The 54383-nt window shown below is 41.9% G+C and overlaps 9 protein-coding genes and 1 long non-coding RNA gene across 12 annotated transcripts in view; 3 read left to right on the forward strand and 7 right to left on the reverse strand.

The window, feature by feature from the left end:
• Positions 1-2173, reverse strand: part of LOC135633679 (uncharacterized) — a 17088-nt gene extending 14915 nt beyond the window's left edge. For both annotated transcript variants that reach the window (XM_065143440.1, XM_065143441.1), the window contains exons 1-4: positions 2034-2173; positions 1765-1942; positions 1524-1686; positions 77-213 (exon numbers count right to left, since the gene is read on the reverse strand). In XM_065143440.1, coding sequence (XP_064999512.1) covers positions 77-213; positions 1524-1686; positions 1765-1942; positions 2034-2036 — 481 coding nt within the window. In that variant the 5' untranslated portion in view covers positions 2037-2173. The remainder of the gene's footprint in view (positions 1-76; positions 214-1523; positions 1687-1764; positions 1943-2033) is intronic.
• Positions 2174-5841: 3668 nt separating this feature from the next.
• Positions 5842-8449, forward strand: LOC103976933 (transmembrane 9 superfamily member 11). 2 transcript variants are annotated; one of them, XM_018823794.2, is made up of 2 exons: positions 5842-5971; positions 6126-8449. In XM_018823794.2, exon 2 carries the CDS (start codon positions 6149-6151, stop codon positions 8156-8158), a length of 2010 nt encoding a protein of 669 aa, XP_018679339.1. In that variant the 5' UTR covers positions 5842-5971; positions 6126-6148; the 3' UTR covers positions 8159-8449. The 2 variants fall into 2 exon arrangements, with proteins under 2 accessions (XP_018679339.1, XP_018679340.1); XM_018823795.2 differs by having other exon boundaries at positions 5867-5971; positions 6053-8449.
• A 3506-nt stretch (positions 8450-11955) lies between these two features.
• On the reverse strand, positions 11956-16241 carry LOC135633726 (plasma membrane ATPase-like). The gene is made up of 13 exons (XM_065143570.1): positions 16088-16241; positions 15869-15988; positions 15691-15789; positions 15459-15596; positions 14735-15376; positions 14520-14639; positions 14296-14418; positions 13792-14203; positions 13191-13705; positions 12926-13099; positions 12672-12854; positions 12398-12579; positions 11956-12307 (listed from the first exon to the last, which is right to left on the reverse strand). Exons 1-13 carry the CDS (start codon positions 16130-16132, stop codon positions 12211-12213), a joined length of 2850 nt encoding a protein of 949 aa, XP_064999642.1. The 5' UTR covers positions 16133-16241; the 3' UTR covers positions 11956-12210.
• A 1304-nt stretch (positions 16242-17545) lies between these two features.
• On the reverse strand, positions 17546-18700 carry LOC135632774 (uncharacterized). Its single transcript, XR_010494777.1, has 2 exons — positions 18430-18700; positions 17546-18349 (listed from the first exon to the last, which is right to left on the reverse strand). It is a non-coding gene; the product is annotated as an uncharacterized LOC135632774 (long non-coding RNA).
• A 491-nt stretch (positions 18701-19191) lies between these two features.
• On the forward strand, positions 19192-20739 carry LOC103976931 (uncharacterized). Its single transcript, XM_009392296.3, has one exon. The coding sequence runs from the start codon at positions 19391-19393 to the stop codon at positions 20573-20575; it is 1185 nt and encodes a 394-aa protein (XP_009390571.2). The 5' UTR covers positions 19192-19390; the 3' UTR covers positions 20576-20739.
• Positions 20740-27761: 7022 nt separating this feature from the next.
• On the reverse strand, positions 27762-29183 carry LOC103976930 (deSI-like protein At4g17486). The gene is made up of 3 exons (XM_009392294.3): positions 28633-29183; positions 28247-28534; positions 27762-28173 (listed from the first exon to the last, which is right to left on the reverse strand). The coding sequence occupies exons 1-3, from the start codon at positions 28763-28765 to the stop codon at positions 27899-27901; spliced, it is 696 nt and encodes a 231-aa protein (XP_009390569.2). The 5' UTR covers positions 28766-29183; the 3' UTR covers positions 27762-27898.
• An 875-nt stretch (positions 29184-30058) lies between these two features.
• LOC135632417 (26S proteasome regulatory subunit 6A homolog) lies at positions 30059-35120 on the reverse strand. Its single transcript, XM_065140983.1, has 10 exons — positions 34918-35120; positions 34659-34775; positions 33994-34101; positions 33543-33734; positions 33152-33343; positions 32387-32505; positions 31755-31842; positions 31038-31157; positions 30744-30884; positions 30059-30379 (listed from the first exon to the last, which is right to left on the reverse strand). The coding sequence occupies exons 1-10, from the start codon at positions 35032-35034 to the stop codon at positions 30302-30304; spliced, it is 1272 nt and encodes a 423-aa protein (XP_064997055.1). The 5' UTR covers positions 35035-35120; the 3' UTR covers positions 30059-30301.
• A 3548-nt stretch (positions 35121-38668) lies between these two features.
• On the forward strand, positions 38669-42406 carry LOC103976927 (uncharacterized). Its single transcript, XM_009392291.2, has 5 exons — positions 38669-39211; positions 39930-39966; positions 40857-41093; positions 41213-41260; positions 41951-42406. The coding sequence occupies exons 1-5, from the start codon at positions 38907-38909 to the stop codon at positions 42209-42211; spliced, it is 888 nt and encodes a 295-aa protein (XP_009390566.2). The 5' UTR covers positions 38669-38906; the 3' UTR covers positions 42212-42406.
• A 16-nt stretch (positions 42407-42422) lies between these two features.
• LOC135581855 (uncharacterized) lies at positions 42423-47058 on the reverse strand. Its single transcript, XM_065144283.1, has 9 exons — positions 46650-47058; positions 46159-46242; positions 45779-45810; positions 45581-45686; positions 44937-45025; positions 43118-43226; positions 42872-43005; positions 42732-42780; positions 42423-42661 (listed from the first exon to the last, which is right to left on the reverse strand). Exons 1-9 carry the CDS (start codon positions 46878-46880, stop codon positions 42584-42586), a joined length of 912 nt encoding a protein of 303 aa, XP_065000355.1. The 5' UTR covers positions 46881-47058; the 3' UTR covers positions 42423-42583.
• A 5255-nt stretch (positions 47059-52313) lies between these two features.
• Positions 52314-53557, reverse strand: LOC103976926 (probable CCR4-associated factor 1 homolog 7). The gene has a single exon (XM_009392290.3). The coding sequence runs from the start codon at positions 53221-53223 to the stop codon at positions 52396-52398; it is 828 nt and encodes a 275-aa protein (XP_009390565.2). The 5' UTR covers positions 53224-53557; the 3' UTR covers positions 52314-52395.
• Positions 53558-54383: the final 826 nt, after the last annotated feature.

The raw sequence follows: 54383 nt of genomic DNA on the forward strand, positions 1-54383 counted from the left end.
TTAAATCCAGCACCAAGTCCAATATGTTTCTAACACCCAACAGTTCCAACAAAGGAAAATCAAGTGCATTTAATACCATCAGTCAGAGTAGAAATATGTGGAGCAAGCATGTCCATCACTCCAGATTCATAAAATTTGACTAGACCATTCTCTGAAGCTGCAGCAACCAACAACAGAAACTCATAGCATTCCTCAACAATAAAGGGGTCAGACCTGACAAACAAATTCAGTGAGAAGCAGTTAAGCAGAAAAGTAACGTACATTTATATTACAGAGAACTTTAATCAGAGATCAGAAAAAAATGTCTCCAATGTAAGGTAATATGGTATATGAACTGGAATTGCAAATGGTACTATTACAATAGCAACAATCACAAATCAGCAGAACATAATATTATTAATCAAGGGAAGCAATGTTAAGTGGGCAGTCCTCAAGGCAACTGTCTAAACTTTGAACATGGACATGGTGATCCCACCCCAAGCTTCAGTACTCAAGTATTTTAGACTAATTTTTTAGTTCTCAAATTTGGTATAAACTTAGGAAACCTACAGAAAGTAGGTTTTTATTCCAAATTTTCCAAAGAAATTTTTTTTTCTTTAAGTTAAGCCTATTGTCATTCTCATTTTTGTAGCCACCTTCACTACCATTGTTACCATCACCATAGCACCACGTTCTTGCCAATTTCACCATTGCTGCTGCAGATGTTGGTACCAACCAACTACTAATCTGCTTCAACCAACCCTATTGCCACCACCAATGCTCATACCAACACTTCATCTCCACCATCATTGTTGGTGCCGCCACAACTACCATAACTGTTGCATGCAACACCACCACCATCACTACAGCTAACACCAGCTCCATCACAAGGAGGCCGCTGCTGCCATCAACACTCTTGCACCACCTTCATCACCTCATCACCACCATAGCACCACTACAACAACCCTAAAGCCATCACAGTCTCTACCACCTCACCTGTTGTAACTACACACTATTATCATTTCCATCATCCCCATCATACCATTTAGGAAACGTGTTTAGCACATAATTAATCATGGAGAACAACAACGATAAGCCAGAAAGTCCTAACTATTGGAGTCAGTTACACAAATCTTTTCCGTCCATTGATCTCTATTTATGAAAATGACACTACAAATTTTTGCTCTTGCAGACAGTTGTCTAGAACATTTTTCTTTAATTTTTATCCGATCATGAGACTGACAATGGAACAGATTAAATTTATTAGCGTGCACACAAACAGGTGGAGTTGCGTTTCTTTCTCATTTCTTTCCCACAAAAAAGAAAATGGAAAATTAGAGATAAAGCATGAAAATTGGTGATCTATTTTCAACGAGAACACCTTCATAGTCGTTGCATTTAAAATTCAACCACATGTATCACATCGAGCTATAATAGGGCATAGGGCACAGATATAACTAAGCATAAATCCTTCAATACCAACAGTTTCGTCATGCAACACCCAATTTTAGAACAAACAATAATTAAAGACAAAAAAAACATACGATGTTGAAGTAATTTCTGCTACGTGAGGAATTTGGGAGTTCATTTCCTCCGACGACGCAATCTCCGGCACCCGACACAATGCAGCAAGAAGGGTGATGGAGAGTCGCAAAAACGCCTCCTGCTCCTCGCCACTCTTAACCCCGCTGGCTCCCTTTCCCATGCCTTAATCAAGACCCAAGAACCACGATCCATCAAAACGGGTTAAAAATTGGAGTAACATGAGATATTCAAAAATATTACCAGTCATGAGGAGCCGCTGAAGGAATCTCGCGCCGACGGCTTCGTAAACCTTGAGAACAGAAGCGGTGTCGCCCCCTTGGCAGAACTTGGCGGCGAGGAGGAGTCCGGCGAGCTTCTGCTCGTCGCGCTGCCCTCTCAACAACTTCAAGCAATCGTCGAGAGAAGGGCCGGTCGATTCCTAAGGCAAAGACAGAAGAAAGATTAGAAGGCTTCCATCGTGCCTCGAGAGAGAGAAAGACGCAGAAAGAGATCGGAAGAAAGGGATTAACCATCGAAAGGGATCGAAGACGAAGAAAGAATAACTCCGGTTCGATTCTGGATCGGCGAGAAGGGAAGGGTTTCTCAAGCGGATGAGGCGAGGGAGACACAAAAGGAGAGGGTTTCTTGAACTCCACCGAACGTTCGAGGAGCTCGCTTTTGTCGGGCAATATCTTAAAGAGATCCGATACCCGTTAAACCCGTTACTTAAACCGTACTAAACAACACCTTTTTTGTGTCTCAAAACGGATCGGATCGATCTTTATATTAGAAATCCATGCCCGAAGGCGCCTACCGCCGCCTGTGTCCGTTCTTTCTATAGCAAAATGTCTTGCATATCCCTACAGAACGCTGAAATCACAGATTTATTCGTTAAAGCGTCGAAATATCACTCTGTGCTTTACACCAACCATCAATTTTATTAAGTTGATAAATAGGCAATTTTATGAAGCTAAATTTGATATTATTCACTGAAAATACGAGAAAGTATATGCATGATACTTTTTGATCTTTTTATTTGATTTTTTTTTGTCTTTTGCTCTTCTGATTTGCTTGTTTTAAGCCAGCGATATTTGAATATTTAATTTTAATTTTAAGAAACCTAAAAAAAAAACTACGCTTTAAGTATTATTTATCATATATCATCGATATATGATTTGCATTGTTGTAGATTTTTTTCTTCTTACCATTAATCAAATTTATCATAATTAATGTTTTACTTTATTAGAATTATTCATTTCCTTATTTGTGTAATATGATTAAGGAAATAATTAAAATTAGTTTCCTTAATAACATGGATAACTTAGTAATTTAGTCAATTTTAATTAAAGTATTAATTAATTTTAAAATTTATTAATTTAGTGAATTTTATGAAAATAATTATTTTTAAAATTTTTATGTGAGAAAAAATTTAAATATAAAAACTAATTATTTCATAACTTTCGAGATGAAATAATTTTGATTTTATATTTTAAAATATTTGATATTATAATTATTGTATTCTTGTGATGTATAATAATATTTTTATTTCAAAAAATTCATGATTAGTAAATAATTATTTAGTTTCAAGATGATGATGCATGAATCATGATGTTATTTATAAGCTTAAATGATAAGTTGATGTAATTTTATCTTAAACCAAATTATTTTAAGAGTTTTAATTGTTAGCATTCTAATAAATTTAAAATAATAATTTTAATTCATTTAATTAGACAATTATATGTTTTGTGTGAATTTATATTATTTAATTAGTCTTAAATTTATTATATTATTTGATTCATGAAAAATAAATTTTAAATTCAATTATTTACAAGTCTATTTTATTGTATTATCAAATGTTTTAATGAAATGCTTATTCTGGTAATTCATTCAGGTTTTATTGTTTTTATTCTATATTTTATTTTTAGAATAATATATTAATTTATAATAAATCTGATTTTGAAGAGATTTTTTCGTCAGCCCACCAAGAGATTGTAATACTTTTTCTAGTTATAAATATTTAGTATTAATATATATATATATATATATATATATATATATATATATATATATAATGGATTTTGAAGTGATTTTTGTTATTGACATAAATTTTCTCATAAATTACACTACCTATTTCCAGTAGCGTCACTAAGCAGTCTCTGTAAATTATCGCCATAGCTACACTACCGACAACTTTGAGGAAAGATCGTTGTTCTGCAACATGGACAGTGGGAGTTACTCTGCAGCCATGGCACCACACAGTCACAGTGAAACCTGTGAGCACAAGGCAAGCGAAGCAGCACATCTCCCCTCTTGAACTCCTCCAAACAAACTGCACATTCCGCTTGCTCGGATGCCTTCCACCCCAGCTTCTTACTCCAGCTGAACTTTCTGGTGCTCTTGGACGAGAACACCTCTCCCTGCACACTCCCCGGGATCACTTGCTCGCTACCGCACTCGCAGTTGCTTTCCAAGCCACGATACCTGCAATAGGATCAGAAGAAAGCTGTAGACTTTGTGGAGCTCAGGAAGCATGGAGTGATTCATCATCCCGTCACACCTCTTGATCCTTAGTCTTGCATCCAGTCTCTCCTTGGCCTCCCGAGCCATAGATCCAAGTGCTCCTTCGTGGACTTCTTTGTTCAAAATGGTTCTTTGCTAGTAATAGATTGTGGTTTGGCCAACAGCACGCACAACAAAGGAGCGACCATGAGCTCGACAAGTTGAAGAACGATCGTAGCGAAGAACAAGTGCTCATGAGTGGTCATGGTTACCATGGAGCCAGTAGCGGTAAGATGTGCTTCACATCCTATTGAATGTAAAGAATAAGATGATCTCCTCGTACCGGTGGATGAATCCGTTGAGCCGCCGTGGTGGAGTCGCCTTCTCCGGGCACATTCAACTCCCGGGAGCATCCCAGCCATGGATGGCGAACACAGACAACAAAGGAACAACAGCTACCTGATTCTATATCGACTTCATCTCCATCCCACTGCGGCTGAGAGTTAGAGCTCTACGGTAGCAGAAAGCACTCCATCACCACCACATACACCTTCAAATGGTACAGAGTTTACATGATATATAGAGATGTCAGGGAACCACATGAAGCGATTGTAGGATAGAGGAGGAGAAGAATCGATCTACTGGTGGTGGCAGACAAACAAGGGCAACTTCCTTGAAGGTTCGCAGCATGTACATAACAGTCCTTTTCCTTTTCCTTTGTCCAGTGCACAGTGAACTCTATATCAAATGGGACATGCAAGTGAGAGGGATAGCATGCTGGTAAATGGACAAGCAATCAAAAAGTGAGACAGACATATCAGTTCTCTCTTGCTAATTTGCAGAATAAATTAGAAACAGCACACAGGACAATGGCAACAATGACATCTCTTCCAACCCAGGTTTTAGACACACATGAACAGTGTAGTCTTGCTTTATACTTCTTCTTGAAAGGAAAGCTGAAGCCGACTTGATATTATCATGATAATTAACCAGGAAAACCCAGATAAATAATGGTTTTCAGATCAGGGAACAGTAAATTTATGTTAGGACATTCAACACAGTTTGCACCGGGAAGAAAAAAAGAGAAAACTTGATATCACAGAACTCCATATGAATAATCATAATTGATCTGTGGTAGTTTGCACAGAGTTGCTGATGAGTATTACCATCATAGTCAAGTAATGATTGTTGATTATATACACATTTGAGTCGATTAGAGTTGTTATCATTTGTTAATGGAGTCTGTCTTCACCTTTTATAATCGATCATCTCCCTAGTCGCTTGTGATTAGAAAAATATTTCATATAATAAGAAAGTATTTAAAGAAAAATTTTGCGTTCGGATTATACTAACAAATCATGCGCGTCGGTGTCGGTGGCAACTTCTTTGGATCTGATCACGTGCGTGAGAACAAAGCTACCGGGACGGAAACAGAGATGCCCATCAAAAGGAGGGATGTATCATACAAATCTCACGAATCGTAAAGAACTACATCAGCTAAATGATTTATTTGCGCGAATTTTGAAGATGCTTTTGGGGGTGAAACTGCTATCATTTGTCTCTTACTCGTTCCCCGTGTCTCATGCGGCCGTTACGCACATTTTTATTGTCCGAGTGAAAATAAGAAAAAGACCTAAATGGAATTAAATATAAAGTGTATTTCCGAAAGTAACCCCCGGTTGGATGAAGCGGGGGCATACGGGATGAGTATTCACTCACGCATAAGATATGCAACCGACGCTTGGTGGGGAATAGGGGCACCTGTGGTGGACATTTTGGGCATTTTTGGGCGCCCCAAGTCCCGACCTCGACCGGCATAAATATCGTTTCGAGCCCCTCCCCACTGCCTCCTCTTCGTCGCCTTCTCACTCCTCTGTTCTCCGTTCTCCTCAGATTCCTCCACCCGCCCTCCCTCCCTCTCTGCCGTCGTCGATTGGTTGGATCTCGCATCGAAGCGACTCGATTAGAGGTCAGATCTGCTCTCTCCTAATCCTCCCTGTTCGATTCGTTACTGTGATTTTTTATGTCTTGTGCTGATGCGCATTTGTAGATCTGACGCTCGATTCCCCTCAAACGCCGAGATCTCCTCTTCCTGATCCGGTTTTGATCTCTGTGTTATACAGATCTGTAAGGGAACCCATCCCTGATGGGTCTTGCTTCCGGTTTCGGCGCTAAGATGGGATCTCTTCGCGGATTTGGCCTCTGGTTGCTGGTCTCCTGCCTCGCCATCATCCGATCTGGCGACGGGTTCTACCTCCCCGGCAGCTACCCCCACGAGTATCAGGTCGGCAATCTTCTCTCCGTGAAGGTGAACTCCCTCACCTCCATCGAGACCGAGTTGCCCTTCACCTACTACAGCCTTCCCTTCTGCCGCCCCCCGGAGGGCATCAAGGACAGCGCCGAGAACCTCGGCGAGCTCCTCATGGGCGACCGCATCGAGAACTCTCCCTATCGTTTCAAGATGTTCACCAACGAGTCCGACATCCTCCTCTGCCGAACCGATCCGCTGTCAGCCAAGGACTTCAATCTCCTCAAGAAGCGGATCGACGAGATGTACCAGGTCAATGTGATCCTCGACAACCTCCCGGCGATTAGGTACACGAGGAAGGGTGATTTCCTCCTCCGGTGGACAGGGTACCCGATCGGTGTCCGGGCGGGCGACGCCTACTACCTCTTCAATCACCTCAAGTTCACCGTTTTGGTGCACAAGTACGAGGAAACCAACGTGGCGAGGGTGGTGGGCAGCACCGGGGACGCGGCCGACGTGATCCAGACGACAGACAAGTCGGGATCCGGCAAGCCCGGGTGGATGGTGGTCGGATTCGAGGTTGTGCCGTGCAGCTTCCTGCACAATGCCGAGTCGGCCAAGAACCTGAAGACGTACGACAAGTACCCGGCGAAGATCCAGTGTGATCCTACCACCGTGGCCATGAAACTGAACGAGAACCAACCTGTGGTCTTCACCTACGAGGTTGCCTTCGTCGAGAGCGACATCAAGTGGCCGTCCCGATGGGATGCTTACTTGAAGATGGAAGGAGCGAAGGTTCACTGGTTCTCAATACTCAATTCGCTGATGGTGATTGCTTTCCTGGCCGGCATTGTTCTTGTGATCTTACTGAGAACCGTCCGAAGAGATCTCACCCGGTACGAAGAGCTGGACAAGGAGTCGCAAGCGCAGATGAACGAGGAGCTCTCCGGGTGGAAGCTTGTCGTCGGGGACGTCTTCAGGGCTCCGAGCCACCCGTTGCTGCTTTGCGCGATGGTAGGTGATGGAGTGCAGATACTCGGTATGGCGGTCGTGACCATCTTGTTCGCCGCACTTGGATTCATGTCGCCTGCATCCCGCGGAACCCTTATCACGGGGATGCTGTTTTTCTACTTGATCCTCGGAATTGCAGCAGGATACGTTGCTGTCAGGATGTGGAAGACGATCAATGTCGGAGATCACTCTGGATGGGTCTCCGTCTCCTGGCGTGTCGCTTGCTTCTTCCCTGGTATCGCCTTCTTGATCTTAACAACACTAAATTTCCTGTTGTGGGGTAGCCACAGCACCGGAGCGATTCCGTTCTCCTTGTTCGTCGTGCTGCTGTTGCTCTGGTTCTGCATCTCGGTTCCGCTTACTCTCGCCGGTGGTTTCATCGGTGCCAAGGCACCACATATCGAGTATCCTGTCCGCACAAATCAAATCCCTCGTGAGATCCCTCCACAAAAGTACCCATCTTGGCTGCTGGTCATCGGAGCCGGGACTTTACCCTTCGGCACCCTGTTCATTGAGCTCTTCTTCATAATGTCTAGCCTTTGGATGGGCCGAGTCTACTACGTCTTCGGCTTCCTCTTGATCGTCTTGATTCTTCTGGTCGTCGTCTGTGCCGAGGTATCTCTGGTCCTCACCTACATGCACCTATGTGTGGAAGACTGGAAATGGTGGTGGAAATCCTTCTTCTCCTCAGGATCAGTGGCTCTATACATCTTCCTATACTCGGTGAATTATCTGGTATTCGATCTTAAAAGTTTAAGCGGCCCTGTCTCTGCCACCCTCTACCTTGGCTACTCATTGTTCATGGTCATTGCCATCATGCTTGCTACTGGCACGGTTGGATTCATTTCATCCTTCTGTTTTGTTCACTACCTCTTCTCATCCGTCAAGCTAGATTGAGCTACCACTTCTTGTTCCTTAAACTCGAAGAACGTACTTGCTAGTGGGTGCTATCTTGAATGGGGAGCTTGGACAGTCTATAGAACACATACTACCTCATTTGTATCTTGTTATTTTTCATTGGCAATAACTGTGGCTATACCATTTTGTCACCTGCATTTTAAGAACCTTTCTCTGTCATAGAATGTGTATCAGTCGAACTATCATTTTTTTTCTTCGTTGTTGTCTCTTTTTTCTATTGTTTGTTAAGCTGTAAACATAGTCAGCCAATGCATTTGTTTGCAAGAATAACTGCTGCATCCATGAATCCTGTAGTGCAAATGTTTGTGTGCTGGATTACACCATGGCATTGAAAGCAAAAACTTGATAATGGAGCTTCTAGTAAGATTCGGGTTATTTTCTTAGAAAATATTCAAAAGGTATATCCTCTTTTCTTTTTTGCTTGTTTTTACGTCAAATTTTTAACTATTATGATATTTTTATTTAGCTCATTTATATTTTTTTAATAATATTTATAAAATACTATAAGTGATGTCATATCTTTTTGGTTGTTATTTCTTTATAAACTATTATAATATTATATTTTTAAGCTTTTAGTTAATCTGATTGAGGTTAGAAATCTATTTAGATTATCTATAGCGTTTTCAAGTAGATTTTATATTAATTTTTTAATGATGACCAGTCATTGTAATATTTAAAGATACTTGAATAAGCAAAAGATATTTAAAAGAATAATTTGAATATTTTTAAATTAAAAATATTGTTTTAAAAATAAATATATTAATTAAAAAATATATAAAATATAAATATATTTTAGGAAACGTGAGCACGTATTTATATTTAATGACATGATTGTTGTTGTGACATCTTCCACCTTAAGGAAGCCTTTTTCTTTTGTGTGCGGTAAGCTGACCCCAAGGCTCCCAACTTTGAGTTATGCTCACCGTCGGTGGCGAGTAAGAATACAAAAATTGGACGGTTTTGGAGCCAAATAGAATTATTTGGGATTCCTGTCACCGACCATTTCCGTGGACTATATAAACCCTCATGTCGGGGAGCCAAATAGAATTATTTGGGATTCCTGCCAGCGACCGTCGGCACCGCCACCCGTACACTGTGAGCGGACATCTCTGCCAGACGATTCCTTTTATTGGTTTCTTCGGTCTAATTGTTGTACCTTTTGTTGGGATGTCAAGGTACCAGCGGCCGATCTTTCGCCATAATCTCTATCAACTGAGGGCAGGAGAGGTATTTGAAGCCCCAGACATCCCGCCGTCTCGTTGCCGCTCTGCCGTGTGAGAAAAGGATCGCCTTTGCGATTGAGAAATTGGATTTTTGTCTCGTCACGGCTGCTTGAGGCCTTCTCCTGCTTAGTTTGCCACTAACGTTGGAATATTGTTACAATGCTCATTCCTTCCTCTTTGCTAACTCTTGTTGTGGAATTTGCAGATTCCAAACCTCAACCTACAAATTGAAAGATAATGTTAACTGTAGTTAGCCAACAGATTTGTCAACTGTGGTAAAAGAAAAAAGATGAATGATATCATTTAACCTTATATGGTTCTTACTAGTGACTTTTGAATGTTTTTGGTTCAGTCAGTAAGTTATTGATGCATAATACTTAATAGTAATTAAACCTGCAAAAAGATTAGACAAGTTTTTTCGACCTAGATTCTTTTTGCCAGCAACATAAATTCAGTATCATTATGATAGTTCCCTTGGTTCTACTTGAAGCCATTTGATAAATGGAACTTAGATATTTGCATGGAGAAGAAATGACTTAAGTAGGAATGAACATATGTAATTCTTTTTTTTTTGCTCATCAGGCTAATCTATGGAATCCTTATTTTTAATCTTAAGATAGTGGAGTTTCTCTGGATAGTTTACAGGATCAAACATTAATAAATTGTTTTCGTCTTTGAAATGCTTATAGAAGTTGTACACATATCCAAAACCTAAATGGTCATTTTCTGCTCATGGACTTTTTCCTGATTTACTTTCCTTGTTCACTCCTCCTATGGAATGTAACATTGATGTTATCATTAGAAGATGATCTTCCATTCATTTGTACAATGGATTGCCTTGATGCCAAGTATGCAACTTTTCTCTTTGTTTGTATTTGCCCATGGATCAGGCTTAGGTGTATTTATTGAAGATAATGGGTAGCATTTTGTTGTTGGTAGGAGCCTTACTGTCACCAACATTATGATGGATAAATATTTACCAACAAAAATATTCCCGTTGTTCTTTTTTTTTTCTTGTTGCTTCATGTAGAATTTTACAAGTGCACTAATATTTTGTTTGATTGTAGCTCTTTGGGAAATCATCCTAAATATATTTTTTGTAAGTTAGCCAAATTTTTTGCAGGTTATACTGCAATCTACTTACATAGAAATGCTAAAATGACACTGCCTTTTGTTTTGATCCATTGTTTTTACTCTCACATTTTTTTAAACTAGTCTTCACCGATCACTTCATTCTCTCTCTTTGCATTTTAAAAAATAAAAAGTTTTTTTTTATTTTCCCTATGATATTATCATATGCTGTAGACCTTGGTGCAATAGATCCACATTCGTAATGCAGTACATATAACATTGAATGCAATACAACAGTTCTTCTATTTCTCCAAATGTATATCATAAGCATCTTCATAAGTTGTATTCTTTGTTCAAGTAATCACAGGATCTAGGAAGGGTTCTAGCATCTCCAAAAGAAATAGAAGCCTATATAAGTTGTATTCTTTGTTCAAGTAATCACAGGATCAAGGAAGGGTTCTAGCATCTCCAAAAGAAATAGAAGCCTATATTTAAATCCCTACACTGATGGTAAAAGCATCATCTATTTGACTGGAAAGAGTAAGTAAAATTATGCTTGATATTTCAATAGAAGGTCAAATCTTATATTTTGACAGTACATCCATATGCTCAGACAAGACTAGCAAGATATATTTCAAAATAAGGATTAAAATATCGTACTGTACCAATGTTTCAAGGTTGACTCGATATGGTACGACACGACGTATTGAGCGATACGTCTAATTTAGGCATATTGTCTACAGAGCTATCATCAGCTCTACTACTAGAGCTACTTGAGGGCAAAAGATCAGGATCTTTAAATTTATTTTCAGATTGTTTACACTTAGCATTGTCATTTACTCTTAGTAAGTGAGAATCAGTGATCAAATAGAGTATTACTGGGTGTTCTCAATTCATTGAAGGGCAAAGTTTCATTTTCTTTATGTGGCTTACATGAGTGATAGCCAGCTTGCAGTATCGAAAACCTCATGACTTGTGACATTGATGCTTCTCAAGGATATATTTGTGGTGAACACTAAGATATTTGTATTGCTAGTAAGGCTCAATAATAGGTAATATGAAACATAATCAGTTACCATGGCTAACTCCATTCTTTGTTCTTTGATGATTGCTTTGCTATTTTAGTTATGAAGTCAAGGGGTTGATGAGAAGGAAAACATAGCCCAGTTTAGGTCATGGATAATATATAGCTATGTTATCTGGAGTTCATTCAATTCTTGGGACATTTGAATGAAAGACAACAAAGTACATCAAATGCAAGCTGGATGTGAGGATGATAAGTGACAGAATCAGACATATAGTGTATGAAATTATGCATACATCAAGGTGTTAAATAATTCAACTTTTTGTTTTTGGAAATGTGGTCAGGAGGAAGTTTTAAGATGCACATTTGTTTTGCTTCATGGTGGATGCACAAGTTTGCCTCCCTCTCTCTCTCTGTGTGTGTGTGTGTATAATGAATGATGTCTAACAAATAAGAAGGAAGAAGCATGATGTTTGATGACTTTTGACTGTCAGTATTATCATTTCGTTTGCAGGAATTGAGCATCCAAGAGACCAAAGAAGACAAATGCCAAAAGAAACAATTTAGCCCGAATTATCACAAAGAAAGCAGGACATCACATTCACTTAGATCATGGTAACACATTCCCATCCCACTCTTGTTTGGTCCCGTTCAAACTCAACCCCAACGCCAAGCTCACTACACGGCTGTTTCTGTATGTTATCTTCCATGGTTTAGACAGTGTAGTGCTGCTGTATCGTCTCGATGTCCAGCCCCTTTAGCTTCACCACAGACTCGACGTGGCCTTTTAGTGTGTGGAGCTCCCTCAGCCTGCAGCAGAAACAATCGACTCAGTTCATCAGCATCATGTACATGTTGATCACAGAATCCTCAAATGAAGGCTTTTGTTTGGTAGATTACCTTGCAACCTCGGCGCGCCTCTTCGCCTGCTCGGCGATCTCAGACAACTCCCTGTAGCTGCTCTTGTCGTTGAAGAGGTCGGAGGTGTCCGCGGGCTGCAAGCCATGGAGGGTGCGCTGAGCCAGAGCCCACTGCGCCTCCCTCTCGCCCCTCCCGTAATCCTTCTTCGTGGTGAACGCGGTCTGCATCATGGTCAAACAAGGGCACCGCCGTGATCAGATCCTGTTCGGTTTCCGTGTGTGCAGGTGAAGAAGGGAAGGAGAAGCGTGTTGACCTTGTTCTCGAGAAGGTTGTCCCAGGCCTTGCCGCTGAGAGCGTAGCGGATGATGAACTTGAGGATGTCGAGAGGGAAGTAGGTGATCAAGCTGAAGAGCCAGATGATCCCAGCCCATCCCCACCCGATGCCCTGGATTCTTGCGAAGCTCCACGACGCATACACGGCGATGACCGTCGCCACCTGCCATTACAAGGTTTCAGGAAGGAAGAAAGAAAGACGAGTTGTCGAGCTTATGGAGGACGCAGGAATACCAGCTGTGCGGCGACGAAGGCGGCGACCAGCAGAAACCCGGGACGTTCGACGAAGGACCAACTCCTCGACCTGGTGACGAAGATGAGTGCCTGGCTGATGATACTGACCTGGAGGTAGAGTGCTGCCGTCAGCTCCTCTTGGTTGTCCTTGATCGGCCTCACACCAAACTTCTCCTGTTTCGGAAAGGGCATTGCCATCGGTTAACAGCTACACTCTTGCAGCAACGAGGCCGGCGAGAGAGAGAGAGATGGTGCTTCTACTCACAGGGAAGAAGTCAGTGGCATGTGCGAGCCAGAAGAAGACGACGGTCATTATGGCAAGGTACGCTCCGAGGACGACTCCGGTGGCAAAGATCTCCCGGAGCTTCCATGAGTCGGGCAAGGGGGAGGGCTTCACCCTGTCCTTGGAGATGGTCATGATGGTGCCGTCGTTGAGGATGGCGATGATGAGGACCATGAAGGGGGAGAAGTCGAAGCGCCAGATGAGGGCGATGAGCATGAAGCCGAGCACGATACGGATGGTGATGGAGACGGCGTAGATGGTGTAGTTCTTCATCCGCTGGAAGATGGCGCGGCTCGTCAGCACCGCGCTCACGATCACGCTCAGCCCCGGCTCCGTCAACACGATGTCCGACGCGCTGCGGGCGGCGTCTGTCGCGTCCGCCACAGCGATGCCGATGTCCGCCTTCTTCAGAGCTGGTGCGTCGTTGACACCGTCCCCTGTCATGCCGCAGATGTGCTTCCTGTCCTGCAGCCTCTTCACGATCTCGTACTTGTGCTCTGCAGCAAACCAACAGATGGTCATCAGTGCAGCGCACAGACTCGAGACGGAGCAACCCATGAGCTCGATGTGCACTCATCGTTACCTGGGAAGACTCCAGCAAAGCCATCGGCCTTCTCGATGAGCTCGTCAATGGGGAGGCCGGTGACGTCGTCGTTCTTATCGCCAAGAAGCGTGGAGGACGGGTACATGTTGGTTCCCATGCCGAGCCGACGCCCAGTTTCCTTGCCAATGGCAAGTTGGTCGCCGGTGATCATCTTGACGTTAACGCCGAGGTGGAGGGCTTGGCGGATGGTCTCGGCGCTGTCGTGCCTCGGAGGATCAAAGAGGGGCAAGAGGCCTATGAACTGCCATGGATCGCCGGCGCTCTCCTTGTTTGCCTCAGGCACCTCCTGCCTCGCCACACCCAGAGCGCGAAGGCCACGTTCGGCGAACTTGTCGATCATGGCATGCACCTTCTTCTTGGCATCGTCTTTCATGTTGCAGAGATCAATGATCTGAAGGATGCAAAGAAAAGCATTAGGCATTTCCTCGAGAAGATGGAAGACGGACGTCGATGAAGGATCAAAGATATGTAGAACCGTCCTACCTGCTCGGGTGCACCCTTGCTCGATCGGTGCCACTTGCCATTGGAGTCGATGTAGGTGATTGCAGTGCGCTTGTCGACCGGATTGAATGGCAGGAAATGGACCTCCTGGATCCCTGCACGTGCCTGCAAGCGCAAAGATGATGAAGATGAGCACGAACTGGGCAGGGGGAAGAAGCAGATGTCATCAACATGGTTTGGATCAACTCAAATCGACAATTCAGCACCTCCTTGGGGTCAGCTAGCATCCCCACAATGGAAGCATCGATGGCGTCCTGGTTCTCGACCCTGGAAGCCATAGCAGCATACAGGACCACTGAATCCTTGTCCAGGCCACTCACAAACACCTGCAAGAGACGGTGCGCATGGACCGATTACTATGGGTCGAAGAAGTCACACAAGGTACTTTGAAGCACGAGCATCGAAAGACATGGTGCATCACCTCGATCAAGGTCTTGTCGACGGTGAGCTTGTTGAGGGTGAGCGTTCCGGTCTTGTCGCTGCACAGCACGTCCATGCCGGCCATCTCCTCGATGGCGGTCATCCTCTTGGTGATCGCTCCCTGCTCCGACAACCGGTGGGATCCAATGGCCATGGTGACCGACAGCACGGTCGGCATGGCGATGGGAATGCCACCGATGAGGAGCACCAGGAGGTTGTCAATGCCGTCCCTGTACCTCCGGTGCTGGATCGGGTACATGACGATGACCTCGATGAGCATCCCGATCGCGATCGAGCAGATGCAGAAGTTTCCGATAGCCGTCAACACCTTCTGGAAGTGACCGACGTTGTTGGTGCTGTCGACGAGGTGGGCTGCCTTGCCGAAGAAGGTGTGCACTCCGGTGGCAATGACGATGGCCTCGATCTCTCCTTGCTTGCAGGTGGAGCCGGAGAAGACCTCATCGCCGGGGTGCTTCGTCACAGGGAGGGACTCGCCGGTGAGGGCGGACTGGTCGATCTTGAGCGGATCACCTTCCAAGAGTCGGGCGTCGGCGGGGACGATGTCGCCTAGCTTGATGCTGATGATATCACCGGGGACCAGGATCGCTGCCTCCTGCTCCGACCACCTGCCATCCCTCAGCACCTGCATCGAACCGCCCAAGGGTACGTACGTAAGCAAGCATTATACGAACAGTACTCGAAAGAACGTGCGTAGAGAGAGAGACCTTAGTCTTGGGGGCGAGGCCAGCCATGAGGGCGGCGGCGGCATTCCCAGCGTTGTTCTCCTCGATGAAGCTGATGGTGGAGTTGATGATGAGGAGGACAACGATACCAACGAAATCTTGCCAGTCCGGTGGCTCGCCCTGCGAAACGCAGTCATGCAATACGTCATCAGCGACGCAAGCTGGAGAGATGTTCTAATACGCGGACGAAGAGGAGATGGCTGAGTGGCTTTACCCCTCCGTTAGCCAAGGCGATGGCCATGATGGCGGCGATCTCCATAACCCAAGACAGCGGGTTCCACATGAAGCCCAGGAACTTGAGGACCTTGCATTCCTGTTATAATCCCCAAAACACACGCATATGATTCTGACTGAGATCGCAATCTAGCAAACCAACGATTACTGACACAAACCTGTTTCTCCTCGAGCTTGTTCAGGCCAAAGATCTGGAGCCGCTGCTCCCCTTCGGCAGAGGTGAGACCCTCCCGACTACATTTCAGCTGCGCAAACACCTCCTCCACCGGGATGCTCTCCTGCAAATCAAAGAAGAAAAGCACCAGGCAGGAGTCACTCCAAGATACAACGTAACTAAGAGGAAGAGGAAGAAGAAGAAGGGTGGGTAAGGATGTTACCAGGTCGACGCTCTCATTCTTGATCTGCTCCAAGTCGGTCGCCATCTTCTGTGTTTTTTTGTTTTATTACCCTTTATTTTCCAAAATTGCACTGCTAATGAAGGAGAATTAGAGCTCCTGGATCTATTGGAGATGAGAACAGGACAGGAGAGACATGAACATCTGTCACTTTGCCCCTCTTCTCTCCTTGCTCGAGCTCTCGCTCTTTAGGTCGCAGGCAGGTTCTACTCCTTCATGAGCAGTGAAGAAGAAGGACGGGGGAGGCGTCCACTTATAGGATGGAGGAGGAGGAGGAGAGGCGCCGAGTCGTGAGGCCCGCCGCTCAAACCGGCGGCTCCCTTCGCGGACGGTCGTTACAATCAGACGTTGGCGGAGGAGGAGGACGACGGAGTCTGGTGGTTAGCGATCGATCCGTTGTTTCCATCTCTACGCATAATATCGTGACATGTGTGTGTCCAGCCCAGCCGCGCAAACAGTGGTTTCCGGGGGAATGGTTTCCTCCGTATAACAGGCCGAATCAGCCCTGAAAACCTTTCAGGGTGATGTCAAGCCCTCCTTAGAAGCAACTTTATTTCGATTAGCCCTCACCACATTTCCGTTCGAACCAGGTTATAATCCGAATTGAACCGGCCTAATAGCTCGTCGATTCTAATTGAACCAGGTTGTAATCCGAATTGAACCAGCGATTCCTATTAAATTATTATTATTATTATATATATATATATATAATTTTAATTTTTTTCTTATATTAAATTATTTTTAATTAAAAATAGCTCCGATAAGCCTACATGACGGTCCAATTAGGCCCGATAAGCCTACATGACGGTCAAAATGGGCCTGCATGGCGGTCAAAATAGGCCCAATTACAACATCTTAAAGCCCAAAGGAGCAGTAATAGATTTGAGCTTTAACGTAGTGGGTTTAATTACTCCGTGATGTGGAGCTGTATCTGAATCAAAAAGTTGCCTTTCGACACTGTAGAAGATTTGGAATCGAATAAAGAAAGCAAAGATAATAGGAACAACCAGTTAAGCTTTAGCTTTTGTTTCTTAATGACTCTCCTCCACAAGCGTTTTTGTGTTGTTGGGACTTTTAGACGACATCTCTGACAGGTACATGAATGCGCCAAAGGAATACTCGAGTTGGGAGAGTCCTGCATGTCGCTCGTTTCAGATTCCCTGCAGTAGGGATTGGTCACCTCTGTGATGTACCAACCTTTTGGATTTGGCCAATTCTTCTTCCTACAAATAAAGAAATCAATGACTGAACCATCAATCATCTATTGTATTGGTTGCAGAGTTTGGTTTGTTCAACAAGAAGAAGATGAAGATGAAGAAGAAGAAGATAAATGGTATACTTAATAGTCCAATAGATAAAGATTTTGATTGGGTGATCCTTAATCCCAATACCTTAGGCTATTAGGAAAAAGTAGCATCTCCTCTCACATACACATACATGTGAAACTAAATCCAAATGAAGGAGAAGATACAATCTAAACATATGATGGAATCAATTAAAAAGATTACATGCTTCAAAATCGAAATAGAAACCTTCTGATTCTAAATCTGACCCAACCTGAACCGAAACCGAGCTACTAAAGACAGTGTGGATGGTGGAGTAGTCACTGTCGCACCCTCTGTCATGGATGGAGAACAGAGGACGTTCGCAAAAGAGATGAACGTGTGGACCCAATGACACACTCCATCGCATGGAGGAATCCAGCCATGCAATGCCGGTCATGGTGAAAAAGGTCTTCGACCTCTATCCTCAACTGGGAGGACGCAGTCATGGAAACACAAAGAGGAACGGCAATGGATGAATGCTCCCACGAAGTACCGCTCCTACCGCCACTGCTGCCTGGGAATCTGGGGATGCATGCAACAGCCAGTTCAGAGCTAGCTAGCTAGCTAGCGGATGAGGTGATGGCCATCAGCATCCGTGAAGACAAGCAGCTCTGTTGGCTGTTGCTGCAAAGCTGTGGGGAGACATGGGCCCGTCGGACGTCCCACACTCACATGGTGTGCTGCTTCCCCTTCTCTCTTGGATTAGGTGGGGGGGATTTCTTCGCCCTCTGGAGCCTCCCTCCCTTCTCCTCCCAAGAGAGCTCACCGGATAGCTTACCAACAAAGCGTCGTCAGCTTAATGGAGGAACCGAAAAGGCCCAAACCTTCACGATGTGCCGTGTCGCCTTCCACGACGCCGACAAAGATCGCCACTGGAAGATCCGACGCGATGACACCGACAGAGGTCGGCTTCGAGGGCCTATTAATTAACGCATGTTATGATGTAATGACGCTTGAATCATGACTATAGCTAAAACCCGTGAGGAGGAAGCTACGTACATGATCCGTGAGCTGTAGAATTGTGCTGCGCCTGCGGGACGGGGTACCAGAACTCCTCCTCCCTCTCTCGTTGGCATTCTACCGAACAGAACATCGGCAAACGATCTAATCCCCGTCCTCATGAGATCGTGCCCGACGCTTTTAGAAGACCATGTTGGTGCCGCGCCATGCTGGGAATCATTGTCCATTTCGACCTCCCCTTCTCGGACGCGGACTGCTGCCCCAGTCTTTGTCTGTGGAGAGAGCGAGCGCGCGCGCGAGAGAGCGAGAGAGCGAGAGAGAGAGAGAGAGAGAATTACCGGTCACCAACTAAAGTAATGGTAAGGGGAACGATTAAACATAATAATAATAATTAATTAATTAGCTTAATATGTATAAGAATTTACCATTACGTCAGACATTGGTTTCGCATGTTTAACACATTACAGACATTGGACTCGGTCTCGGATTCAAACATGAAATCGTGATAAGCATTCGAGCTGTGGTCGTGTAAGGCCACACACAGAGGTCAACGCCATTCCGAAGTCCAACACCCCCAATTTTGACCATTACCGTATGTCCAAACCCAAATCAAACACGCACACACCGCCAATTGGCCTCTCGATTAGTCTAATCTGAACCCACTATTGCAACTGTCACATCGACTTCCCCCCCTAAACATCAATGTTAATCGCCTAATTAACATACTAATCCTCCGTTAATGAAGTATTAGAATTCGATCGAGTGTTACGGTCACCCCACCGTGGGAATGCACCGCCGCCGCTCTCGAGTTTTATATTGCGACCCCTCTCGCTCTTCTCACCTTTTCTTTTAGGAATCGAAACCCCTACCCTCTTCTCTCTCTCTTCTCTCTCTCTCTCCCTCTCGATCGATATTGATCTCTGGATCGAACCCTAGATTTTTGGTTCGTGTCACGTCCGGATTGATTGGGAAGTTTTAGAACCTGAGGACTAGGGAGAGGATGCCAGAAGCCGTCCCGGCGTGCTTCCGTGGCGGCGCCGCGGGAGGGCCGCCGCCGTCGACGGCGGCAGGGCCCAGCCTGACGACCTCGGTCTACGAGACACACCTCGGCCTAGCCGCCCTCAGCTGGTCCCGCACCGTCCTCGGCCTCTCCCTCCGCGCCGTTCTCCGACTGTCCGGCGACGATGAAGACGAGGAAGAGGAGGAGGAGCTTCTGCGGTTCCGCATCCGGCCGTGGCTGCTCTGGAAGCGGCGGGGGACGAGGCGGTTCCACCTCAAGGACCACCCGCGCCATCGCTGCGTGGACTTCGCTTGGGATCTCGCGCGTGCGAGCTTCCCTCCGGGAGGCGGTCCAGAGCCCGCCGCAGGGTTCTTCGTTTCCGTTTCCGTCGATGGCGAGATGCTCCTAGTCGCCGGGGATCTCGCCGACGAGGCCTACAAGAAGTCCAAAGCCCAGCGGCCCCAGACGCCCCTGCTCTCCAGCCCGGCTCTGATCTCGAGGCGGGAGCACGTGGTGTTGGACGACCACGGCGGCCGGAGATCCTACCTGACGCGGGCCCCTCTTGGCGGCCGGGACCGCGAGATCTCGATCGAGCTCGGGGCAAAGGAGAAGGGGAGGGAGGTGGCGATGTCGGTGGGGATCGACGGCGAGCGAGTCCTGCAGGTGCGGCGGCTCCGGTGGAAGTTCCGAGGGAGCGAGACGGTGGAGGTCGGTGGCGGCGTTGGTCGGATCCAGGTTTCGTGGGACCTTCACAACTGGTTCTTCCAGTCCAAGGATGACGCGACGGCTCCCCCACCCGCCGCCGGAGCGGCGGAGCTGGGGCACGCCGTGTTCGTCCTCCGCTTCGAGGGGGCGGAGGAGCGGAAGCAGCAACCCGAGGGACATTCCGGGAAGGGCATCGGCAAAGAGGAAGGGCACCTCAGGAATGCCATGTGCAAAAGTCCTGCGGCGCGGGGGTACAATGGGAAGAACAGGCACGGTAATTGGAACGAGACCAGCAGCGGCGGCGTCGACAAGAGGAGGGGGAGGAAGAACAGCTTGAGGAAGACGAGCTCCTCGTCCTCCTCCACCTCATCGGTGTCGTCGGCGAGCACTTCGACGGTGCTGGAGTGGGCAAGCGCCGAGGAGGTGGAGATGCAGCGGGCTCACGGCTTCTCGCTGCTGGTGTACGCCTGCAAGAGCTGATCCATCCATCCATCCATCAATCAATCATTGGGTCCATAATTATTTTATTTCCTTCCCTTTTTTTTCTTATTTTTCGTGTGCAATTTGCGGTTTGGGTTTCATTTTAAATTTGTTGGCTGAAATCTCAAACTGTCTCATCAATTCTTCTGAACATTGTATGCCTAAATAAATCCTTATATATATATATATATATATATATATATATATATATATATATATATATATATATATATATATATATATATATATAAATGATAGGCTATGCAAGGAGAGAGAAAAGTTCCAAGACCTAAGTCATATAAGTTGTATGTATGCAGGCAACATAGTGACCGGGTTATGTTGAGTGCATGTAGTGTTGAGTGCATGTAGCCAACATATCGTTCAACTTCATGGCATACTACATACGATGTGGACCGAGTTGAAACTTCAAACGCTGGGAAGGTTCCTGGCAACGCCATGCTCTTCCTTGGATCTCCTTATCGACAACTAAGAACCGCCGGGTGTTTGTCAATATGTTTAGCTGAATAGTGTGATGGATTGGCGGTGCCCGCGGCTTCGCTGCACTCTAACCCCATCCACCCACCCCCCCTGCGCGCCCGTCTCTCTCTCTCTCTCTCTCTCGGTCATGGGGAGGCAGACAGCCCCATCTGCGTATGTAGTTTGACCATTCTGATGGCTGAAGAAAGAGCCCACAGCTTGAGGACACACACACACACACACTCTCTCTCTCTCTTTCTTTCTACTGCCATGCACATCGGGGCACCTTTGTCTGTCTTCTTATTTGCACACGCAATTGGCTCACTCTGTGCTGTCAAGTTACTGTTGGACACAGTTGTCTGTGAGGACGACATAGCAAATGGTCGAAGTCCTCTGGTTCTTTCCATTGCTGCAGCAGTGGACACGAGCTGCGGGCACTCTGAAGTCAAAAAGCCGAGAGAGGAAACGGTGTCGGAGATACTGGTCGACTCGGAACAAATGACTACAGATCCGGATTTAGATATACAAAGCTCAACATAGAGTCACAAGATAGAAGCCAGAGATGTTCCCATCAATAGGGTCAAACCAATAATGGTCAAAGAAGAGGAGGGAAATCACATTACGTGCTGACCACTGTAGCATCTGATAAGGCTTTGCTCTCTCTGACTTCATTGATAAGGCCGGACTGCTTCGTACGTAACGAGTAGATAGTGTTAGAATATGTGGCCTTTTATTGAATAAGATATATAATAGAATTGGGTTCCGTTGCGATATTTTAGCCAAGACTAAGTCCACTACGGAACGATTCCTCGGAGATATCCTTGATGGGAGGAAATCTTCTGAGATCTCATCTCATCGTAGACCCTCTGCTCTCGCCTATAAACGGACAGGATCTCTAGTGGTTGAGTGGGTTGTTAGTGTGTTAGAGCGTCGCACCTCTCCGTTGAGGAATTCAGTTATTCTCCTCGTCTCTCTCCCAAAAACCCCGCTCCCCAAATCCATCAATCTGTGTGATCCTGTGAAAGGATAGGAAGAGAGGAGAAAGGGTCTACTCTTCGCACTCCCTGTAGATTCCGCAGCGCGATCGGATTAAAGACGGAAGACGGAGCCTGCAGCAATCTTGGATCACGGTGTGCTAAGCAGATCAAACAAGATCTCTGAACGGATGGCATCAAAAGGTACACATCGTATAAATTAGATCTATGTATTGAATTCCAAATCCTGGCATATAGGTTAATTCCGCATTATTGACTTAGCATAATAACAGATTTTTATGCTATCAATTGGTATCAGAGCCAGGCTTTGAAATCATGCATTAGATCTGTAAATTAATTTACGATGCATAATTACCTTTATCTTCCAAGAACTGCTAAGCAGTAATGGTCACCGTCGACCTCGCTGCAAATCTGCGGTTACGCCGAGTAGCGTACGCATTACAGAACTCGTCCCATATGTGGACATTACAGAACTCGTCCCATATGTACGCATTACAGAACTCGTCCCATATGTGGACATTACAGAACTCGTCCCATGTGTGGACATTACAGAACTCGTCCCATATACGGACATTACAGAACTCGTCCCATATACGGACATTACAGAACTCGTCCCATATGCGGATATCACAGAACTCCGTCCGTGCGACGGCATCACAGAACTCCGTCCGTGCGACGGCATCACAGAACTCCGTCCGTGCGACGGCATCACAGAACTCCGTCCGTCCGTGCGACGGCATCACAGAACCCCGTCCGTCCGTGCGATGGCATCACAGAACCCCGTCCGTCCGTGCGATGGCATCACAGAACCCCGTCCGTCCGTGCGACGGCATCACAGAACCCCGGTCGCACACGGCCAGAATCCGTCCATGCGACGGTCGGCCGCACGCAGGCAGACAGCCCAGGTGGCGGCCATGCGTGAGTTGGCCGTGCACAGGCGGCGGCCGCGTGCTGGCAGCAGCCACCCGCGGGCAGGAACCGCCGCAGCGGCAGTGGCCGCGCATGAGCAGTATGCCCCGCGGCGGCAGCGCCGTGGCGGCAGTGGCCGTGCGCAGACTAGATCTACCGCGCACAGGCGGCAGCCGCGCACAGGCGGCAACCCGCAGCCGCGCACAGGCGGCAACCCGCAGCCGCGCACAGGCGGCAACCCGCAGCCGCGTACAGGCGGCAGCCGCGCACAGGCTGCAACCCGCAGTCGCGTACAGGCAAAGAAAAATGCCACAAGAAGCAAAGAACTCCTTGAGATTATTCATACTGATATCTGCGGACCACTCCACATTCCTTGTTTTAGTGGAGAAAAAATATTTCATCACATTTATAGATGATCTGTCCAGATATGGCAAAGTTTATCTAATACATGAAAAGTCTCAAGCCGTTGATACTCTTGAAGTATACATAAATGAGGTTGAGAGACAATTAGATAGAAAAGTTAAAATTGTCAGATCTGACAGAGGTGGTGAATTTTATGGCAGATATGATGGATCTAGTCAGAATATTGGTCCTTTTGCTAGATTCCTAGAACAACGGGGTATTTGTGCTCAATATGCATTACCAGGTGTGCCACAGCAGAACGGTGTTGCTGAAAGGCGAAATCGTACTCTGATGGATATGGTTAGGAGCATGATGAGTTATTCCTCTGTACCTGAGTCGATGTGGGGTGAAGCTCTTAGGACAGCTATGTACATCTTGAACAGGGTTCCTAGCAAGTCAGTTTCATCGACTCCATTTGAGTTATGGACTGGTAGGAAGCCCAGTCTGAGACATTTACATATTTGGGGATGTCCTGCAGAGATAAGAGTATTCAATCCACATGAAAAGAAATTGGAGCCAAGAACTATTTCAGGATATTTTATTGGTTATCCAGAAAAATCCAAGGGATACAGATTTTATTGCCCTAATCATAGTATGAGAATAGTAGAATCTGGTAATGCAAAATTCCTAGAAAATGGCGAAATCAGTGGGAGTGAAAAATCTCGAAGGATTAATTTTGATATTGAGGAGATTCAGGTTAATTCTCCCATATCATCTCCTGTCCGAGAGATTGTTGTTCCTCAAATCAATGAGAGTATTGATGAGGGTGAACAACAAAATAACATCCAAGAACTCTCACATGATGTTGATGTCGCCGCTGATGATCTTGTAGAACAATCACAATTGGCAGATTTGAGAAGATCTCAAAGGAAAAGGAAACATGCCATTTCTGATGATTATGTTGTATATCTACAAGAATCAGATTATGATATAGGAATAAAAAGAGACCCCTTATCGTTTTCACAAGCCATAGAAAGTAACGATTCTGAAAAATGGTATGATGCAATGAAAGAAGAGTTAAAATCAATGGTACAGAATGATGTCTGGGATCTCGTTGAATTGCCCAATGATTGTAAAAGAGTCGGTTGTAAATGGGTCTTCAAGACAAAACGTGACTCAACGGGCAATATCGAACGATATAAAGCCAGACTTGTGGCCAAAGGTTTTTCTCAGAAGGAAGGCATCGACTATAATGAGACTTTTTCTCCTGTTTCTAAAAAGGACTCATTGAGAATCGTTATGGCATTAGTAGCTCATTATGATCTTGAGTTGCATCAGATGGATGTGAAAACAGCATTTCTGAATGGGGATCTGGATGAGGAAATCTATATGGAACAACCTGAAGGATTCATAGAAAAGGGAAAAGAAAGTTGGGCTTGTAAACTTAAGAAATCCATTTATGGCCTTAAACAAGCTTCCAGACAATGGTATATAAAGTTTCATAATACCATTACTTCCTTCGGATTTAAGGAAAACACTGTTGATCAGTGTATATACCTGAAGGTAAGTGGGAGCAAGTTTATTATATTGGTCTTATATGTGGACGATATTTTACTTGCCAGCAGTGATCTTGGTTTATTGCACGAAACCAAAATATTTCTCAACAAGAACTTTAAGATGGTTGATATGAATGAGGCATCCTATGTCATTGGCATTGAGATATTCAGGGATAGATCTCAAGGATTATTAGGATTGTCTCAGAAAGGATATATTGATCGTATCTTGGAGAGATTTAATATGCAGCTTTGCTCAACCAATGATGTGCCTATTACTAAAGGTGAAAAATTCAGTCAAAACCAGTGCCCTAGAAATGACTTAGAAAAGAATCAAATGAAGAATATTCCTTATGGATGCGCAGTTGGAAGTCTACTATATGCTCAAACTTGTACAAGACCAGATATCAGTTTTGCAGTTGCAATGCTGGGAAGATATCAAAGCAACCCAGGAATGGAACATTGGAAAGCTGCAAAGAAAGTAATGAGATATCTACAAGGGACAAAAGATTATATGCTCACATACAGGAGATCTGATCAGCTTGAAGTAACTGGATATTCAGATGCTGATTTTGCAAATTGCCTCGACAGTAGGAAGTCCACTTCAGGATTTGTATTTATGTTAGCTGGTGGGGCAATCTCTTGGAAAAGTGCAAAGCAATCGCTTATTGCATCATCAACAATGGAAGCTGAATTTGTGGCATGCTTTGAGGCCACAAATCAAGCTTTATGGCTGCGAAATTTTATCTCAGGACTTGGTGTGGTCGACTCAATTGCCAAGCCGCTGAAGATATTTTGTGATAACACCGCAGCAGTTTTCTTCTCTAAGAATGGCAAGTACTCTAGTGGTTCCAAGCACATTGAGTTAAAGTACTTGGTGGTTAGAGAAAGAGTCCAGAAACAGCAAGTGTCAATTGAGAACTTGAGCACCACTATGATGATTGCTGATCCATTGACAAAAGCCTTACAGTGCAAAATATTCAAAGAACATGTTCTTAGAATGGGGCTTGTGAGCAAGTCATAAAGGATATGGTGATGCATGTTTATGTGGATGCTATTATTGACATTTTAACTTAATTAAAGTTATCTGTTTCTGCTATCCTGTTTACATTTATGTTTATGCATATTATGGTTGAATGTAATAACAGGATTGTCTTGACAAGACAAATTACAGGGGTCATTATGGACTATGTTAGGAAAGACTAACAATGTTGTGGTACATAGAAGGGAGTATGACATTGATGAAATACAACCGCTATGACTCGCATTGATAGTTGGACTTAATATAGTATTATTGTGATTATTGGACTTATTGGCTTATTTTTAAAACATGGCCATGTATAAAATGCTTTTAAAAATTTTTTGGAATCCAATTAGGTAAAATTGTTTTCAAACAAATTTTGTTTTGTTTGTTTTGATTTTGTATCTCTTTTATATCTTATCAATTAATGGGCCAAGTGGGAGAATGTTAGAATATGTGGCCTTTTATTGAATAAGATATATAATAGAATTGGGTTCCGTTGCGATATTTTAGCCAAGACTAAGTCCACTACGGAACGATTCCTCGGAGATATCCTTGATGGGAGGAAATCTTCTGAGATCTCATCTCATCGTAGACCCTCTGCTCTCGCCTATAAACGGACAGGATCTCTAGTGGTTGAGTGGGTTGTTAGTGTGTTAGAGCGTCGCACCTCTCCGTTGAGGAATTCAGTTATTCTCCTCGTCTCTCTCCCAAAAACCCCGCTCCCCAAATCCATCAATCTGTGTGATCCTGTGAAAGGATAGGAAGAGAGGAGAAAGGGTCTACTCTTCGCACTCCCTGTAGATTCCGCAGCGCGATCGGATTAAAGACGGAAGACGGAGCCTGCAGCAATCTTGGATCACGGTGTGCTAAGCAGATCAAACAAGATCTCTGAACGGATGGCATCAAAAGGTACACATCGTATAAATTAGATCTATGTATTGAATTCCAAATCCTGGCATATAGGTTAATTCCGCATTATTGACTTAGCATAATAACAGATTTTTATGCTATCAGATAGTGGACAACTTGTCTACTTGTTTAGGATATATGCATCTCTCTCGACATACCGTCACAGTTTGAATCATCCCAAGTGGTTAGAGATGGCCACCATTTTGGACTAGATTTCCTGTCCTTCAATTTCTGGCTCTTACGAACGATGGCGCCAATTGTGCTGCGCTCCCAATTACTCTTTTCCTTTTGTTTTCTTTAGAGCAAAGAAATGGCGTCATCTTCTTCCTGCGCATCTGCAAGCAACAAGGATGACAGCATCAACTCCTTCGGAGTTCCTGCACCTGAATCATCCAACTCCTCAACAAGAACAGCATCGCTCCAAAGAAAGAAACCATGAGTCAGATGCAGGAACAAGGAGGGGGAACAGACACATCCTACGAAGAGAAGGGAAGCCTCATGCATTGAAGGTGCTCGTATATACCACCATGACTGCACACTGCTCCCCGTCCTCCCCGTAGTTCTTCATGGGTTAAGATATTATCACTACACGCAGTTCAAAAGACGCCTTCAGATCTTCCGCGCGCACACGAAACCCTCGTCGCCGATTACTGAGAAGGCCGTGTTAATCTCTTCGCGACCGTCCGATCACCATCATCAACCTTGGCGGCGCCGCTGCTACGACTTTGCTGTGCTGGTTCAGGCAGGGTTCAGCGTTCGAACGAGCAAAATCCGAACCGTGGCTGACGTCCTCGTAAAATCTACGACTAGATCCGCTGACGTCGAGGCAAAAGATGGGACAGGCAACAGCAGACGCACCCCGAAAAGAGAGGGCGATTACAGAGGCGTCGGAGGTGAAGCGAAGCGAGAGAAGCCTAATTAGGAAGAGGCAGATGCAGCATTTGATGGTGGCAGTTCCGAGAAGAAAGCAAAAGGGCGAAAGACAAAGGATGATCCGAAAATAATATTCCCGTCCCCAAGCAAATATCAAAAGCAAAAGGGAAAGTTTTGTGATTGTTTCGTGCTGTTCTCTGAAGGCGTTTCCTCAATTCACCGTCGGCGGCGGAGCCGGCGATTAGACGGCGAAGGTGGAGGGGAACCCTCCGACGGAAGACAAGGACGAAGAGCGCCGGAGCCTCCTGCTCCCCTCAGATCGAGAGGAAATGGTGACCACCGGTTGAGAAATGCTGCTAGGAGGACCGCTGGGAGGTGTCGCGGTGGCGGCCGGGGGGAATCTGGTGGAGCTGCTCCTCAGCATTCTCCTCTCGCCTTCTCTGCCGCCCTTCCCCTCAGCCCCCCGCTGCCTCACGGCCGTCACTCGCACCGGCAGTACGCATTTGCACAGGAGCCCTGGCGACCACCGGAACGCCTTCAAGATCGAATCTTTGGCAAAGAAATGATGCGGAATGAGGGTGTAAAGTACCGATCTTGGCGAGGCGGTTGACCCATTTGGGGATGTGCTTGCCGGTGAGGCGGAGGCAGGCGTCGTCGCAGAAGTGGTTGCAGTTCTTGGAGATGAGGTTGTAGGTGTCACCGGTGTACTCGGCGGACATCTCCTCCACGAGCGCTCGCACCTCCCGCGGCCCCAGATCGGTGAGCCCGATGTGGATCGACTTCCGGAACGCGAACCCCGGGCACTGTCGCGGCTCGCCCTCGAAGATCCCCGTCGTCGGGTGCTCGTGCGCCCCATACGCGTACTCCACCCCGTGCACTGCCACAACACAACCCAAAACCCCATACCCTACTCACGACCTCGCCCCGAATCATCGCATCCCCCGAACAGAATGGAAGAGCAGGTCCGGATCTCACCTTGCACGCCGGAGTGGTAGACTCCGAGGCCGAGCCAGTAGGCGTATCCATTGATGGGGGTGAGATCATAGACGTTAAGGTACACAGGGACCGGCCTCGACCGCCGCTCCCGGGATGGCGCCCTGGCGAACATCGTACGGCGGCGGAGGTGTGTCACAGCTGCGACGGCGGCGGCGAGCGATCCATGGCCTCGGCCTCGATTCGGTCCCAAAAAGATGGCGCTTTGTTGTTCTTTTGACACTGACGAGGGAGTGTGAGCTGACGCCGGAGCGGAATTAAATCCACAGGGGTTTTGTCTATGTGAGCATAAGGAATAATAAATACGATGCTTTCGCGACGGTTAGTATTAGCCCGACGGTAGATTAGCATCACTAGAGAGAGAGAGAGAGAGAGAGAGGTAAAGGTAAAAGAAACGTAGAGATGGAGGTGTGTAGTACACTGCTGCTTTTAGGAGGGGTAGGGAGGTGCGTGCTGATGCAGCTGCTTCCTTTTGGGCACCAACCAACACCGGAGAACGTCCAAAGGGTTGTGCGTGTGGCTTACCGAGGAAGGGTGTTTGAGGGGAGGTGGAGTAGAGTTGAAGCCGTGACTCTGGAGATGTTTAGCTGAAGGTTACGGGGGAAGTGGATGATTGTGTGTAGGGATGCTTTAGAGGGATTTGATGAGTATAGGCCCAAGCCATTCCTTGGATAGGGTCAGATTAGGCAAAGAACAGGTGCCTTCATCATCGCTTTTCCGGAAGACAAACTGGCTGGGATGGGAGGGTAGGAAGTCTTCGGAATCATGGAGACTGATAGATTCGAGCGATGACCATACTTTGCATTCTTCAAATAGAATGTGACACTGATATGATTAAATAATTAAAATTGGTTTTCTGTGGACAAATTGGGAACTTAAATCGATTACTTAAATAGTTAAATTATCAGAAAATTATTAATTGATTTATTCTTCATAGGTAGTGATGTGATGTGAATTTTAGGAAATAAACATTTCAAAATTTCTTTTTTGTGTGAGAAAATAACATAAAAAATTAATTTAAATATAAAAATTTAAAATTAAAAACATTTCGGTGAGGTGAGTTCTTTACTTTTTCTAAAAAATTAAAAATTTTATTTGGCGTGCTGATCTTATGAAAATTTATCATTATGTTAAGTAGATTTAATTAATTTGGCGTGCTGATTTATTTATGAAACACTTGCTTTTGTAATTCAAATCAGTTGACTTAATTATTTGATAACATGTTGAATATTGCAATCAACATATTAATTAATTGGTTACATACATGTGTTTATTTCATTGAAATCTTAGAATTTCATGTCTAAATAAGACTGTTTATTACTTGTGTTAATTAGTGTAACATTATTTTAATTAGTTTTAATGTTGTAGGTAAAGACAAGAATAATAAATATAAGAAAACAATTTCATCTTTAATTTGTGGATTATATGAAGATGCATTTACTGGGTTCTCGATGTTGAAATATTTGTTTGTAGGGCTTCCCAACTTTTGTGTGGAAAGTCCAACCTGACGTGTGTAGAAACTGGTGAACACTACTTACCTTCAAGTAATAATGTGGCTCTAATCAAGGATCATGAGCCACAACCTTGGCAAATGACAGAAAGAACGTTGAGGTTGGAAGATGAGATTTAAGGGCATCCACGCTGCTTGGCACTAAGCATAATAATTCAAGCCGGCTTTCTTCTTGGCTTGAACTTGGATTATCCCTTCATTGAAATCTTCATGTGTCACCTGAAACAAAATATGATGTTAGTTCCCTATTGCTTTGTCACGTTAACCGTGATATTGTGAGCCATTAAACATCCAAACCTATAAGCCATTTTCGGACAAACTGATGTTGGTGAATTGCGGCGGCACGAGGAGGGCAACTTAATGTTGGCAACATTAATCGACTCAAATTCAAAGGATGTGATATCCAAACATAAAAAGAGTCGTAAACAGCAGCAACTCAAATTCAATGAACATGAAACGAAAGGTTGAGGCCAGAACACATGATTGTACTACTTGAGAGAGCAGGCATGTGAACAAGATAATTGAATGTGAGTTGGCATGAATGTAAACTAGGAGAAAACACAGGGAAGGTGGTAAACATAACCTCGGTTGCATCTTGGAGCAGAGCGAGCATTCCAGCTTCTACACAAACTGCTTTAAGCTGTGCCCCATTATAACCATCAGTTAACCTGGCCAGCTCTTCAAAGTTCACATCGGGGTGCACATTCATCTTCCTCGAGTGAATCTAAATTGCAAAGTTAAAACAAGTTACAGATCAATTGTCAACATGAGAACATGCATTTCAATTATTTCTAGATTAGAAGATAGAAAACCGTTTGCTTAAATTAACATGGATATCAATCCAAGCATTTGCTCACAACAAGGAGCAGTTCAGCACCTGCAATATCCGAGCGCTTGCATCTTCAGTGGGATGAGTGAACTCTATTTTGCGATCTAGACGTCCAGAACGCATAAGAGCAGGATCAAGAATATCAGCACGATTTGTTGCCGCTATGACCTGTCAATCAGCGAAAATCAGGTATAAAGAGAGAGAACAGAAGGAACAAATTAAAAAAAAAGGGGATAATTGGATGCTACTTCTGTCACAGACTATATTACTGTATATGTTATCAAAATCCATTACTATCTTTATTAAATTAGCAATTTATAATCGACAGATTTTGTACTATATATATATATATATATATATATATATATATATATATATATATATATATATATATATATATGTACCATTATCATCTTAGTTCAAGCAATAGGTAAGTCACAAGAAACCAAATATTAAAATTATAAATGTTTTCATGTATGCAATTCCCTATTATGACACGTGAATACATTGTGGAGCAGGCAAGTGTAATCTAGGCATGCATCACAAGGCTCGATTACAACCTGCTGGCAACCAAACCAGATGATGCATTTCAAAAACTTTAAAAGCATACCAAGAGAAAAATAAAAAAATAAAAAAAATCTAGTAACAAACAAGCTTATTGAGCTGTAGGGAAGATTAGATTTGACATAGTCATCATCAAGCCAAAACTTGCACGCAATTTGTACCAAAAAGGAAACATTATTACTTCGATTTAAGAACACCGACCTTTATACGTTCATCACTGCTAAAACCATCAAGCTGATTAACTAATTCCAACATTGTCCGTTGCACTTCCCTGTCTCCACTTACTTCACTGCAATAGTAGAGCAAAAAAAGATTTCATTCTAGAATCCTGATGTATTAAGATATTATGGCATGACACCAATAATTGCATAAGTTCTTAATATCACTGGTTCAGATTGTTATTGTGAAAGTACAATGCATTAATAAAGTACAGATTCTTGGAACCTAAGCAGTGAAATAAAAAAGGTTCAAAGAAAGCCCCTGCATGCACACACAACTAAGAGTTTGACGTGAGCAATTATTTTTCTAAAAGAGAAAGACATGTAAGCAAAAATCAAAAACAACAATCCCATAACAAGTAGTCATCCCAATCACTGTCAATCATGATTACTAAATTATTAACTAATAGTTCCAAATGAATTGCTTAATTGCTTCCTTATGCTTAGTAGCTGTGGAAAATGTCAAGGGTCAACCTCGTGCTATATTATCCCCACCAATGGCAAAAAATAATAATAACATGCTTGCAACATGGTAGCATGAACAAATCTCTTATCAACCATTAGGAACAAAAACATGTATGGTCAATAGTGCAAAGAAAAAGAAAAATGCCAGACCTATCAAATCGTTTGGTCCCTATTGCATCTATCTCATCTATAAAAATTATACAGGGAGATTTGTCCTTTGCTAGCTGAAAGGCAGCACGAACAAGTTTTGCTCCTTCACCAATATACTTCTGCAAAAATTGGTTAAACAATCACTAATTAGCTACAAACAAGCTGATACTTCTTTATAGAAGAAGCATAGGTCACAAATGCCTATTCTTGGGCATAAATTTACATGCATGCAGTGAGCTAGTTTTTAATAAGAGGGGTCTGCCAGATTTCCCCAGTAGTAGCCCGGGGTGGTGCAGCCACCAACACTCTTATCTGAGTTTCTTCAACATATATTAGATCTAACTCTGTACCTTTAAAAATTTATCCTTGTTACACAAGAGTAGAATTCGTAAAAGAAACTACCATAAGACAACTGAGAGCCTGAGACATTTTATACCTCATTGTTGCCTGGACATATGATACAAGTGCTACACATCAAAGTGTCTAAATGAATCCAACACGAGCCTTCAGAGAAGTAAGATGCAAAGATTTGAGTGCATCACAACACGTGCTTGTAATCATGCGTGTGACAGTGTATGCAATGATTGTGAATGCATCACAATAAGCTCTATTGTGAGTTATAAGAAAGTCCAGATGTAGTGGTGATAGCACCATGAATGAACTGTTTCAACTGTGGACTGTCCAAAAGTGCCCAGAAACATCCATAAAAATGAAACCAAAAAAAGTAAATGAGTGAGGGAAAAATATTATCAAGTTATAAAGTACCTGAACTAACTGAGGACCTGCCAGCTTCAAGAAAGTTGCTTTTGTTTGTGCAGCACATGCACGTGCCATCAAAGTCTTACCAGTTCCAGGAGGTCCATAAAGAAGCACTCCTTTAGGAGGACGAATACCTAACTTCTGGAAACGGTCTTTGTGCATCAACGGCAAAACAATTGCCTCAACAAGTTCTTGGATCTAAAAATTACAAATAGAATTAATAAGTCAATATTGACAACTTGGGGAGGTTCTTGATCGCTTAACCCAGAAAACAACCTCAAAGAGGGATCCAGAAAACTGAGGTCGAAAGATGGCCCAGACTTGGAAATGAACTCATGACAGAATCAGCCTTTGGTGCCAAAAGTATTTCTATAGACATAGAAAAAAATTAATATACCTGTTTTTCAAGGCCTCCTATATCATTGTAATCTTCCGTCGGCTTCTCATCAACTTCCATTGCCTTCAACTGCGAGTCATATTCAGATGGAAGTGTGTCCAAGATTAAGTAGTTGTCCTTGTTGACCCCCACAAGGTCACCGAGTTTTAGCTTATCAGGGTCCACTAACCGAACAACAGGAAGAAAGATTGTCTGAAATAAAAGAAGAGACAAGATTAAGCCTCTGACAACCATTGGGATTTTAAAAGACTAAAAGAGAGCTGCAACAACATGAGCAATCGAGCAAGTTCAGAGTGAATGACAACTTAGCTTTCAACATGTCCAACCAAAACATAAGCAAAAACATCAACAGAGAAAACCATCAATGCTTGAGATCACAAAGTAGAAGCGGATAAGATTAAGTTGTAAATACAAAGAGCAACGTAAATATGAGTTAGGGCTCCTAGCTTACTTCCCGTGTTGAGGTTTTTAAGACAACACATTTTTCCTTCCTTTGAGAATTGAGATCAATATCAGCCCCATCCTCCTCAGCCTCTTCTTCTGGGTTCATCTCCAAGATCTAGGCAACGAAATAAAACAAGCAATATGATCAGCATTATCTACCAGGTGAATATGCATTCAGTCCAAAAGAAAAATGAAAGTAAAAAAATATAAGCTAGAAAACAAAAAACTATGCCTACTTGGAATCACAGACCTTCTTGGTTGAAAAATATGGACATACAAAAAGAAAAGAGAAGAAACAACAAATTCTTTCTAATTACCCAATTTTTGTCCTTTCAATTAGATTACAGTTACATATGTTGCTTGCGTATACATAGAAATGCAAGAAAAAAAAAAAAAGAACAAGGCCAGTTAGCCAAGATGTCAGGTGTCCTAGTTGAACATTGAAAAGTTATTTTCCAATAAATTAATAGCAATTCTAAAGTATTTTCGACGGTTAGTCACAATCATCAGTTCAGTAATTCGCCAACTTTTTTCATCTTTGTTATTGGTGCCTTCTTATGAGATGAGATAGGGTTTCCTAGAGAAGACACATTACACATTGGCTTCACGCGCACACTGTGCAATCTAGCTAAACATCAAGGTTTTAAGACGCTAATGCATATTGGTGGCGACCTCTACGATGTTTCCCACGAGATAAGGCAGCTGTTTGTTGATCTTAATCTTCTCCTGATTCCCCTTTATCTTGTCCTTCAAGGACTCCAACTCGAGATTCGACCTCTGCAACTCATCCTGCAGCCCGACGAGAAAGGATTTCAAGATCAAACAGGATCAAAACAAAAACCGAGGAAATTAAAAGGGAAAAGGGAAACCCTAAATTCGGGGACGGAGATCGAGCAAATGGTTGTTGGCGGGGTTAGGGCTTGAGTGAGACCTTGAGGACGCGGATCTCATTGTCGAGGAGGCGAGAGGCCCGGATGATGTCCTCGGTGGTCATGGGGGAGAGCAGGTCATCGTCGAGTATGAGATCCTCCTCCATCACAGACTCCATGGATAGGGAGCATCAGATTACCAGAGCGATCGATCGATCGACCGACCGACTTCCACAGCGGAAGTGAACGGCTCCTCGCCAGACGCTCTTACTGTTATGTCTGTTTGGCAACGAACAACCTCGGAATTTATAGGATTTGGGGAAAGCGGATGACGTGTAGGAAAAAGGTTGGGCTGAGCCGGACGATAGATGGCTAACCGGCCCAGCCTCGGACCAGGCACATTAGACCGGACCAATCGGACTGCCACATTTACCAATAAAATCAAGAACCGTTATGGTTGAACGACATGACCCGGTCCAATTCATTATGGGCCGGATTGAGAACCCGTTTCTTTATATGGGTCGAGGATCGGATCCGACCCTTTGATCCGAAAGGGATCCAATCCGGAATCGAGGCAAACAGCGATAACCCGGACGGTTCCCTTCTTCGCGTTGATCGCAACAAGAGCCCTCGGCAGGCATGTGTGAGAACCCTAATCCGCCTCTTCGAAGGCGTCGTCTTCCCATGAAACTCCTCTCCATCTTTCTACTCCAATCCAAAGACAGCTCATTCAACTCATGCTCGATCTCCGCCGCAGAGGGACCTCCCTTCCTCCTACGATGTGGTTCTCGGTCGTGGGGCTGAATAGGTGTTCTACATCAAATTCGATTACCATGGTATGATTATGTTTAGCACAATTCTGATAAGCTGGTATCTGTGAACACTTGATGTTGTTGATGATTCTGTTTAGGAGTTCCTTCGCCTTCATTGGCAGTATACTCGAAATAAGTTCACACAATATATCTTCCTTTGTAAGCTTAATTGAAGGTGAAATTTTGCTCTCCAATGGAAATCTCATTGAGACATTTTACCAAACAACACAAAGAATGTGCCTTCCTCTTCTCTATTTTATATGTGCTTCATAAGCATGCATCTCATTTACAGGAGTTGCCATGAAAGCAACTTAAAGTGGGGTTTCCTGCATCCTTTTCAGCCTCTCTCTCTCTCTCTCTCTCTCTCTCTATTTCTTCCAGTATTGATCATAAGCATGTGTCAAAGTAACACTCTATTGGACTTTAGAAAGCAGGAATAGGCTCAGTGTCATGGAAACACAAGGAAACCTTGGTAAAGCAGATATGTCCACCTCAATCCAACATGTTGTGCATAGTTTCAAGTGAGAGACTGTGGAGGGTCTGACTCATCTCTGTTGGCTGAGATGCCAACATGGAGCCTGAATGGCCTGTTAGGATATGCTGGCCTTCTGCTCCCATCTTGCACAAACTTCCACAAGCATAAATGTTCATGCTCATGTTCTTTGACCAAACGCCAGTCCCATCTGCAACAAGGAGGGAGAAATTTGCAGAGAGCAGTTGATGACAACTTGGAGAACAAATATTGGATCACAGCACCAGCAGCAACTTTGCTGAAAATTTCTGCCAATCACTTTCTTTGAAGAGCACGGATATCTAACATTAGCATCCACAAGGGTTTTCACACAAGTAAAAATGCAGGCTTTCCATTGCCAAAGAATAAGGAACATGTGAAAGTGATGTGAAGATGACTTAGGGAGCGGAGATAAGTGAAGAGATGAAACTGGGCATTGCATTTTAATTAGTCATAATTTTGTATTTAGTTGAGCATTTAGTCACTGTTGGCTTTGTTATTTATGACAACATAAAACTAGTTATTGTTGATATAGTATAGATTTCATGTTAACAAGTCAACAATGTAAAATTTTAGCTTCTTATTATGTACATGAGTTCAGGGAAGAACAAGATGAATGGCATCAACTTTTGTGTCACTAGAAATCTCTCCTTTTCTTCAATCAGTGGTTTGCTAAACTGTATGCTGTTGATGTGTGTTGTGGAAAACTGATGGAACTTGGCAATCACCAGTAGAAAAGAGAAACCATGAGGGCTTACTACCTTTCTCCATTTGACCATAGAAAACCATGGGCTTGGTTACCTGTAGAAGAAGGAAACCATGCATCACAATTAGAAAGTCATGCACACCTAATCATAAATCATACTTCAAACTGAAGAATCACATGTACTGTATTGATTGAGACATGAGACTTGTATTGGTTCATTTGGAACACATCAAATATGTATCAACTAATTTTCTCTGTTTAGATTATTCACTTGCTTTTCACAAGCCATCTGACTTTTTGGCATCATGAACATTTTTAAGCTGATAAAAATAGTTCATCAATTTTGTATAGCAATAGACAGCATGTCTTAGTATTTAAATAAAAATACTTAATATTCCAAATATACTGAATGGACTCTTTTTCCTGTCATATGCATGACCTATTCATTGTACTATGTCATATTAAAAAGATACTTAACCTATTCATTGTACTATGTCATATTAGATATTTTTGAGATGCCATATGTAATAGGTAATAAGATTTTTTTTTTTCTATATTGATTTATCAATGATAGTTTGTTTCAAGATATATTTCTTATATGTTTGTTTATCCAAGAAATGTTTTTTTCTTGTTGGTGACAAAATCCAAAGACTCTTTCAAAAGCCACCACCGTAAGATTTTCCATTCCCATTTTAATTTATTATTATTATTGTTATTCTTATTTTCCAATCACTTGGTCCCCATCCATGAATGAGACACATACCAAACTCAATAGTTTAGTCCAATCCGACTAATTCATATAGCTAAATTGGATTATTTCATCAGAAATCATGCATGAGTTGTATTAGAAATCATGTTATCATATTTATTTACATATATAATGATAGTTAGGAGAGCCGAGTCGGATATGACTACCACCGAATGGCGTCATCAAAGGTTTGCCCACAGCTCCCTTTGACCCCAATACAATCCCTCAATTATCTTATTCGCTTTCTCTTTCTCCGATTCATTCCCTGTTAATTAATGAGATGATTCTTAGTATTTATATTTTCAGTGAATTTCTAAAAAAGTTATTATTATTATTATTTTACTCGTGAAGTGTCCCCTATTTTCAAGTTCTTTTTCTTTGCCCAATGCTTGAATTTTTTTTTTTCATACTTTTTCTTTATCGATGGAATAAATCGATCTAATTATAATATTTTTAAACTGTATAATGTAATATAACATACCGTTGGTTGACAAATTTATTAAAATATTATGTTTATATTATAATATTTTTATTTTTATAATATTATGAAAACACCATAATGTAATATAAAAATATTGTAATTGTGTTTTATTTACTATTAAAAATTATTATAATATAGTATAAACATATTATAACTGGATTGGTTCATGGATCGACAAGAAAAAAAGAAGAAAAAAGGGGAAGGGGGGGGAGGACAGAAAAGGGACAGGTGATTTAGGATATTTTAGATATTAAAAGAAAAAGACATTGTTTGAATATTCTAAAGATAAGGGATGTTTATCGGGAAAAAAAAATCCAATATATTTTCTGTGTTGTACAAAGCTTCAGTTTCTTTGGCCAATTTTTTTTAAATCGAAAAAAAATATTTATTTTTTAAATAGATATAATATTATTATTTATCAAAGATATGATTTTATAACTTTATATATATATATATATATATATATATATATATATATATATATATATATATATATATATATATATATATATATATATATATATATATATATTACTAAACCAAGAAGATGGAGATGTAAAATGCGAAGGATGATTTAGGGGACATGAACAACAGTATCACCATAAGAAGAACGCAATAAGAAGGAAGCAAAGAGGGAATTAGAGGAGGAGGTCGGGAGATAAAGAACAGAAGACGGAAGAAGAGAAGAGAGAATATAGTGGTTTCTACTGGAACTAGTGTTGTTTTTGGGTGAAAGGTGCGATCTTTGGGTGAAAGGTGGGATCTTTTGGGGCATTCGGGAGGAGGCGGAGAGATGGGGAACGTGACGTCGTCGGTGGCGGCACGGTTCGCGTTCTTCCCGCCGGAGCCTGCGACGTACGAGGTGTTCCGGGAGAGGGGAGGGGAGGGGCGGCTCTGCCTGTCGGGGCTGCCGCCGGAGAATAACGTGGAGGTGCACCTGGTGGAGACCAGGGTCGGGAACCGGGTGGTGGCCACCTTTTGGCGTCACCCCAACGCCCGCTTCACCCTCCTCTACTCCCATGGCAACGCCGCCGACCTCGGCCAGATGTTCGACCTCTTCCTCCGGCTCCGTGCCCACCTCCGTGTCAACATCATGAGGTACAGCAGACAGCATCCAGCTCCTCCGATTCCCGTTTCCTCTATCTTCCCCTGTTATCTCTGTCTCCCGTTTTCTTCCCTCCTTTTTGGATCAAAAAAATGGTTTCTTTTGGACCAGCTAAGTGTTTGTATTTAGTTCTTGTAGGTGAATGCTATATATGGGGTAAAAATCTTGTGTGGTTTTGGTTATAGATTGGGAACTTTGAGATTTTAAGAGAAGAACAAAGGCAATTATGATGTTGCAGCACTAGGTTTCAAAGAGGGAATTCATGGTTCTGCTTTGCTATTCTTTGCTTTGTTTTGTGGGTTGCTTCACAAGATGACTTCTTGCATCCATAGATTCTATGTGTGCTTTTCTATGTGTATTAATGTGGCATCCTCACATGTTATATCAAGCTTTATATAACACAGAAAAACAAGCTTTATCCAAAACGAGTCAATGTATGCAACCTTATCTCGACAATCAGAGAGGCTATTTCGCACCATATAATGCAACCTTATAGTGGTGCAAAGCTCATCCTTTTGACAAACTGATTCACCTTTTGATGTGTAACCCATCTACTTAATTTTAGTTGGATATGTATTAGATGCATGTATTTGAAGGAAATTGCTTTTTTTGCTTTCCTTGTTATTTATTTCAGTAGCCTAAGAGAACTATGAATATTTTCTTTTTAATGAAAAAAATGCAATCAGAACTAATTGTTTCTCGTTTCTACAGTTATGACTACTCAGGTTACGGAGGATCTACGGGGAAGGTAAACATTCGTAAATGAACAAGCAATTGAATCTTGGTTTCTTCCATTGGCATTATGACAATAAGAAATATGTGTTCTGTGTGAGAATTAAGCTAACCGATCGAACTAAACTAATGATAGGTAGGGCATACAGTAACAATTACCACACTGTATGCTTTTGAATGGAAGATTTCTCTTCGAGGCAGTGCCCACCTGGCACGGATGAATCAAGAGAGTCTCTGGTCATTTAGTTAATTAGCTATAGCAATTCAAGAAATGAAAATTCTATTCAAAATTTTTAGGGGTGAATCATCCTTTTTTATAAAGCTGATGTGTGTGGCCTGTAAATCTCAGTGGTGAATCGCTCCTGCCAGATAGCAGTGCCATTCGGCAAAGTTTGCTCTTCCTACATAATGCTTAGAAACAATTGTATTGTCTGAATACGCAGCAATGTGTTGTTGCATTGCCACCAAAGTTTGCCCTTCCTACATAATGTTTAGAAACAATTGTACTGTTTGAATAAGCAATTTGTGTTATCGCATTGCCACCGAATCATAGCTGAATTAACGAAGGTTTCATGTGTTCTTGGAATTCACATGAATTCAGTAATTTGGGAAAAAGGATCCCTAAATACTATGATAAATCTGCTATAGCCAATGACAGTGAAGGGGATATGTTGGTTGTCTAACTTTATTATATGAACTGTTCTGGAATCACAATCTAACTCCACTACATGCTTCTTAAGATCTTTGCAATAAAGATGTTGACAGAAACAGCTATAGATACTTTTATGGGTAATAAAATATACTGTCAACAAAGAAAAATTTATTACCAGAAAACAGTCATTCTATTATGATTTTCATGTCTGATGGTATATTGTTTTCCTTGTTACCTTTCATATATTCCAAAAGCCATCTGAGTTCAATACATACTATGACATAGAAGCTGTGCATGATTGCTTGAAGAAAGAGTATGGGATAAGGCAAGAGGATCTCATTCTGTATGGCCAATCTGTCGGTAGTGGACCAACATTACACTTGGCTACGCAATTACAAGGTCTTAGAGGTGTTGTCCTCCATGGTGCAATTCTTTCGGGCATACGCGTCTTATATCCTGTAAAAGTGACATTCTGGTTTGATATATTTAAAGTAAGTACCTTTTTTTTTTCTTTGTTTCATTTATTTGTATTCATGTTCTTACTAGTTCTTTTCCTGCATTCTTTGAATTTTTTGATTAATTATGTGAAATTTGGGTTTTTTGTTGGCAGAACATCAACAAAATCCAACAAGTTGACTGCCCGGTTCTTGTTATACATGTAAGCCTTCTTCATCAGCCACTTCTAATTTGCCAATTTCTTGTATCATATGAGCAGTGATGTACTGCAATGTTCATTTTGCATGTTCCGGAATTTAAATTAGAGAGCAGAAGACTCAGCTTGCTTACTGTGTGACTTACAGATTATGAAAGCAATTAAGTATGTCTAACTCTTGAGTGCTTTGCCATCTTAATCCAACCTATGGATCCTCATCATCTTCCGAGCATTTTATCATCCATATGCAGTCCAGCTTTACGGCACAAGACAATATAATTAGGTTCAACAGAAGATTTATGGGAAGCTATCGGCCTGAGATCAACCTGTAAACACGGTTTGCATGAATAGCCTTTCGGGATTAGGGAAGAGAGAGACCAAAATACTTATTGCTTATCTATTGGTTGTCTTCTCAGGGGCATGCCATGTAAAATGCTGCTAGATTTCTTCCATGCTAATATGCATTATGTTGCTTAGGTTTATGCAGCCATTTGAAACTTTTCGTGGTTAGAATTAGTCTGGAGTATTATTATTTAACTAAAAAAAAGTACATAAAGATTGGCTAAAACAAAACATGATTCCATATTTGATTCAAACACACATTGTTCTGATACAAACATTCTGTGCTCTGCTTTCATTATTCCAAGCATTTCAATTGCTCGATGTGTTCTTCGAAAGAGAATTTTTTGTTTGCAGGGAACTGCCGATGGTATCGTGGAGTGGACTCATGGAAAGCGTTTGTGGGAGCTATCGAAAGAAAAGTATGATCCATTGTGGATCAAAGGTGGTGGTCACTGCAACTTAGAAGCATATCCCGAATACATCAGGCACCTGAGAAAGTTCATTAGTGCCATGGAGAAACTCCCTCTTGTGAGACAGGAAAAACAGAGCAGTGTGCCAACATCAACCATCACAGAATCAAAACACAACAATTGTTTGAGATTTGGCAAGAGGTAGCTGTTCAAACAAGTGTCTGTTGGCTTCTTCTATAGGGGACAAACACCACAGGGAGAAGGTATATTGTTTTCCCAGTAAAATCTAACATTTGTTTAGGAGAGCTTGTAGCAACCCATGCAATAAATATTTGTATGATTTCCCAGATTGATGGTTTATGTAAACGCTTCCAGTTATATAATCTCAATGTTGATATCATCTCTACAAAGTAATCGAGGACAAGTAAATTTTTATTTATGAACAACAACTGGCAAAAAGCTAACAAAATGCAGAGATGTGAATGTTTACAGATGTCACCATGACTCAAATGACTCGTCTTTGAGATCGAGAACATTTCTTGACTATGAACAAGAAATCCAATGTCTTGGGACCAATTCATATAGCCCCTCTTCCACGGTGGCGAATCATGGTTTTAAGAGCTATCCTACCCGAGGAGTCAATGAAGTAGGATTCCTGCCATGAACAAAGAAATTATTCAACAGACCGTATCAGCATTGAATCCATCAGAGATTACTGTACTCACCATCTCCAGTGGACTAACTCTGTGTAATAAGAAACCATTGTGCAGTTCACTGAGGAACAGGAGAAGACAATGGAAGAGTCAAACAGCTGCTGCTAAAATATGGACTGATGGCAGAACATAAACCAAGAATACCAACTTGCCTGAGAACATCTGGATTCACATTTATTGATAAAGCTCTGTTTAATTTGTCTGCAGGACCTGGGTTCCCCATGTACGTGATGCCTTCGTCGTGGTAAAAGTAACCGGCACAGCCCTGCTTGCTCAGGTAGGCATCCTTTGGTTTTTTTTGGGTGTTTTTTGTAGGCGATACAAGAATATGTAGGATCAGCTATAATGATAATTAGAGTTCAAAAAACCAATTGAATTAAGTTACAGGTTCAGCTCACCACTCCAAATTCCAAAAAGACATTGTGTAGAGGCTTGTTAAATTTTATGGTTCCTGTTGCTTCCTTCTCGTCACAAATTGTCATCGGATCAAACCCGACAACAATGAGCCTGGCTTTAAAAAAGAAAACAATGTTATCTATATGAAGAACAAATTTTACAGTATATAGTTATGAAAGTGCAGATTGCCAAATTCATCAAGTACAGAATAATAACTATTTAAAACTATTTTATGGTATTTTATGAATTTCATCAGAGAGACAGGAACAGATAATTGGATATGAACATCTTGAAGATAGCAACACTTGTCATGGCACGCTACTAAAATACAAATTTCAAACTATAGGATCCATTTTATCTGTGCTAGACTGCATTTCTTCTCTAAGTTTGTTTTGTTTATTGACTGAGTCATCATCAAACAGAAATAGTTCATCATGCACCGGAGGAAGTTTTTTTGGATCTAATTAAAATACATATAGACCCTGTCAAAGAAATTTACAAAATCATGACTGCTTTTAGTATGACATGGCAAAGTAAGGGTCTCATTTACACCTACAATGAGATATATATACTCTTTATCCCGTATAATGCCACAAAAATAAAACTGTGTTAAAAGTTTAATATGATAGTATTAGTTATTTTTTTTTAAAATGATGACAAAAACAACAAACAAAAGAAAAAATCAGGTAGCCATAAAAAAATCAAAATAAAATGAGAATTTTAGCAGTTCTTCTTGAACAAAAGTCTTGCATGTAAGTCTGTACGGTTTTATTATGTAGATATGGAGATCTTTTAGTAGCTTTAAACCAACAAACATGTGTTTCAGTAAGGTAGATACAAATTCCAGGAAGTTGGTAATTTAATGCATGAGCTGCTGTATTCTAGATTAGTCGTTAAGTCACCACTATCATTCTGATATCTACCATGTACTTTACCCCTTTTGCTAATGCGAAAAGAAACAAAAAAGTTGCACTAAAGTGAAGGAGACACCATAGGCTTCTTCCACCACCAGTTATGCTCTGAATGCCAATTTAGAGACAGCTGCACCCACCTGGAGCTTTAGGAAAATTAATCTGTGATCCAGAAATGCCCTTGAAGCCAGAATTTCCTGGATGCATATACCTTTGAAGCTAATGTTTTATTGGTGACATGTTCATTATTTACTAACATTTGCACCAATCTAGATGAAGTACCAATTCATAAGCATCATGACTTACTAACTGCCACTATTCATGTGCTCGATGATTCAAGTAGTATTGTGTCCATTCTCATATCATCGACTACCTAGGTGGTGTTTCTCTTTTTTACTTCTACATGCATCTGAACTAAGTTCTTTGCCTTGACATAGAAAAACTATGTAAAACAGAAGTCAACATAATGTCTAATGAACACATTGCATATGATATAATACTTCTACATGCATCCAAACTAAGTTCATTACCTTGACATCGAAAAACTATGTAAAACAGATGTCAACATAATGTCTAATGAACACATTGCATGTAATACAATACTCAAGAATGTTTTTCTGTAGTTTATTTACTCTATTAGGTCATATCTATAGACCACTTTCTGAAAACTAGTCAGTGGATATAACAGAACAAAAAATTGGTACAACTGAATCATAAGAACAAAAACCATGTACCTTGGTTGAACTTAAAATGATCTTAGGAGAAAAAGAAATAGATTGAAGCAGAAACAAGATATAAAACAAGAAACAGATTAGTCTGATGATTTTACATGAGATCTCACTACAAAATAGAAGACAGCAAAGTGGAAATAGCACAACAAAAAAAAAAAAACTGATAATATGTAATATACCAGGTACTGTTGGATGTTGCTAACATCCTCCGCATCCAATGCAAGTTGTTGCTTCCATTTTTGTTGAGTTGCTCTTCATAAGAAAGGTCCTTGTAATAATATCAAGTCAAATGAACTGTGAGAACACTTTTACCACATAGCGTGTATAAAAGGAAACAAAGAAGCTAGAGTATAATATAGCAGTACATGTGTAAACGATAATCAACTGCATCTATATTCCATTTTGCCAAATGGCCAAATTCATGACAATTCCCATCAATATCCTGCACTTCTATCAGTTATTCATACACTAATTTCAGAATATTACCGAAAAATATGGGACCGAAAACTGTAAAACCTGTTCTTCTCTATTAACTCTTCCTGAACATGGAGTGCATGCTTTTTTTGCAGCAACTTAATCTACTAAGAAAGCTAACAACTAATGTGCCAACAAAGCAGCCGATGCAGACCTAATCACCCAATGGTGATATATATTCCTGTGTTGCTTAGATGAAAACATGAAAAGTCTGCAAACACAAAATCTCAACCTTCCAAAATTAACAAGTCACCTATTGAAGATGAGTAAGAACAGCTTGAAACTGCACCAAGTCCTTGGAATGTGAAATGATCAGAAGTGGCATATGGGTAATCTGTAGTAGCTATACCTGCAAAGACCCTGTACCAATGATGTCTAGTGTTTGCTCATATGGTAACCTGATTCTCTTCAAGAAGCTTCCCATCATTTGTCCACCAGAAGCAGCTGTTGTATACCTATACGTAGAAACATACACAAGCATGACAAATTAGTACTGAGAAGTGGACGATAACGATCAAAATGACAATTTCAAGGAGAAAATGAGGACCAGGGAATCTCCCGTGGAAAATGCGAAGTGGCCTGCAAATACGAAAACCAAGCCATATGACAAAAGGGCAACAACAATGAAAAACCATACTTTTTACTAGGTTCGCTGTATCATACCGTACCGACATTTCGACCCGAGCTCGATACACCCTGGTGTACCGAATATTTTTTTATTTTTTTTATACCGTAACAGTGCTACAGTATAATGATATAGCACTGTAGCAATATTACATAATAATACTGTAGTACTGTAGTAGTGCTATATACTGTAGCATTGTAATGGTACGATGACCCGTCGGATTGGTAAGTTTCGGTACGGCATACCTTGCTTTTTTAGAAGATTACCAAATGAAATTTCCATCTTTAGGTTATTGGCATTACATTCTGCAAGAGTGGATCACGCTCCCCAAGTTCCGCAATGTTCACCACAAAGTTTGCTCCGTAGGTTTTTGCTACCTTCTCCATCTTCACCATTGATAAAAATGCACAAATGATTAATCAAATGCACCGAAATAAGAACTGAAAAAGAATGATTGATCTCAACAAATTACGTGGCAGTTGAAACGAACAAATAGCAAAAAATATTCACCTATAAATTTTTCCTTAGCATCCACGTGTGACATCGAAAGAAAAAAGATGTCAGAGGAAAATTCAGTGTGATAGCGTTAAACTGCCCATCTTTCTCTGTGTTCATCTCATGTTCTTGAAAATTCATGATCTCTAGATGCAAGAACCATAATCCGTTCGCATAAAAATCAGTGAGAATCGGTATGCTAAGCGGCAGACAAAGATCATCTAAATCAAAGAAACCAACGACCCAAAAAAATAAATCCAAACTTTTTTTTTCTCGTCTTGCAAACCAGAGAGTCCACCTGTTCGAGGAGCTGCGATTGTTCTCGCGGCGTCCTCACGCCGCCCCTCACGCTCATGAAGTAAAGATCCGCCGGCTTCCCACCGAGCCGGGCGCCGCCGGGGGAGGAAGCGGGGGGCGGCTGGGGGGTCCCGATGTGGAAGGCGGCGTAGAGGGCGAGGCAGAGGGCGACCTGGATCACGAGGGTGCGCCGGTACGAGGGCTTCTCCGCGGTGAGGTAACCGCCCTCCATAAGACCAGTGAGACGAAGGGACGGACCTCTCCCTCCCTCGTCGTGACCGCCACCGCCGTGATCGAGGCTTACAGGGAGGCAGGCAATTAGCAGTAGCAGATGCAAAGCGACGTCTGAATTGGCTCTTTATATCACCTCTCGCAACAGTTGTCAGAACGGAAAACCAGAAACATGAAAGATTACTACTACTGTTATATATACCATACCATTTAGTAAAATTACATTCATATCCTCTGTCTTCTCTTCTCATCCACCAACCAAGTTGGATGAAGATCAAGTGATTTTAATATGGGATGAATTCAAGAAAATTTTTTGACATGAGATATATAACTAAGAATATTCTCAAAATGGAGTAAAGATTCAACCAAATCCAAAGCCCAGTTTAATCTAATAATTCTTGAATTTGCTGAGTTTGTCTTATTCTGCAATTTTAACCAGATGAATTTTCATGCTATGAAGGGACATTTTTAACATAGCACATCTCAAGTGTAAAAGAGAAAATTAAAGATATATGTGAGGCAATTTGCAAGTTTCCAATGTGAATTTCTAGCAAAATTTAGAATATATAACCATTTAATTTGTCACCTTGTCATCATTGGGATCAACATGCATCCACAGGTACTGTGTTCCTCTGAGACAAAAGTCATTGATGACAGAGGAAGCCCACAAAGGCACATGAATGACTGCTATGACAGAACAGCCTGCCGTGGATTATTAGAATTAGCATCTACCTATCCAAAGAGCCGACAAAAGCCACTGTAAATTCTATGAGGCAGCGTCCCTAGAACAAGCTATGATCACAAACACACAAATCTATATATATATATATATATATAGACTCTTCAACATGCTTTTTCTATATTATTTAGCCATGAAAATATGGTGAACTGGCTAATTGATCTCACAGAAATCTCTCGAATTACCTGATTACTTTGCAGGCAAAGTGACTTCGGAAGTGGAGCAGGCAAAAAGAGGACAGCTCCTTCCCTGTAAAACAAATGAATAAATATTAATTCATCATATGATATATCTGAAAAATACTCTTGAGATGATTTTTCTAAAAATACATATATATATATATATATATATATATATTAGATATTTTTGAATGGGTACCTTTCTTTTTTTTAAAACAATACCTTTAATTTAAAAAAACACTCAAATACCAATTATAATATTTTAATCACTATAATAAAATACTGTATAAATTATTGAAAATATTATAAATGATCTAAATAGATTTTTAATCTCAACTAAACTAATTACAAGCTTTAAAATATGATATTATACTGATATATGAATAATGACAATCAACACCATAATAATTAAAAAATATTTAAAAATTTTGATTAAAAAAACTTTTGAGAGATATTTTATATATTTTAAATAAAAAAATAAAATATCTTTTAAAAAACATGAATATTTTATAAGAAAATTAGCTCACATAGCTACCATGTCCGGATGTCTGTGCCACATTGTTTAGCTATCTTAAATGTGGCTTTGTTCCTTTTATTCTGTGTCACGGGCCCATGGAATGGCAGGTAACTATGTTTGGATACTTATGCTCGTATCATGATTACAGATAATGTCTGTCCCTTCTCTTTCAGACAACAACTCTCCTACTTGATTTCATATATTCTCCACATGAAGTGTATAATTGCCTTCAGAAATGGGTGAGCTACATGCAACTTAAAATGGCAGGACCAAGTAAAGAGATGTCATGCCAAGGCTTCCAACAATTCCCCCAAACATCACCAATCAATGTCTTACTTCCCAACACGGATCAAACTCTTTATCAGTCATTTTCTGTGTATTCAGATTGGACTCCTTAACAATTAATGCAAGAGTATCAAGTTTCTCTTGTGGCCATCAGTAGTCATATAGTCTGACAATTATCTAGTATTATGCCAGAAAAACAAATCATGTACCTGGAGATCAAAAGATGGAGGACTTCTCTACTCCACCCCTGAAACCGATGATTACAAATATTTATGCACCTTCCTGGATGTCATAAAAAAGCAAGTATATTAACAGGATAATGATCGAGGTTAGACTTACGGTCAACAAAAATCTAGAAAAGAAATGATTAATTTCCATACCATCAAGTCCAGAAGCCAAAAATTGGAGAGAGACAAAACCTTCCTTCTCAGCCACCTACTTTCATGGCTTCTGGAAGATGACCATGGCAGCATGGTGGGATACTGATGGATGATACAGACTAGTCCTGCAAGTATTTCATTCACTAGGAGGGAATTTAAAACCTGGAAGACACAAATGCCTAATCTTCATGTTCTCCATCCTCACTGTATGGCTTTGACAAGAAGCACCTTGTAGCTTGACCACAACCACAAGTCCTTTTCCCAGTAGAACTGGCACTGCGGTAGGCATCAGTCTCTTTTCTCATTTGCCTGTCTACCTAGCATGTGGTCCTGAAATGTTTTTTCTTGCTAGACCTTCCATGGCAATATCACATCTCAGAGATACCATTTCTGCATGATGGAAGGCAGGTCCTAGTTGTTCCTAGAGAATAAAGCAATACAATTAATCAAATGCATAATAAAAGGCATATGAGACTCCCGTCCATCTAAGAAAGATTAATGTATGTAATTTTTATCTATATAGAGAACATATATCCGTGAAATCCTGATTTTCCAAATCGCAAAAAAAACAACCTTATAGTCATACTAAGATCGATCCTCAAATCAAGATATAGTTACTCCATTTGATCATGTCACAATATAATGCATGGATTTAGGCCCAGAAGAAGCCCAAAATTAAAAATGGAAACACGCTCCTCACCATACAGGGACCAGAGTAGATCAAAATCAGAAAAAAAGCAGAACAGAATCACGATGGAAGAACTAAAAATCCATGAACTTGAAACAAAAAATAATGATATGGACAATTATAATTTCCACCTGACAACTAAACGACTCAAGATTCGAATTAAAGATTATTCTCTTTCAGCAGGTAACACAGGTATCCAGTCATCATCCTTTTCTCCTTGATCTCTATCTATTTCTCTCTTCTTCAATCTTTCTAGAGATTATCTTGCTTTATTGTCAGCTACTTTTTCCTCATAACTGCAAGTGTTTTGCTGCTGCACTCTCATTGCAGCAACCCAGACTAGTTTTCAAACAGCTCAAATTGTCCTAATCTACTTCCATCCCTTCATTGTGTACAATTGTAAAGTGAAAGATGGATTGTCATGCCACAAAATCCACAAAAAATAATAGATAAATTGTTATGCTATCATAATGAATAAAGGTAAGGCAAAAGGATAGGCAAAAATGCATGGGTTTGTGCAACATTTACTGTGATTTTGCTCAGGGAAAATTGTACGTGCAATTCATGAATATGATTCACGAAATTTAATACATAGGAGGACAACATGCACCTGAAGACCTATTACCGTCAGCAAAAGCCATTGAAATACTAGAAAGAACAAGAGACTCCCTTCAATATGCAACAGATATTTATAGAGAAATCATTACAATAGGACTAACTAGAGAGTTGTGTTTCATCCAAATCCAGTATCCTTAGGATATCTATGACTAGTTTTCTCTGGTACAAATTTCAATCTGCGACTTAAATTATATGGTACACAAACATCCAATTTGGTAAACTAGGTGAGTAGGATGACTTCTTCCACGTATAGATAATTGAGGATTTATTTTGAAGCTTCGTTGCAACTATAGGAACTCCCAAGTACATTTCTATAATGAAAAGGGCACCCATGAAATATTTCTTGTACCATGCAGGGAAAAAGCAAACCTGTTTTTTTGGCAGTGGTGGTTTTGAATTTTTTTTGTTCTCATGCCTGTCAAAATATTCCAATCATCAAACACAGCTTTGAACACTTAATTAAAAGAAAAGCAAAGAAAAGAAATTGCAACGAACATGTGTCCACAGCAAGAAGTAAATGTGAGCACCAAATTCTTCAGATACACCAAATACCTGAGCTTTAATTTACCATTTTAGCCTCATACAAAAAGCTAGCATAAGTAAAAAGTAATTCAGATGTGATAAAGGTTCTATCATCCATTCACTAAATCAATCAAGAAAGTAAGAGCAAAGCTAACTCATCAAAGCAACTAGATAAACACAGAGACATTTCAGAGGCCAACTGCATTAAAAAAACAGCCAGAATGGTGTATCAAGCAATTCAAACAGGGACATGAAAGGCTCCTGTCAACTTAAAATATGGCTGCAGAAGCCCAAAACTATAAAGAAACCATGTCTTGTAAAGAATTCAAAGGAGATACAAGATCCCAAACACTTCAAAAATTGTTGGTCCCATTAGCAAAAGATGGCTGAAGCAAGAAAAAAGGAAAACAAAATCCCAAGCAAAATAAATTGCTAAAATATACATTGACATACAAAGTCCACATAAGTAGCTTGGTCAAAGTATGCAGGATGACCATGCAGCGATAAATTCACCATCGGCAGTAAACTTATTCAGTTGAAGTTGTTACCGCTAAAACTCTTTAATCATAAGTTCCTCCTTGAGTCAAGGACAAACAGGGCCACCCAACCCAGCTCCTCTCCTCTCAAAAGAATAAGAACTCGCTACCTCAAGTTCAGACTTGTTACCTCAAATTTTCTGCTTCATGCACATCTCATATTTGTCGGTTCCAAACATCTTCCTTGAACCAGACTGAGTAGAAACATATATAGCGTCCAACTCTTTACTGAAACTGACATGAAAAAAACATGATCCACCACATGGATCTACGTAAAATTAACAATATAAGAATAACATTACCATCACTGTTTCTCCTTGCTGCCAATCCTCATACCAAAGTAACCAAACCTGATTAGTGCTTGCTTGCAAAAAGAGACATTTTAGAAAGAGATGACACTTTCATGAAATCTAAATAACAGATCCTATTTGTTGACCGTAATCACATCCTACCACAGAGAAATCTTCATATTTCTCATGGGGAAAGGGTACGAGACCAAGGGAGAACTCCCACACTCAGTAACATCAAATTATCCTCCTTGCAACACAAGAAGGGGATATCAAAAGGCAAATGGAAAGACAGTTATTACTCCTAGAGATGTGTTCACAATAGATATAAGAGGGACTTGTCATTAGAGGTTAAAAATATTTACGAGCTTTAGCAAGCAGCTAAGTGCAAAGGAAATCCAAGCATACCTTGCAGCATTTCCAACTTCCAAGGAAGATAAACATCAAAGTTAGGACTCTGTATTACTGGTTTGCCGAAGAGGAATATATATGGGTACCAATTAGGCCATGCAAGTGCAGCATTTTAGGGCACTCGAATTCATAGCAAACCATAAGAAAAGGCATTGGCATCAACTGTGTTCTTCAAAAGAATTAAGAAACCTACATGAAACTACATAGAGAGATGTGTGATAAACTATGAGAATTAGTCACTGAGATCAAACATATAAAGGAATTCAAGAAGATTAAAACATCGGGGCAAGTACACCACACGACGTAACTTCTATTATAATTCACATTGTTTTTATTTTTATTACTTTTTTTGACTCAATGGGCAGTCTGCCCATTCTCAACTCCGAGCCCATACAACACGCCCGCATATTTCTCAGTAGAACCATTAAAGAAAGACTCATTCAACTTCCTGAAAGCGCAGGAGGTGAGCAAGCTGTCTGAACCGGCCTGGTGGCAGATCCCCACCCTCTCGACATCGAGCAGCTCGGCGAGCTTGTTGAGCCCCCCATGGAGGCTGTTGCAGAATTTCATGATGTGCTTGATGTCGTACACGGTAGGAAAGTAGATGTTGATGAGATTGAAGAAGCCGGCCTGGGTGTCCGGGAGGTTCTGGCAAGTGAGAAGCTTGAGAAGGTACCCGAAATCGTAGCCGCTGTGGAAGGTAACCCAGTGCACCGAGTCATTGAGCACGATGCCCGACGACATAAGGAGCTCGCCAAAGCGCTGGGAATCAATCCCCTTCTCATTGTTCTTCTGGAAATCGATGCCGCTCTGGCGGAGAAGGTCGATGGAGTCGGACGCGAAGACGTCCTGCTGGATGTCGAACTCGCGGAAATTGAACTGCCAAACGCAGCCACGGTCGGTGCCGCAGGTGGGGAGGTTGCCGAGCTGGTCGGAGAAGGTGAGACCGAGCTGGATGAGTTTGAGCATGTCGACATTGGCCTTGAGGGTGGCGTAGTTGAACTCGGAGCTGGTCCGGAAGTTGCCGAGGGGACGGCACACGATGCCGGGGAACTCGGTGTCCATGGCCACGTAAGGGAAGTCGTCCACGATCTCGCGGATCAGGGCGAACTCGGCCGCGAGGTTGTCGCTCCACACCTCGCGTATCTGGACCGTCTCGTTCTTTGGCAGGATCGACGACATCGCACCAACATCAAGCGAAACCAAGAACCGTAGAAGATCGATCTATGTACGTAAGGTCTCGAGAACAAAAGAGGACAGATCTGTGGTGATGTGGTTGGGAAACGTAAAGGGTTTGAGGGATCAAAGTAGAGGAAGAAGAAGGGATTGGGAGGAGGGGTGGATTTCTTTTCTTCGTTATTGAGATCGAGGGAGGGAGGGAGGGAGGGAGGGAAGGAGGAATGCGGTGATGGCGTTCAAGGACGCGGCATGAGCCGGTCCGCGAAGACTTCGACCATGGAAGAGGAGGAGGAGACGTAGATGGGGAAGAGGAGGAAGACGATGAGGCCGAAATAAGGCAGCGCCACTAGTTGCTGGTACGCTGCTGGCACCGGTTAGGGCTCGGGAATGGACGCGGCGTGGCGGTCTCTGGTTGGTCCATGGAAAAGCGAATACTTATTTTTTACTCGTTGGGACCTCCAATGGGCCGCAGACACGTATTAGGCCGAGACAATCTCTGTGGGTCATGCAGTGGGCCCGTAATATAGTACTCATTTTTATCCCAATTTTCTCTTTTATCATTTACTGATAAAAATAACATAAAGCATTAATAAACTATCATAAATGAGAATAAACTGAAAATTATTATACGAATTTAAATTTTAAGATATTCAAATCTCGTTCCAGTTAAAATTTTATGTAAAAATATTATGTGAGCTTTGAGCTCTAATAATACTCTAGTCTGATAATTTAGTAAGCTCTTAAGTATAAATTAATATTAAAATATTCAACGAGTCCTAAAATACTAACTATGTGCACAAAAAAAAAATCAATATATTTTTGTTAGATTAGTATGAATTAATTTAATAACATATTAATATGGATAAATATGTGATATAAGTTAATTTTGAATGTCCAACATAAAAGGGATTTAGAGTAGACATCCATTTTGAAGTATTTCTTAGGTTTAGATATTAGTAGGTTAGAGGGATTCCATTTTAATGTTTAAGTTAATATAAACTTGAAAGATACGATTATTATATTTAGTCAGAAGATCTTTATTATTATGATGGGACCGTATAAACGATTGTTAAGTTCAGTTTATCGTAAATGTCAAAGTAATAATTTATCAAATAAGCTTTCTTCTCGATATTGCGTGCCCAATGTTTGTCGATATTACATGC

This window comes from Musa acuminata, chromosome BXJ3-3, assembly GCF_036884655.1.
Source record: "Musa acuminata AAA Group cultivar baxijiao chromosome BXJ3-3, Cavendish_Baxijiao_AAA, whole genome shotgun sequence".
Taxonomy (NCBI): Eukaryota; Viridiplantae; Streptophyta; class Magnoliopsida; order Zingiberales; family Musaceae; genus Musa; species Musa acuminata.

Coding starts and splice junctions, on each gene's coding strand:
- LOC135581855 (XM_065144283.1), bottom strand. CDS start 46,880: ATGGAGGGCGGTTACCTCACCGCGGAGAAGCCCTCGTACCGGCGCACC. Junction 43,227..44,936: donor GCAACATCCAACAGTACCTG/GTATATTACATA, acceptor TTTTAAAGCCAG/GCTCATTGTTGTCGGGTTTG. Junction 42,781..42,871: donor GTGAATCCAGATGTTCTCAG/GCAAGTTGGTAT, acceptor CCTGTTCCTCAG/TGAACTGCACAATGGTTTCT.
- LOC103976931 (XM_009392296.3), top strand. CDS start 19,391: ATGCCAGAAGCCGTCCCGGCGTGCTTCCGTGGCGGCGCCGCGGGAGGG.
- LOC103976930 (XM_009392294.3), bottom strand. CDS start 28,765: ATGTTCGCCAGGGCGCCATCCCGGGAGCGGCGGTCGAGGCCGGTCCCT. Junction 28,535..28,632: donor CTACCACTCCGGCGTGCAAG/GTGAGATCCGGA, acceptor GTGTTGTGGCAG/TGCACGGGGTGGAGTACGCG. Junction 28,174..28,246: donor CAACCGCCTCGCCAAGATCG/GTACTTTACACC, acceptor GGTGGTCGCCAG/GGCTCCTGTGCAAATGCGTA.
- LOC103976933 (XM_018823794.2), top strand. CDS start 6,149: ATGGGTCTTGCTTCCGGTTTCGGCGCTAAGATGGGATCTCTTCGCGGA.
- LOC135633726 (XM_065143570.1), bottom strand. CDS start 16,132: ATGGCGACCGACTTGGAGCAGATCAAGAATGAGAGCGTCGACCTG. Junction 14,640..14,734: donor TCGACAAGACCTTGATCGAG/GTGATGCACCAT, acceptor CGTCTCTTGCAG/GTGTTTGTGAGTGGCCTGGA. Junction 12,855..12,925: donor CCTTCGTCGCCGCACAGCTG/GTATTCCTGCGT, acceptor TTGTAATGGCAG/GTGGCGACGGTCATCGCCGT.
- LOC135632417 (XM_065140983.1), bottom strand. CDS start 35,034: ATGGAGTCTGTGATGGAGGAGGATCTCATACTCGACGATGACCTGCTC. Junction 33,344..33,542: donor TAGGAGGCCTTGAAAAACAG/GTATATTAATTT, acceptor TGTAATTTTTAG/ATCCAAGAACTTGTTGAGGC. Junction 32,506..33,151: donor CAGGTCCTCAGTTAGTTCAG/GTACTTTATAAC, acceptor CAATTTTTGCAG/AAGTATATTGGTGAAGGAGC.
- LOC103976926 (XM_009392290.3), bottom strand. CDS start 53,223: ATGTCGTCGATCCTGCCAAAGAACGAGACGGTCCAGATACGCGAGGTG.
- LOC103976927 (XM_009392291.2), top strand. CDS start 38,907: ATGGGGAACGTGACGTCGTCGGTGGCGGCACGGTTCGCGTTCTTCCCG. Junction 39,212..39,929: donor CTCCGTGTCAACATCATGAG/GTACAGCAGACA, acceptor TCGTTTCTACAG/TTATGACTACTCAGGTTACG. Junction 39,967..40,856: donor ACGGAGGATCTACGGGGAAG/GTAAACATTCGT, acceptor ATATTCCAAAAG/CCATCTGAGTTCAATACATA.